Source organism: Labeo rohita, chromosome 24, assembly GCF_022985175.1.
Source record: "Labeo rohita strain BAU-BD-2019 chromosome 24, IGBB_LRoh.1.0, whole genome shotgun sequence".
NCBI classification, from domain to species: domain Eukaryota; kingdom Metazoa; phylum Chordata; class Actinopteri; order Cypriniformes; family Cyprinidae; genus Labeo; species Labeo rohita.
In genome coordinates this window covers 6,860,562-6,921,509 of record NC_066892.1, presented here as the reverse complement: position 1 = coordinate 6,921,509, position 60,948 = coordinate 6,860,562, and the positions used below count along the sequence as shown (strand labels likewise).

Below are 60,948 nucleotides of genomic sequence, written 5' to 3'. Positions count from 1 at the left end.
AAATTTTATTTATTCCTGTGATGCAAAGCTGAATTTTCAGCATCATTACTTTTATTTTTTTTTTGTGTCACATGATCCTTCAGAAATCATTTTAATATAGTTTAAATAATAATTAAAATATGATATGATAATTATACTTTATTATTAAATAAAGTATAATTTGTTTTTATTAAAGTAATAATTTATTGTCATTTTTAATTATATTAAATCATACATAATTAAAATTATAATGTGATTATAATTTATTATATAAATTCTTTAAATTTATTATTGAATTTGTACAGGGTCGGTAAGATTTCTTCATGTTTTTGAAAGTATAATTTATTTTTAATAAAGTTATAATTTATTGTAATTTCTAATGATATTATATTAATTATAAATAATTACAATTATAATTTTATAAATGATTATAATTTATAATGTAATTTGCACAGGGTTGGTAAGATTTCTCTTATGAAGTCTCTTATGTCCTAAAATTAGTAAATAATACAGTAAGTACTATTGTGAAATATTATTGTGAAATTGTTTTTATTTTTATCTATTTTGACATACTTAAAAATGTTATTTATTCCTGTGACGCAAAGCTTAATTTTGAATACCATTACTCCATTTTTTTAGTGTCACATGATCCTTCAGAAATCATTTTAATGTGCTATTTTATTTTATAATAATTAATAAAACTTAAAAAAAATAATTTTTAATTGTAAAATGAATAATTATATAATTACATAATTTAATGTGCTAAATAAAAATGATATGATTGTGTAATATACAGAAAGAGAGAAAGAATTAAATTTTTTTTCCTTCTTGCATAGAGTTTTAGGCATCTTAGGGTGTTGTGCATTGTTTGTATTCCATTAAATGCTATTTTTCTCACATTTTATCATCCTCTAGGCAAATATCATAAGTCTAAATAATAGCACACCTGTTCTCTACAAGCCACATGATTTGAGCTGCTATTCACAAACGTCAGATACTATTTATATGCTAAAGTTTAATATTTGGCTTAGGAGTTTTAAAGAATCCGTAAGCCTACATACAGTATAAAGCAGCACCAAAATCTGTATTTTTGTATTTTTGATTTATTAATTTATTTTTTTTTATGTGACAGGCAGGCTTACGTTCCAAAGCATGCAATTTCGACCAAGCCTTATGCAGATCCAGCAATGGCACAGACTCGCTGACAGTCATAATATGCAGTCAGACCACAGGGTCAGATTAAGGTCAGACCTACAGACGCTTAAGAAAGCCAGAAGTCGCTCACGGCTCCAGTGCGGGTGCCTCAAACGTCAGTGTAGCGATAATGCCTCCCTTAAAATCACAATTGCCTGGCTTTAATAAAAAAAAAAAAAAGTTCGTTTTTTTTCCATGAAAGTCTGGTTTTGAGTCCAGCTGTGGTGATGAGATGACTCTAGAGGACAGATGGAGCATAAAAAAATAACCTAATACCAGCAAACATGTGCACAATGGCACGACAAACACGGTATTTACATAATGTGATTAAACATGCAAGCGGGGTCGCACATGACATCCAACCAAAAACAAATCACAGTCTGCGGTCTATAGGGCGTCTGTCATCGGTTGTGTATGCATGTGTCAGCGGGAAAGCGTGGTTTGTTGTCATGACCGCAGACGTCAAAAGACGGATGGCCAGAGTTCCGGAAACTGACACTGACTCGGTCGTTCCGGCGTTTGTGGACGTCGTCCAGGTTCCTGAACCATCTGTGAGGGGGGAAGATGGCGTCCTGCTGGGGTAAGTGAGGGTAATGAGACGCATTGTCCCCGGGGCCTGTCATGGCCCTGCTGGAAGTGCCAGGGTGGGTTTGGCCGAAATATCAAATGCGTGCCATCGTTCTAAATGTTAAATGCGTAATCAGAGCCGTTGAAAACAGGACACAGGATGACACACATTTTCCCGCTGTGGCCCAGGGGAATGACTCTGTCCGTGTTAGACAAAAGATGCAGTACGCTTCTCATCCACTTCTAGAATGCCAGAGAAATTTATTGTTGATTGTTGGACTGAAATCAAATACAAAAGCTTGTTTGTACACACAACAAATAAAGGAGAAGTTCACTTTCAGAACAAAAATTTACAGATAATGTACTCACCCCCTTGTCATCCTAAATGTTCGTCTTTCTTTCTTCAGTCGTAAAGAAATTATGTTTTTTGGGGAAAACATTTCAGCATTTTTCTCCATATAATGGACTTCAATGGTGAACGCGAGTTTAAACTTTCAAAATGCAGTTTAAATGCAGCTTCAAACAATCCCAAATGCAGTTATAAACAATCCCAGCCGAGGAAGAAGGGTCTTATCTAACAAAACAATCAGTTATTTTCATAAAAATAATACAATTTACGTATTTTTTAATGTCAAACGCTCGTCTTGTCTTACTCTGCCTGGACTGTTTTTGTTCCGGTTCATGACAGTTAGGGTATGTTGAAAAACTCCCATCTCATGTTCTCCCTCAACTTCAAAATCATCCTACATCGCTATTTTACCTTTTTTGTTAAGGGTTTTTGATCTTCTTTGCATGTTCACTTTGCATAGACTGGGTCGGTACTTCTGCAGCGATGTAGGATGATTTTGAAATGATTTTTGAAGTTGAGGGAGAAAATGCGATTGGAGTTTTTTGACACACCCTAACTGTCCTGAACCAGACACAGAGTTCAGGCAAAGCAAGACAAGACGAGCGTTTGAGATTAAAAAGTGTTTAAATTGTATTTTTTTTATTGAAAATAACCTTCTTTCTTGGCTGGGATCGTTTACAACCGCATTTGGGATCGTTTGAAGCCGCATTTAAACTGCATTTTGGAAGTTCAAACTCAGGGCACCATATCAGTCCATTATATGGAAAAAAAAATCCTGAACTGTTTTCCTCAAAAAACACAATTTCTTTACGACTGAAGAAAGAAAGACATGAACACCTTGGATGACAAGGGGGTGAGTACATTATCTGTAATTTGTTGTTTTGGAAGTGGACTTCTCCTTTAATACCTCACAATTGCATGTTATAAAGTCAGAGTTGTCTAAAAAAGATATTATATATCACAATTCTGACTTTATAACTTATAATTATGAATTTATATCTCACAATTCTGACTTCTGCACAATTCTAAAAAATATACTTGCAATTCTGAGAAATAAAGTGAGATATAAACTCACAATTCTGACTTTTTCTCTCACAAATGCGAGGTTGTATCTTTTTTTAATTTTTTTTTTTAAGTCAGAATTGTGAGTTTATATCTCACAATTCTGACTACTGACTCAGAATTGCACAATTCTAAGAAATATATTGCAATTCTGAGAAATAAAGTAAGATAAAACTTGCAATTCCGTGTTATAAAGCTAGAATTGCAAGATATAAACTCGCATTTCTCACAAATGCGAGGTTGTATCTTGTAATTCTGAATTTTTTCCCCTCAAAAAAAAAAAAGTCAGAATTTTGAGATCTAAACGCGCAATTGCGAGAGAAAAAAAATTGTACCAATATCATCATATGCTCAAACAACTTAACGAAAAGGCACATAATTATTATTTTTGAAAAGATATACTTTACTATGGAAGCCCGTTTCCGCCACTGAATAAAAAAATAAAAGATAATTGCAACTCACGATTCACAATGTCTTTTTCTCAGAATTGCGTGACACAAACTCGCAATTCAGACTTATTTCTCAGAATTGTGAGATAATTTGCAATTGCGAGTTAGAAAGTCAGAATTGGCAGATATAAACTCACAATTCCAATTTTTTTTCTCTCACAATTGCATGTATATATCTCACAAATCTGACTTTTTATTGCAATTCTGACTTTTTCAGAATTGTGAGATATAAATTCGCAAGTGTGAGTTATAAAGTCCAATTTTGACTGAAAAAAAAAAGACGTTCTCAGGATTGCAAGTTTATATCTCACAATTCTGACTTTATTTCTCAGAATTGCAAGTATATTTCTCAGAATTGAGCAATTCTGAGTCAGAATTTAGAACTGTGACATATAAACTCATAACTGCAAGTTAAAAAGTCAGAATTGCAAGTTATAAAGTGTTTATAGTTTATATCTTGCAATTCTGAGAAATAAAGTCAGAATTGTGAGATATAAACTCACAATTCTGATTTTGTTTCTCCAAACTGCAAGTTTACATCTTGCAGTTGTGACTTTTTTAGACAATTCTGACTTTATAACATGCAGTTGTGAGTTAAGTCAAGTTGTGAGATATAAACTTCCAATTCTGAGAACATATTGGTCTTTTTCCTCCACACAAAACTGGACTTTAAAACTCACAATTCAAAATCTTGCTTCCATACACTATGGTTTTGTGAATGAACACTAAAGCATTAAAAATATATTATTTTCATCAAAAGATTTGCAAGGGAACACAAAAGCATTCAATAGGAAAGCTATGTAATTTTATCTTCCTATCTTATTTTTTCCATCACTAGTTTTCCATTTGCTCTCAAATGTTTTGCAGCAAATGCAAAAGCATTGAAATACACTGTATTTTTCACTCCAATCTCTTATTTCTATCCCGTTTTTCATTTTCTTGCAAAAGTTTTGCAAGCGAATGGCAAATATTTGCAAAAACTCTCCAGTTTTGTGAGAGAATGCAAAACCGTTGAACTATATTATCATTGAACAAATTATCCTCCCATCTAATATTATTTGCTTTTGTTCACCAAAGTTTTGAAAGCGAATGCTAACATTTGCAAGAGAATGCAAAAGCATATTGTCATGTTGTAAGGCTGGTGTTTGGTTGGGCTCTGTGTTTTTATGTTATGTGATTGTCAAGTTTCCCTTTTGTTTATGCCATGTGCGTTTGCTTTAATTGTTTCATTCTCATTGGTTCACTGGTTTCATTATAGTCAGCTGTTGCACATTTGCTCATTAGTAGTTTGTATTTACAACCCTGTTTTTGTTGTGCATCTTGGTCCAGGTTTGTCATCTGTTGATGCTCCACTGTTGTAAGTTTCATTTCCATGCCACGTGTTACCTAGTTTATTTTCAAGTTATTGTTTATGCACTTTTTGAATCATGGAATAAACTGCATTTGGGCTCCAAAAATCAGCTTCAGTGGAACCGTTACACATGTTTTCTTTCCATCTTTTTCTATCCCCTCTGATGCCGCATAGATCGGTTTTCGGTTAACATGGGAAACGTTTTTTTAAATGAACAATTTTTTACATTTCCGTTTGGTGTTGCTAATGGTGCAGAAATTGTAAATTGCACCTTTAAACTTGCCTTTTCTCAAGAAAAGGGCATTTCTGTGGACAAATTGCCTCTTTATCTTATTTTAAACATATTTTTCAAGTGCAAAACATACTTTGTGCAACCTTTAAAGTGTTAAAATGATTTGGCCTTTTCCTCTAAATTGCTGAGTGATTAGAGATTAAATATGGTCTGCAGCCTCAATAGCCTGGCAATGTTTGCAGACTCAGGCTTTTAATAAGTGGAGTGAGCTTGTTACGTTACAACTACGCGCACACTGAACTGAAATACCTGGTCTTGTAAATCACAAGTCACCATTTAATGGCAGCCAGTGTGATTATACATTAGCGTCATAGCTCATGAAATCTGATTTGAGCGGAGAGGAAATCAAGGCAGAGAAGTTGTGATGGACAGTCTGACCCGTGTGTTTGGGAAATCAGTCCTCGCTGATCAATAATTCAGTCAGAGTTTAATATTTGCATTGAAAATCCGGCAGGATTATAATAAGAACTCTGTTATAGCAGTGCTTAAGAAAACATAGAGTTCTCAGTCAAAATACGTAATTGCAGGATGAAGAAGCATCTTATTTGCACTGCAACTGAACCAATATACTGCCTGCAGCATATAAAAAATACATTTTCATGCCTTACTATTAAATACAGTCTGTGGAAAAGGGTGGGAAAAGAACATGAACTGGATTGTTGTTGACTATCATGCAACTAGCAAAAATGTGTTAGGTTGACCAGTGGAGTCCAGCACAGATCGCTACTGAGATCTAAACTTTAACTTGAAGCCAATAACTCCCACGCTTATGCTGTTGTTTTTAGAGACTGTATTGTTTGTCTTGCACAATGGTGAAATAAAGGAGTTTACTGTTGTAAATGATCATATGAACAGGATTATGTCACACTGATAAATCTGACTCTACTGTATATGAATCATCAAACAATGAGCAGTGAGTTCATAAGTTCACATGAACTGTAAGGAGTCCAAACTACAAACTTTATCTATAGAAAAATAACAGAATTTGGTCAAGTCTGTCAACTTTTCCAAAAAGTAATATATTTGTGTCACATAACCTATTTAACCAATGTCCTTACTACCTTTTTGGGCCTTGAACAAGCGTTGCTGTCTATGCAGGATCAGAAAGCTTTAGGATTTCATCAAAAATATCTTAATTTGTGTTCCGAAGATGAGCAAAGGTCTTACAGGTTTGGAATGACATGACAGATTCATGTGTGCGCTTGCCAGATATCAATAAGGGTTCAAATCCCATTTCAGAGCTTCTCTCTTAAAATGATACATTGTCTGCCCAGTGTTTTACTAAATTTTTGCAATCTGGCAACCATTTGCACAATACCTGAAATGTAAAAACAGTCATTACAATTTAGTGTTGTGAAACGATTAATCGCATCTAAAATACGTTTTTGTTTACATAATATGTGTGTGTGTACTGTTATTATTTATTACGTATATATAAATACACACACTGCATGTATATATTTCCGGAAAATGTCATCTTCATATGTGACCTTGGAACACAAAACCAGTCATCATTTTTTGAAATTGAGATTTATATATCTAAAAGCTAAATTAATAAGCTTTCCATTGATTATGGTTTGTTATGATAGGACAATATTTGGCCGAGATACAACTATTTAAATATCTGGAATCTGAAGGTGCAAAAAAATCTAAATATTGAGAAAATCACCTTTAAAATAGTCCAAATGAATTCTTATCAATGCCTATTACTAATCAAAAATTAAGTTTTGATATATTTATGGAAGGAAATTTACAAAATATCTTCATGGAACATGATCTTTATTTAATATTTTAATGATTTTTGGCATAAAAGAAAAATCGATCATTTTGACCCATACAATGTATTTTTAGCTATTGCTACAAATATACCAGTGCTACTTATGACTGGTTTTGCTGTCCAGGATCACATATATTAAATATATTTATATATAATAGAAATTACATAAATATAAATACATGGAAATATTTATTACTGTATGTGTGTGTCTTTATATGTAAATAATAAATATACACAGTACATACACTGTAAAAAAAAAAAAAAAACATTTGTCAACTTAAAATAATTTGTTACCCCGCTGCCTTAAAATGTTAAGTTCAGTCAACTCAAATAGTTAACTTGATAAGTTGTTCTAAGTGACAACTTAGATATTCAAGTTGACTAAACAAAAAAATTTGGTTTGTTAAACTTAAAAGCTGTGTTTGTTACCTGGCTGCCTTAAAATTGTAAGTTGAATCAACTCAAATATCTAAGTTGTCACTTAGAAAAAAACCTAACATTACGAGTTAACTGAACTTAAAATTTTAAGGCAGCGCGGTTACAAAAATTTTAAAGTTGACTCAACAAATTGTTTTTTACAGTGTATATTATGTAAGCATATGGCATATGTAAGCATAATGCTCATATATATGTATATATATATATATTTTTTTTTTTTTTGAGAATCTGTGGCATCAAAATGTTTGAAAACCCCATTAGGAGAAATAATTTTCTACAGTTTCTCATTGTCATTTTCCCACTAGTAGGTTTGTTCATGTCTTCATGGTACCAAATATCTTTCTAACTACCTTTTTTTTGTCCTGAAAGACCACAGACACCAAGAAAGATCTGCTATTACACCCGGGCCATCATTCTCCCATGAGAAATGGGATCATTTGGGCTTTTGTCACATTTCACATCTCTGAGAGGCTGATTACGACCTGGAAGCAGCATGACTGAGCCATGCGACCTGAGGGATGCCGGTTCCCGTGTGCGCACACGAGAAAGATATTTGGGGAGGTATTTCAGCTCTCTTACATAAACAGAGACAGGTTGCAGGATTATACGGGATTCAAGAGGCAAACCTGTCTCTGCTGGAGATTTCCAGAGTGCAGGATTGTTTAATGCCATATCTGTTTGGTGATATAACTACAAATCCTGGCACACAATGTCACTTGAGATTTTTAATAAAGATATTCAACACAATGTCAGGTAAACGGTAAATCTCTCATGTGGAGGGGCTTCATGATCTCATGCTTTAAATGTTGTGAATTTTATTTATAGTTAATTAAATACAATAGTTGATGGGCAAAATAATGATGTGATTTCAATTCATAGTTTCCAGTGTGACAACATGCCCCACTATTGCCTCACTTTTTACTTCACTGTGTAATAACTAGCCTTGAGTTTCACTATTAGAACTAAAAATGACAAGGGGTTCATTAAAAATAATGTACGACAGGTCCATTAATGTGCATAGTCTACCCGCTAATGGTGACCCTGAGGATTCTGGGACACGGCCAGATGAAACAGAATATTAAGCTATTGTTGCTCTCATGATTGAATCTCAAATGAGATTTGGAGAACCCCTGGTGATAAATTCTGCCCTTTAATATCGTCATCAACCATGTGACAGGAAACGTGAGAGAGCTGATTGGAGATCTCCACTGCCATGACAACTCACTCTAATCTGGTTATGAGTGGTGAGCAAGAGGTAATAATTGGATTGTTTGGAGTGAGGGGGAAATATGATATAAATGCTATCGCTCACCCCTCTATCTTCTGTGTTCCCTGAGGAACTTCCACTGTGAGTCACATAACCACGTTTTGCCGTGTGGACTGTGTTGTATGGCCATGCGATAGGTGTTGTAAGGCATAGAAGACTGGATTTACTCTTTTATGCTCCAAAAGATCTTAAAGAAATTTCCTGCAGTACTTATTTTAACCATACTGCAACAGCCCGTAACAGACAATGTGACCAATGTAGAATGATTCCTAAATGAATGACTCTTCTAAGATGGTTCTTATTAGTGATTCAAAACATGCAGATCAACCAGTGTAGTCGTCTGACTCTCCAGTGAACACTTATAAAACAGTTCTTCTTAGTGAATCAAAAACATGTAGCACGGCCAGTGTAGTCTGATTCCCCAGTGAATGACTCTTATAAATCAGTTCTTTTTAGTGAATCAAAACCATACAGATTGACCAGTGTAGTCTGTTTCCCCAGTTAATGACTCTTATGAATCAGTTCTTTTTGGTGAATCAAAAACACACAGCGCAACCAGTATAGTCTTTCCAAGTTAATGACTCTTATGAATTGGTTCTTTTTAGTGAATCAAAAACCTAGAGATTGACAAGTGTAGTCTGATTCCCCAGTGAAATACTCTTATGAATCAGTTCTTTTTGGTGATTCAAAAACATACAACTTGACCAGTATTGTCGGATTTCCGAGTGAATGACCCTTATGAATCCGTTCCTTTTGGTGAATCAAAAACCTACAGATTGACAAATGTATTCTGATTCCCAAGTGAATGACTCTTATGAATCAGTTATTTTTGGTGAATCAAAAACATACAGATTGACCAGTGTAGTCTGATTCTCCAGTGAATTACTCTTATGAATCGGTTTTTTTTTTGGTGAATCAAAAATCTACAGATTGACCAGTGTTGTCTGATTGCCCAGTGAATGTCTCTCATGCATCAGTTCCTTTTTGGTGAATCAAAAACACACAGCGCAACCAGTATAATCTGATTCTCCAGTGAATGACTCTTATGAAACTTTTTTTTTTTTTTTTTTTTGGTGAATCAAAAACCTACAGATTGACCAATGTAGTCTGATTCCCCAGTGAATGATTCTTATGAATCGGTTCTTTTTGGTGAATCAAAAACATACAGATTGACAAGTGTATTCTGATTCTCCAGTGAATGACTCTTATGAATCAACTCTTTTTAGTGAATCAAAAACAAACTGCGCGATCAGTGTCTGATTCCCTAGTGAATGACTCTTATGAATTGGTTCTTTTTAGTGAATCAAAAACCTACAGATTGACCAGTGTAGTCTGATTCCCCAGTGACCTCTTATGAAACAGTTCTTCTTAGTGAACCAAACACATGCAGCGACAACTGACTCTATTATGAGTAGTTTACAACTATCAAATGTTGTAGTTAAATCATTATTGTCATCATTATACTACCATGTAATATTGCCTGTTGGGATTTGTAAATATAAATACTGATGATGTTTTCACATTTTTATTTGTTTAGTATAATATATATTTATTATTTAAATCATTAATTCCATAAAAGCACCAGAAGGATCATGCATGAAATGGTTAAGGAATTAAAATCCTTAAATTTCATCTCCATTCTTTGTTTGTTTACTGATTGCTCCACTTTTCAAGTCTTCCCATGAGACATAATGCTGATTTTGGATGTGAGTTTATGACACTTTGCTCTGTTATTGTTGTTGTTATGAATGTGTGTGTGCTATCAGATGTCTAAGTATTACTCAGAAATTAATCAGGAACGGCACACATCTACTCCCACTGCAGTCTGTACTCAGTCCACTGCTGCTCTCCAAACACATCTCATGCTAAAAGCTCCTCCCACACTGAGCCTTTGCCGTCCAGATGGAGTTTTAGTTCAGCACAAACCACATATGAACCAAACAAGGAAAACTCACTGCTTCTTGTGCCTGGCAGGAGAGAGGTGTCTCTGGAAAAAACACAATGTTTTCATTACATCACATAAATTTTAAACAGTACTTGTGGGGTTGAAGGTCAGCCTGACTTCGAGTGATCCGAGCAAATTTTGTGATCGTGTGGGAGTGTATGAATGTATAAAATATGAGAGAACAGGAGGGAGTGTTACTTTTTGTTTATGTTTTGCTGGCTTATTCGACCAAGGGAGTCAATGTTTGGCTATAGTCTCAGTCCCAGACGGTACACCTACGAATCGCCCACAGTCCTTTACCTGACCATCTGATACATGTTGCACACAGAAATCACAGGTTCTGTTTGAAACCTCCAGTTTCAATCTGATTGGCTGATTTTACACAATTTCCACAAATAAATATAATGTTTTGTATCATTCGGCCTGGAAACCAAGTTGTTTAACAAGTTTAAAGCTAGAGGGAGAACAACAAAAATAGAGGAGGAAATGGGGAAGTGGAGGGATGCCGGAAGCATCAATGCAAGGACGGTGCAACGAGAGCTGCTTATATAGACTTGTGATGATTGATGGGACTGAATGATTAGACTCCTCCCAAACCTACGTTTGGAACGTCACAAATGTTTAAATTCTAAATTTAAATCTTTAGATATTAAGATAATTAGAAGTTACTGCTTATTAATTGTGCTATTAACCCTTTTGGTGGTCAATTCTGACTTTTTTTTTCTCAGCATTGCATGATACAAACTCGCAATTGCGAGAAATAAACTCACAATTCAGACTTTTTTTCTAAAAATTGTGAGTTCATATGTCGCAATTGTGATTTTGTTTTCTCAGAATTGCGAGTTTTTATCTCACAATTCTGACTTTTTTCTCACAATTGCGAGTTTATTTCTCATAATTGACTTTATTTCTCAGAACTGCAAGTTTGTATCTCACAGTTCTGACTTGCAATATCTTGCAATTTTTATTTTTTTTTCTCAGAAATGTGTGATACAAACTTGTAAATTTGACTTTTTTCTCAGAATTACAATATAAACTCACAGTTGTGAGTTATAATGTCAGAATTGTGAGACAAACTTGCAATTCTAAGAAATAGTCATAATTGCAAGTTTATATTTCACAATTATGACAATTTTTTTTTCAGATTTGCAAATTTGTCACGCACTTCTGACTTTTTTCTAGCAATTGCAACTTTTTATCTCACAATTATGACTTTTTTCCTCACAGTTGTGAGCTTATCTTGCAATTTAGATATTTTTCTTAGAATTGCATGATACAAACTCGCAATTCTGATTTCTGTTCTTAGAATTGCGAGATATAAACTTGCAAATCTGACTTTTTCTCAGAATTGCATGATTCTTTTTTTCTTAGAGTTTGTCACAATTGTGACTTTTTCTCACAACTGCAAGTTTATATCATGCAATTATGACTTTTTTCTGGCAATTGCAAGTTTTTCTTGGAATTGTGACTATTTCTCTGAATTGCAAGTTTATATCTTGCAGTTCTGACTTTTGTTCTCAAAATTGTGATATAAACTCGCAATTCTGAGAAATGAAATCAGAATTCACTGATATAAACTTGCAATTGCAAGTTATAAAGTCAGAACTGTCAGATAAAAACTTATAAATCTGACTTTTTTCTCAGAATTATGATATAAACTCGCAATTGCGAGTTATATCGTCAGAATTGTGAAACAAACTTGCAATTCCAAGAAATAAAGTCACAATTCTGATTCTGATATAAACTCAAAATTCTGACTTTTTACTCAGAATTGTGAGATATAAACTTGCAATTGCAAGTTACACCTTGTAAGTCGCAGCCAGCAAATGCACTGAGTAGCTCTATCATTGAAAGGATAGTGCGACAAAGATATCGACAAAACTAATGTTTTATTGTGAATATGTTGTATAAATGCAATATCACACTCGTAACCGTGCGATATGGCTATGTTTCAGCATGCTGTGATTACCAATCACAGCTGTGTTGATATACAGCCATACTGCACAGCTACTCCTGTAATATTGTGGTTACTTGTGAGGTCCATTTCAGTAAGCATGCTGTTATATTTCCTACAGTCTGTAGGCAGCAAAGCAGCTTACTAGGCTTTGGAACAGAGCCTGCCTTTTATCTTCTGTGGCAGGTGGGCGGGGTAAAATAGGCGGGGTCAGACTGACTCCGCTGCATCTATAATGGGCTCTGGTGCTGGTTTGGTGCCCAGTGGAACTGGCAGGATTTGGGAGCATCAATGCCAGCGCGTTTCGCAGCAGGCTGGGCTTACTTACACAGCAGAACACATGCACACCTGAGATACACAACACACATACTGAATATAAGCACACTCAAAGACAAACCTCAGATAAACCTAAACAAACATGGCCCAAAAATTAGCGCTGACAGCTCGGCCGAGCCCAAAAAGACTGAAAACAGGGATACTTGGGTAAATACAGCTGGGCACTTTTAGCTCAATGTTCCGCCCTGTCATTCAGCGAAATATGACCATTGGAGGATCAAAGTTTTAGCCGTAATGAAGGAAAAAGAAACTTGGTGACTTTGCAGAGTCTCTTTTGTTTTACAAAACTCCAAAATCAGAACAGGATCGTAACCTGATGGACCACACGGCTTCAGCTCAAACTGATGTTACAAATACTGAAAAAAAATGTATGGCCACTACTTCAAAGGCTTCTTGAAAAGTCGTTGTCTGAAGCAAATACATTATTTGCTGGACTCGCGTTCCCTTGGTAAATGAAAGCAGTGCATTTGTCTTAAAAGTAATAAACACACAATAAAAACTCTATGAGTTTAGAGAAATGGTTTATGAAACTGAGAGATAATCACACCGATGCCCTGGAGTGCTGTTGCATAGGTTGTAAAAGATGCTTCGATGTGAATTACTCCCCACTAATTCAAACCAAGGCAGATGAAGCACGTTTCATTTGCTCACTACGTTGGTTTGGCTTCTAGTGTCTTAAAATGTAGCAGACTTATAGGTCTCAAGAAAGCTTGAATGTGTTTAATAGGATAGTTTACACAAAAGAAGATATTCTGAAGAGTGTTGGTAACCAAACAGGTGGCGGTAGCCATTGACTTCCATAGTATGGAAAAAATGACTATGGAAGTCAATGGCTACAAGCATTATGTTCAAACATTCAAAACATTCAAAACATTCTTTAAAATATCTTCTTTTGTGTTTTAACAGAAGAAAGAAACTCATAAATGTTTGAACAGAGAGTAAACAATGACAGAACTGGGTGAACTGTCCATTTTATTATATAAAATGATAAATGTGAAGAGCAGCTAAAATAAGGCTTTGACCAGAATATCCTTTTGTACATGTTGTGTTGCAAGAAAACGGCGAATAAGGCAACAAAAAGTTTACTTCCACTTAAGGTCTTTTTATATTTTTTGTCTGTCTTTTGATTTATCCAGGCTCTTATTTCTGCACCACAAACCTGAAACCTCTTCTCATATCTGTTAAGGACTCTAGACGGTGATCTGCTGATCATAAAGCTTAGACGCGTCCATGGAAATACAACCATTTAATCGAGCAGTTACTGTCCTGCACCCCTGGCAATTTCTGCAGAGACAGTAAGCGCTGCACAATCTTTCATCATTAATAAAAATACCCTGACTATCCTGCTGATGTTTTGCTCTGAGAGGATGTGAAGGTTTATGGATGCTGACTCAATTTGCAATAAAAAAGAAATCTTAAGCCATTGCCTGCAGTGCTGGGCTGATAGAGGGAAATAAATGCATATTGTGCCTTCTTTCCCAATTCACTTTCCCAGTGAGTTGGGAAAAATAAGGTAAGTATTTCACAAGTGAGGTTTTTGTATTTTACCTGAAGAGTGAGGCGAAGGTGGCTTTAAGGAGCTTTTCAGCGCATGAAGGTGTCAGGTGTTGTGGTCCGGTGTAAAGTACGAAGAGAATTCCTTGAAATTCCTAGAGCAGGTGGGGAGGATGAAAGAGAAATTAGTGGTTTCCTCTCAAGGCTACTCATCTGGTTAGCCAGTGCTGTTTTTCACCAACTCCACCACTGATGTGGCATCAGGTGTAGAGTATGTGGTTTAGTCTTAAAAACTATTGGCTGATAACAATATATAGTTTATCACAATGCTCTGCTTTTATCCAAAATGCGACTGAAAAAGATTTTAATTATTATTATTTATATTTTATGTCTTTGGAGCTTCAGATTTGATGCATGCGATTTGTTTGTGTAATGTTTTTCACTTGTTCTTTAATAAAATAAACAAAAAAGCAACTGAAAAGGTACAAGCGAGAGGAAAAACGAAATGTCCCGCCCTTTTCTGTATAAATAACCAATCGTTCGTCAAAGCTGACCGTTCAAGCCAATCAGCTTTCAGTATTACTTTAGTGCGCCATCAAGCCTGTTTGCGATGAAAACAAACAGGTGAAACGTTCCGATTTTGACAAAATGAGGTCTGTAAACGATTTCCAAGCAAACGAGACTGAAAGATGGGATAGGCTATGTATTAACGTTTGAAATAATGAGAGAGTGGATGATGGAAGTAGATGTTAGACGCTCCATTCGTTTACCTTATGTTTATAGTTTGTATATGACATGGAGAATTCCGTTAATGTTACCTTGAGATGTCAATGTTTTGTGGTCGTGATTGGAGATTATAATGCGTTATTAATTAGCAAATTGCTAATTAACAAATTAGATTCAGTGAGTCAAATTCATTTGATTCAGTAACCTTTCTGACTGAATCAGTAAGTTCACAGACAGACGATTCAACACGTTAATTCCTCTGTGTTTGAGAGTTTTGAACGATTCCTTGAACCGACTCATTAGAGTCGTTGTTTGTGAATCGGACTACGCCATTTGCGCTATAAACAGTGCCACAGAACCGGACGAAACTCACATATTTAGCTGATTATTGCTGCTGAAAATGGTCAATTATTGTCATATTTTGGGCTGTACTAATCGGTCAGACTGGGAAAAACATTATTAAAAAAAATACTATCTGAGGAACAAGGAGTTTGTGGTTGGCCAAACTGAACCAGGATTTCCAAGGCAAGAATCTTAACAACATTCGTGTTTGTTCTTATCATTTTCAGACCTGCTTACTACGTCCTTCTCTATATGATTTAGCAGCTTCCACACATTTTTTCCCATGGTTTAGACAACATAAATTGGCGAAACTGTTTCATTAGTGCATTAACGGTGCAATCCATGCTGTTGTTTACATCCAGGTATCTCCAGTATGGCCGCTCATCCAGATAACTGACCAAACCGTGACGTAAGTGCAAACTCTCTGTGAAGAATAACTGGATTTTTTTTTTTGTTCAATTCATACGCGCAACCCATAAGAGGGCTCAAAACATACACAAATGCTACCACCTTCAATCATTTGCTCGATGTAGCAATGTAGCAAGACAGCTGTTAGTCTGTTTGAATCAAAGGTTTGGTCTTTGATTTATGACAGGGATGATCTACATGTGTTGCTTTCTCATTAGCACATGTTATACCTGCTAATGAAGCAAGACTGTACAAGATGTTGCAATAGTTCTTCCTGTTTAAAACCTGTCCATATGTACTCGGCCCATTTACAGTCAACAGATGAATAATTAGTGCTGTTTTACATGGTGTCTAAGCAAATAAGGTGATGTTAACGGCATACTAAGGTATCTGTGTAGATGCTAATTTGTAATTTGTCATTTACTTTATACTTTTATCCAAAGCATGCATTTTGCATGTATGCTCTCTGGGAATTGAACCCATGACTTTGCCGTTTTTAGCGCCAGTATGCATACTTACTTTGTGCATACTATGTATCAGATATGTCAAACACTCATTTTGTTATGATACAGTAGCCAAACCTTTTGTAGAAGACCAACTCCATCTACTAGATGAGATTATGAATTGTTGAATGCAGTATTGTAAAATCATAAGTACTATTATAGTTTCTATTAATATTTTTTATTACTTTTTTTTGTATTTTTTTATTTAAAATATTAGCACTTAGATTTAGTTGATGTGTGTGTGTGTGTGTGTTTTTTTTTTTGTCATTTTTATTATTATTATTTTTAAATATTACTATTTAGGTTTAATTTTTTTAACAGATGTTTATAACGGATGGTCACTTTGTTATTCCCAAGACCTCATGCTTCAGATAAGGTCAAGAGCGGGACACTCATGGACTGTGGATGCTTAAGAGGGAGTCTTGGCTGCATCCCAATAGATGAATTTATCACAATGACCAATAGTACTGCAATAAAGCCCTCCAGACAAGAGCAGACGTAGAGTTAGCATTTTCATGCAATACTCAGCGCTGCATTGGGAACTCGATTACTAGATACTTTTACGGCAGATTAAAAGAGCCAATTCAGTCCCGTCGGCACTGGATTATTGACTGCTAGTGATCAGTCACCAGCTTTCAATGAAGCCAGTAGGGTTTGTAGACAGCTGGGCTCAGAGTCAAAGGCAGTTTGGATAGACTCCATCAGGAGTGCTGAACATTTAATATCCATTTCTAAACACTACATTCCTGGAATGGAACAGATTAGCCTTGTTCTTCCCTTGTTCTTCCTTGTGGAGCAGCAGGGAATTCTGTGTTTTCAGAAGCCTTCTATAAAACTAGCTGTAAAAGAAGTGATTGCACATATTTTGTATTGTTAATTGCAGACTCAGTATGCTATAGTTAGCGCTAATAACCTGATTTAACCGTAAGTTAAAACGTACAAGCACAGCATTGCAGCTAATCGACCTAAATGGAAGGCGAAAGTCCATCAGGATTCATTTGTTAAAGTCTACCGTAGACATTTCTGAGTGCTGGCATCGGCCCAATCCTGGGACTTCAGGCCGGATCGATCCATCTCTTCTGCGGATCTTTCATCAACGGCTGAACTCTGTCTCTTTTCTGCCAGCGACTCTCCTCCTACTCCTCTGATCCTCTCCACCTCTTTCTCTCATTTTCCAACCATCTGTAGCTCCTGGCACCACTCTGCATGATAATAAATAGAATTAAGACCATTTCTACATTACTGTGACTTAAAGGAATAGTTCATCTAAAAATGAAAATTTTGTCATTGTTTCTCACCCTCTTGGTGTTCCAAACATGTATGGTTTTCTTTTAGTGCAAGACAAATTTAGAAATTATGAGTAATGCATTGGTCACTCTTTTACATGCAATACAGTGAATGGTGACTGTCACTTTTAAGGTGCAAAAATGTGCAAAAGCACCGTAATTGTATCAAATAGGCATTTAAATACAGTGTTCGGAAAGGAAATTACGTGTACTAAGGAAACCCCTAAAGAGAATGATTCATTGAAAAAATGGAATTTTGAAAGATTTGTTCACAAATAGACTGCTTTAATAAAACTTCTGTTTTGCGTATATAAATATATATTACAGTATATTTTGAATAGTAAGATATAACATTTTTTTTTAAAGAAGTCTCTTCTGCTCACCAAGCCTGCATTTATTTGATCCAAAATACAGCAAAAATAGTACAATTTTTGAAATATTTTTACTATTTAAAGTAGCTGTTTTCTATTTGAAAATATTTTAAAATGTAATTTATTCCTGTGATCAAAGCTGAATTTTCAGCATCATTACTCCAGTCTTCAATGTCACGTGATCCTTCAGAAATCAGTCTAATATGCTGATCAAGAAACATTTTTTATTATTATCAATATTTAAAACAGCTGAGAACATTTAATGATTCTTTGATGAATAAATAGATCCAAAGATCAGCATTTATCTGAAATAAAAAGCTTTTGTAACATTATACACTATACCATTCAAAAGCTTCGAGACAGTATAATTTTAATTTTTGGGGAAATAAATTATAGAAATTAATAATTTTATTTAATAAGGATGCTTTAAATTGTTCAAAAGTGACGATAAAGACATTTATAATGTTACAAAAGATTTCTATTGCGGATAAATTCATCAAAGAAACCTGAAAAATTCTACTCTGCTGTTTTCAACATGATAATAATAATAAATATTTTTTGAGCAGCAAATATGAATATTAGAATGATTTCTGAAGGATGATGTGACTGGAGTAATGATACAAAAAATTCAGCTTTAAAATCACAGAAATAAATTACATTTTAAAACGTATTCAAATAGAAAACAGTACTTTTAAATAGTAAAGTGCTGTACTTTGGATCAAATAAATGCAGACTTGTTGAGCAGAAGAGACGTCTTTAAGAAACAAAAAAATATTACTGTTCAAAAATGTTTGACTGGTAGTGTGTGTGAATTTTTTTATTTATTTTTTGCTCAAGTTTAAAGACGGTTGGCACACATGAGCCAAATCATGATTTCTGTTTTATTGCAATGAAACATACAGCCATAGAAGTTACATATAGCTTTAGAAGATAAGAATTAAAACCTGACATTTACAAAAATCGTGCAGTTTCGCTTCAGAAGAAAGGGAGTCCACCTGTGGAGAAGAATGTTAACTTTTGCATGTGATTTTACGGCTGGAAATGTTTTTTTGAGAAAGTGCTGAGTGCATGTTTATAGAGCGTATGGGGTATTTTGTCACGTGCGTTTCATTAGTCGATGTGTGCATGTGTATGTATGAATCTGTTCAGTGTGTTCTGTAAAAAGACAGGAGGGCGAAGCATGAATTCCAGGGCACCCGACAGTGACATTCAGGAGGAAACATCATGGACGCTGCGTGAGAGCTTTTTTTGGTTTTCACTGGCATGCAACGCTAAGCATGAACAGGATGGAAATCAACCCCCACCATCTTCAAGGAAAAGGTTATGAAGGATTTAGCCGGCGCTTTGAGGTCGCAAACACAACGGGGTTTGAGGAGGAACCAGGTTGTGTCTTCAGGAATGTCATTTCCCTAAGCCAGGACACACCCCATCGACGGAGGAAAATATATTCTGGCTTCCTTCCGATATAGCTATTATCCTCTATTAGGAAAACAAGAGCATTTCTGCTGTACAATACTACTCTGCAGTTCTTTTTCAGACTTATTTTTCAGCAGGCCAAAAGACTTTCTCTAATTACTTTGGAGGAAAAACTTCTAGTGAAAGCAGACGCTCGGTCCGAAGGGGCCTCTGGCAGGTGTTTCAGTTTAAAACTTCAGACAGAACAATAGTATAGGATGTTTTACCCAGACAAAAGGATCTAGCATGAGGAATGGCATTTCCTTTGCTTTTCAAGGCTGGAATCAATTTCACTGCAAGCGCACCCCCAGCACAGCTCCCCCTGTTGGCTCTAAGGAAATCCCAGCTGGCATGTTTCCTCCACCTTTGCCCTGTATTCTAGGAATCCCACAGAAGTCCAGTCCCAGCTGGTGTGTCTCTTGAGAGGTGGTTTTCATTTCCTCCTGAGGGCAAATGTTTGCTGTCTCAGACCTTAGGAGGTCAGCTGTCACTGGACCAATACCGTACAGCTCCAGTGAGACTCTACATCTTCCTGATTAAAGCCACAGTCCTGCCATCAATTTTTTACCCTCATTGTGTTTCAAACCCATTCGACTTTATTTCACTTCTTTTCCATACAATGAAAATGAATAGGGTGCTGTTGAGCTCCAAAAAACACTATTGGTTTAAACAATGTGCTATATTCCAAGACTCTTAAAGGAGCACTCCACTTTTTTTGAAAATAGGTTCATTTTCCAACTCCCCTAGAGTTAAACAGTTGAGTTTTACCGTTTTCGAATCCATTCAGCTGATCTCCGGGTCTGGCGGTAGCACTTTTAGCATAGCTTAGCATAGATCATTGAATCAGATTAGACCATTAGCATCTCACTCAAAAATGACCAAAGAGTTTAGATATTTTTCCTATTTAAAACTTGACTCTTCTGTAGTTACATTGTTTACAAAGACAGACGAAAAATGAAGTGGCGATTTTCTAGGTCGATATGGCTAGGAACTATACTCTCATTTCGGCGTAATAATCAAGGAACTTTGTTGCTGTACCATGGGTGCAGCAAGCGCAATGATATTGCAGCTTTTTATCTCACAATTTTGACTTTTTTTTTTCACACAGTTCTGCATGATATAAGCTCGCAATTGTGCGTTATAAAGAATTAAACAGAACTGTGAATTGCATGATCTATATTTGCAATTCTGAGAAAAAAAGTCACAATTATGAGATATAAACTAGCAATTCTGCCTTTTTTTTTTACTAATTAGAATGCACAATTGTGAGTTATTAACTCAGAATTGTTAGATATAAACTTGCAAATCGGACAAAAGAACTGGACTTTAAAACCTGCAAAAAAAAATCAGAATTGCCTGTTTATATTTCACAGTTATGACTTTATTACTCACAACTGCAAGTATATTTCAAAATTCTAAGGAAAAAAGTCTAAATTGCAAGTTTCTTACAAAATTTTGAGAAAAAAAAGAATTATGAGATAAAAAGTTGCAGTTACATGTTTTTTTTATTTAGTGACGGAAACAGGCTTTCATAGAAAAGACATTTATAATTTTACAAAATATTTATATTTTAAATAAATTATGTTCTTTAACTTTCTATTCGTTGTTCATGCAGTTTTCAGAAATGTTAAGCAGCACAACTGTTTTATTAATGTTTTACATTAATAATAATACAAAAATGTTTCTTGATCAGCAACTCCCCTAGTGAAAAATATATAAATGTATTTAAAATACATTTATTTCATTTTAACCCTTTAACTGTCAATCCCATTTTTTAAAACAGACATAAAAATGCACTATCCAGACTTAAATTTTATAATTCGTGAATGAAAACATTTTGTAATATGATTTTGATGTACATTTTCTGTGGTAATGCAATGTCTGATTTTAAAATGCCTTTCAAAGGATGAATTTTGAGATTTTAAATTTTGAACTGATATAATTTCTTATGATTTCTATTGCGTGAAAGTCTTTTGTGACAAAGGTCAGAACTCATGTTATGATATAGATTTTTTAAGTCGCACTCAACATTAATCTATTACTTTTATCACAAAAATATGGTAAAATATCTATTTAGGAGTCTTAGAGCTTTCCGACGATATATAGTTTGTCATGATTAGATTAGGATTTATTTGTAATATGGTGAAGTAAACTTAGGTGTCCCACTGGGGGGACAGTGACAGTTAAAGGGTTAAGTATACTACAAATACATTTACATATTATGTACTTAATAAAAATACACTGCAATTGTACTAAACTGGTATATTTAAAGTCTGCTAAATTAGAACAACTAATTTTGCACTTAATGCACTTAATAATTTGTTACCCTGCTGCCTTAAAATGTTAAGTTCAGTCAACTAAAATAAGTTTAGTCAACTTGAAATGTTAAGTTGTACTAAGTAACAACTTTTAAAATTTTAAGTTGATTCAACTCAAATATCTAAGTTGTCACTTAGTATAATTTAACATTTCAAGTTGAATAAACTTTTTTTGAGTTGACTGAACTTTAAAATTTTAAGGCAGCCAGGTTACGAATTATTTTAAGTTGACTCAACAAATTGTTTTTTACAGTGTACAGAATGATTTCTGAAGGATCATGTGACACTGAAGGCTGAAGTAATGGTGCTGGAATAAATTACTATATTAAAATTTAAAATTATGGAACGTTTCTTGGTATTATTTTATTTTCTACTAGAAAACATCTTACAGACCCCAAATTTTTTAACTGGTATTTATTTGTGTATTTATTCTCTAATATACCGCTATGTGGAGAACAATTGTGTACGAGTGACATTTCACCCTCATGACCCTCGGCACAAAGCAGTGGATGCGCTTTATGGTTTATCACGTCACATCTGGTCAGGACACGGTGTAAACCTGCACAGGAAATGGAGCAAATAGAAGACAGGAGGACTGGCTAGTATAACAATCACGATGACATCAAGAGCTTAATGAACAACAGAAGGGCCGTGTGTTGTTTTCTTAAGAGGAACGTGAGATCTGAAACCCAGTCCTGGCCATTTGTCAGAGCAGAAGTGGTGCATGTTAGAGCTCCATGTGTTCCTGACTCCAGCTGAAACACAGACCTTTAGCTGACCCCTTCAGAGCGGACCACGTCTGTACACGAGGTGGTCCACGTCCATATCCCGTGAACATATTCTTAATATGCATATAGTCGCGTTTACATTTCTGTGCGTGTTTGAGTGTGTTTAATGGAGCTCATTGTTCACTCACATGAGCTTTTGCTGCTTGCAGCATTTTTTTTTTTTTTGAATGAAAATGAGTTAATGCAGCATAATGTTTGAATTTTAGTTTACCTAATTTTTGTTTGGACAAGAAGGGATTTCCAGATGAAGAGAGTAAATGTTGAAATGTTATTTTAAGTATTCTTGATTGACTGTTTGTTTAATGTTCTGTTATGTTGGGATTTAGGATAAAAGGCTTAGGTTTAGGTTTATGACGAGCTAACATGAGGTATCATATTTCACTGTGTTCCTTTAGTCAGAAAAGGTCATGTGCATTTAGCTGATATTATACATTTTAGGTCAGAGTTATTTTAGTGTTATGTAATGTAATTGTAATATTTATTAAAATGTTGAATTACTTAGATTTTTGTGTCCAGTTTTCATTTTAACTGGAATTTATGTTTTTGTTAAACAGTTTATTTATTTATTTATTTGACATTTCATCTTAGCTTTAAATGGTTTTAGGCTTTATTTTATATTTACAAATGGCTTTAGGCTTTATTTTCTATATATGTGTATATATATATATATATATATATATATATATATATATATATATATATGTGTGTGTGTGTGTGTGTGTGTGTGTGTGTGTATATGTGTGTGTGTGTGTGTGTTTTATTATTTTGCTTGATTTTGTTTTGTATTTTCTGTGGCACTTTTAAAATTATATTACAATTTTTAAAATTATTTTATTTTATTTTTCTTTCTTTCTTTCTTTTTCTTTCTTTATTTCTATATTTATTTATTAGTATTTTCTGTGGCTTTTAAAATATTTTTTAAAATATATTGATTTTATTTTGCTTTATTTATATATTTATTCGTTTAAATGTTCAATTACTTACATTTTTATGTTCTGTTTTTAGTTTAATTTAAATTTATTTGGTCATTTTTATGGTTACATTTTTATTTAGTTTACATTTCATCTTATCTTTAAATAGTCTTTTACATCTTTAAAAAGACCATTATCTTTAAAATCTTTATATAGATTTTTTTTTTCTGTGGTACTTTTTAAAAATGAAATATTTTTATCTTTAGTTTATTTTGCTAGATTTTTTTTTTTAATTTTCTGTTGCATTTTTTTTTTTAATAAAATGTTTTATTTTATATTTTTCTTATAATTGTATTTTATTTTGCTTTATTTATTTATTTATTTATTAGTTTTTTTGTGCCTTTTTTATTTTTGTATTTTACAATATTTTAACAGTTGATTTTATTTTATTTTGCTTTATATTGTTAAATTATGTATTTATTTTACATTTCATTTTTGCTTTAAATGGTTTGTTTTATACATATATTTTTTTAATAAAATATATTTTTTTTTATTCTGCTTGTTTTTGTAAAAAAATTAAGTATTTGATATTTTTTAAGTAATACTGATTTCATTTTTTTGCTTTATTTATTTATTTATTTAATATTTATTAACATTTTGAAATACTTGTTCAGTTTTCATTTTAATTAAAGTTTATTTGGTCATTTTTATTGTTACATTTTAATTTTTATTTATTGATTTTACATTTCATATTAGCTTTAAATATGTTTTGGTCTTAGTAATTTTATTTCATTTAGTTGTTAACATGTAAGTTGTTTACCATTTTCATCTAATATTTATATTTGATTTTATTTCATGTTAACGTTAAGAGTAAAGCTAATTTCCAATGTGTGAAACCACAGTTCACAACCAAATTAATTTGGAGCCTACGAATAATTTAGATGTTTTCAGCAGTAATGAATCACGTGTGGCAGTGGATTGTTTAGTGAGGGTTCAGTGCATCAGAGAGGCCACGTAAATGCATATTTCATAAGTACATCTATTTAATAGTTTTCTGCGCACATTGGCCAAATGCCTAATGTAGCCCATTTACCACAAGAGCCTCTCTGGATGTGTCTACCTCTGTCCTTTATGCATTTGTGTGTATGTGTGTGTGTGTCAGTGGTGACTGAAGCTTTTCAAAAGTAGGGAAGCAAAATGTGCACTGAGATCTACTTTATTTTTTATTTTATATTGTATTATTTTGATGTCTCTTTTGCACTCTTGAACCAATCCCTCCGTCACGTGTGAAGATTTCCTTGGCTTTACTCCACACCTACTCGCTTTTCTCCTCTCTTTTTTTCTCTTCTTCAATATTCTCTCCCTTTCTTGTACTCCTCAATCCTTTTATGCTCTTTGTTTCTGAGTTCACTCTTTCTGTACTCATCTTCTCCTCTGATATCTTGGTTTTTGTAGTGACCGTCTCTTCATCTCAGCCTCTAGCTGTTCTCTTTCTTTTCATCTGTCTCAGTTTCTATCAGCCAAAGATCTCTCTCTAAATTGGTAATCTTTCTCTTTCTCTTTCTCTCTCTCACACAGGAGATAGCTGGCATCGTTACCTCTTTTTCTCTATGTGATCAATGGCTGGTGATGTTTTTTTTTTCTTTGTCTGGGCTTCTATTACACCTTCATCCTTTTTTTTGTTCAATTTTGTGGTACTTTGTTGGCATGGTTGTGTTATTAGATGGTACCTATTATGCTTTTTTTGATTTCACTTTTTCCTTAGTGTATAAAATGAACTACTGTTGTGTAAATATGCACACTGTTTGTGCATGTAAACAATCTGCAAAGCCTAAGGGAGTTACGCTTTCCAGCACAAAACATTTGACTCAAACGCCTCGTGTTTGCAGTTCTTTATTTATATCCATGACGTAGTTATGTCTCCATACAAAAAAAAAAAAAAAAAAAAAAAAAGTGATCTCAACAGACTGAGCTGACTAATCAGAGCAGGCTTTTTCTTTTGTGTGGCACATTTTTTATAATGTTTTTTTTTTATACTTTATTATGTTTTAATTTTGCTTGATTTTGCTTGATTTATATATATATATATATTTTTCATAAAATATAAAAACATTTAATAAATATAAATTTCATACAAAGTAATATTTTATAATAAACCAGTATTTAGTTTAGTTTTATTTTTAGAATTTAACTTTAATAAAAAATACCAAAATGTGTATATATATAATTATTTTTTAATAAAATAAAAAAATTTAATAAAATTATTATTATTATTATTTTTTTTTTTTTAATTTTGCTTGTTATTTTTTTATTTTGTTTTTATTTAAATAAATAACTCAGTAATAATATATAAAATAAAAATTATAAACTGTTTTAATTATTTCATAATTTGATTATAGTATTATACAGTGTTGTATTGTACCTTATTATACTAAGGTATACTTTAGATTTCATTGATTAATATTTTGTTAATTTTTAGCAAATTATATATATATATATATATATATATATATTTTTTAAATATATATTTTTGTACTTCATTTGTTTATTAAAATTTGTTTTATTGAAATTTTCTGTGGCACTTTTTAATTTATTTATTTTTTTGTATTAATTTTTTTTTAAAAATATCTATATATATTTGTACTTTTTTTTTTAGTAAAATATTTTTATTAAATTATCTGTGGCACTTTCTAAAAAATAAAATTACTTTTTTATTGTTATATTTTTTAAATTAAATATCGAGTTTTTTTATTTTGCTTGATTGGCACTTTTTTAAAATAAAATATTTTTATATTTTATAAAATATAGTTTTTTTTCCTTCTTGATTTCGCTTTCATTTTTTCTTTTCTGTGCCATTTTTTAAAAATAAAATATTTTATATTTTAGAATTTTTTAAACTAAAAATATCTATCTATCTATCTAATCACCTTATTTTTTCATGCAACTTACTTTGTAGTGTAGATGCTTTAACATATTAGTAACACAACAATGCTCTTGCTCTTGTGATTTGTCATTAACTAGTGATTTAGCTAGAACAGATGCAAGTTTGCCCTCTAGTAGCACTTCTCTCTCTCTTTCTCTCTCTCACTCTCTTTTGTTTATCATGCTGTTCTTCTTTCAAATAGTCTAGTTTTAAGTGCAGTAACCCCCATGGGCATGCATGCTGCACAAACATGACTGATATCATTGTGTGGCATCACAACAGACACACTCTCCTCTGTTCCACGTCGTCAAAGCCTGTACTATCCAAGCACGAGGTCCACGCAAACATTGCAACATCATGTCGAACCACACAGCTCTCATTCAAACCCTTTTCAATCCGCCACACTGTTGAAGTCTGCATGAGGGTTTTGTGTTCTCTGGGTTACAGCACACAGGCTCCATTTAGACCCGCTGAAACCCATGTCAGTAAACTTCTCCAACCTGGAGAGGGCGGTTCTGTCTGGTTCTGTGGGGACCAGGAGTCCTGACAGGGGGAATGGAAGTTTATTTCACATGCAGAGCTGGGCTGGGTGGGACCAGACTGAGCAGGAAGTCAATCAACCCTGCTTGATATTGGGTTTATTTACACAATGGGCAAATGGAGGGACGGAGTTAAAGAAATGTGAGAGGTGAAAGAAAGGAAAAGGAAGAGCACATGCTTTTGGTTTGGGCCTGATTTGATCTGAATTGTGGCTGGAAAATCTTAAAGGAACAGTTCAAGCAAAAATTCAAACTCTGTTGTCATTCTTTTTTAGAATCTTTGAACATTCCACTAAACAATTCTCTGAATGTTCCATGAATTCCGTTAGTCGTACAGTTTTGGAATGACATGAGGGTGAATAAATAATCAGAATTCTAATTTTTGGGTCAACTGTCACTTTAAGACAAAAAACAAACCCACACTTAAACTCCATCATGTACTCAGTCGTATCAAAATGAACCGCTATCAGAAGAGTATTTACACACGGCTTCAGATAAACCGCAGGGCATTCTGTCTGATACCTCGCTGAGCAGTTCTGGCCCTGGAGGAATTCAATTATATTGTACTTTGCCGTTTACCACATTCTGAGTCAACTACAGGAGCGGGAGCTGCTGCATCATTGAATTCCATTTGAGTATGCTGACTGCATTTCTTATTTACTGGCTGTTATTGATAAGGAGAGGAAAAGCATGTTCGGGGAAGATGACCCAACTTTAGTCTTCAACCATCTGCCACCTAGTTTGACATATGTCACATAAAAACCAGAGCATCATTTCTATAGCTATAGCTTTCAATACCCTAGACTACTAACTTGTTATGAACTAGGCAGGCTTTAATGCATGCAATAATTAAAAAAAAAAAAAAAAGAACGAAAACAGAAAATATAGGTTTGGCTGCTACCTTATGACTTGGACAAAAAGAGGGAAAAAAAAATAAAAAAAAGAATATTTTATATATATATATATATATATATATATATATATAATTTATGTATTTTTGTAATTATTTTAATATTACATATTTTTTATGAAAAAATAGTACATTTTGGTATTTAATTTATTAAAGTTAAATTATAAAAATGAAATAAAAAAATAAATATTGGTTTATTATAAAATATTACTTTGTATGAAATTTACATAATTTAAGAAATATATATATATATGTATATTAAATGTATTTTAAAATATTTTATTAAAATAAATATTACTTTATTATAAATAATTAAAAAAAAATAATAATAATAATAAAAAGAACAAAAACAGAAATTATAGGTTTGGCTGCTACCTTATGATTATGTAAAAAAAAAAAGTACATTTTGGTCATTTTTAAAAAATTAAAGTTACATTATAAACATAAAACAAAAATAAATATTGGTTTATTATAAAATATTATCTTGTATGAAATTTTCATCATTTAATAATGTTAGATAATATATGTATTAAAAGTTTTTATATTTTATGAAATAAAATATTATTTTCTGAAAAATAGTAAGATAATATTTTAGTACTTTTTTTCAAATTAAATTTTTATGAAATTAAATATTTTATGAAAAAATACAATTAACTTGTTTAAAATTAAAAGCATAAAAATGAAATACAAAAATAAATATTGCTTTATTATAAAATATTACTTTGTATGAATTTTTCATCATTTAAAAATATCAAATAATATATTTATTAAATGTATTTATTTATTTATAATTTATGAATAAAATATTTTATGAAACAAATAATAAGAAAATATTTTGATTCAAATTAAGTAATTTTTTTAAATTAAATATTTTATGAAAAAATAATATAATATTTTAGTAACTTTTTAATTTAAATTAAAGGATAAAAAATGAAATACAAAAACAAATATTGCTTTATTATAAAATATTACTTTGTATGAAATGTTCATTATTTAAAAATATTAAATAATATATTTATTAAATGTATTCATTTATATTGTATGAAAATAAATATTACTTTGAAACATTTTCATTATTTAAATCTAAAATATTTGAATTAATATTTATTTATTATTTTGTAAAATTAAATATACATTAATTTAAAAATGAATATACAGTTACAATTACTTACTAATAATTAAAATGAGAAAATATTACTTTGTATACATTTTTTCATGATTTAAAAATAAAATATTTTATTTGTCATTAATTAGTGATCTCTATTTGTTTATGGCTTTACTATGGTCAATTTTGAGTGCAGATACTATAACTTTCCTCATGGGCAAACCGTTTTAATATACAGCTATGTGGGCGACAGTAATATACTAGACAAGAAGCAATGGATTATTTGGAAATAAACAGCTGTGATGAATCGCTTCTTGCTTTATTGCATTGCCATGTGAAATAACTGCCATTAAAACAAAGAAATAGTTGTACGTTTAGGTTTCCTCTTTTTTTAGATGCTCACAAATTTCCTTTGTGATTAAAACAGTGGTCACAATATTCATAATTTAATGTTTCCATACATTAGCATATCATTGAAAAGCTTTTCTTTCTAACCAGTGAAAGGCACAGCTGCAGCGTGCTTTGTTTTGTATTAATGAGACTTTTATTGCTTCAGGTACATTGTACAAAGTTACACTTGGTTTGTTTCAGTGCCTTTCAGCTAAACTGTTTGGGACGTTGGCACTGGTTTCTCTGTACTCAGACTCTCTTTCTGAACGTCGTCCAGAGACGCTGCATTAAGGGTTTGTTCCTGTAAGATGCTCAAGGTCTCTAAATCAGACCTCTCACTCGCTGTTCCTGCGCTAACGGACGGCCGAGCCAAGACTCTCTTTGGCAGCATCCTCGGGTTTTTTTCTCCATTACTTTAATTGCCTTTAACCTATAATCAATGTTCATACAGTGAGGGAAAGAACTAAGCATTTCTGTGTCAGTCACTCTGATTAAATTTAGGCCCAGCCGCTTTGACATGCACAGAAGCTTTCTCTGTTTGCCTTTCAAAAGTTTCTTAACACGTCGAATGAGCAAGTTATTGGAGTGTTCGTTCTTTTAAAAATCTCAGTTAGGGTGACAGTATTAAACTTGAATACACTCTAATTGACTTGAAAACATAGTAATGAACAACAGCGGAATCTGTGAATCATATTTTCTGGACTGTCCAAACAAACTGACTCTAGAATGAATCAATTCACAACAATTTACTAGAATGATTCAGAACAATGCTACATATGAGAGAGGATTATCTAGAACGAAAGATTCACTAGAGTGCTTCATAAAAGAATGATTCATTCAGTAACAAATGGTTCATTAGAATGAATCAGACTCTTAAAATGCTACATATTTGCTTATTGCTTTATAACTCGCAATTGCGTGTTATAAAGTCAGAATTGCGCTATATGAACTTGCAATTCGAAGAAAAACTTGCAGTTCTGAGGAAAAAAGTCATAATTGTGAGATATAAGCTCGCAATTCTGAGAAAAAAAAGTTACAATTGTGAGGAAAAAACTTGAATTTGAAAAAACGTGCAATTTGAAAAAACAGAAAACAATTCTAAGAAAAAAGTCACAACTGCAAGATATAAAGTCGTACATTCTGAGGAAAAAAGTCAAAAATTGTGAGAAAAAAAATCACAACTGTGATATATAAACTCGCAGTTCTGAGAAAAAAGCCACAACTGCAAGATCTAAACTTTAAATTCTGAGGAAAAAAGTCACAATTGCAAGATATAAACTCGCAATTCTGAGAAAAAAAAGTCACAGTTGTGAGAAAAAACTTGCAATTCTGAGAAAAAAAAAAATCACAATTGTGAGATATAAACTTGCAATTCTGAGAAAAAAACGTGCAATTTGAAAAAAAAAAAACAATTCAAGAAAAAAGTCAAATCTAAGAAAAAAGTCACAACTGCAAGATATAAACTCGCAAATTCTGAAAAAAAAAAGTCATAATTCTGAGAAAAAACATACAAATCTGAGAAAAAAAAAACTTGCAATTCTGAGAAAAAAGCCACAACTGCAAGATCTAAACTTTAAATTCTGAGGAAAAAAGTCACAACTGTGAGATAAACACAATTCTGAAGAAAAAAGTCACAATTGTGGGATAAACAATTCTGAGAAAAAAAACTTGCAGTTCTGAAAAAAGTCACAATTGCAAGATATAAATTTGCAATTCTGAGGAAAAAAAGTCACAACTGTGAGAAAAAACTTGCAAAAACATGCAAATCTGAGAAAAAAACTTGCAATTCTGAGAACAAAGTCAAAATTGCAAGATGTAAACGCAATTCAGAAAAAAAACTTGCAGTTCTGAGAAAAAAAAGTCACAATTGTAAGATATAAACTTCCATTTCTGATGGAAAAAAAGTGCAATTCTGAGAAAAATAAATTGAGAATTATGTAAAAATGTGATATAAATTTGCAATTGCGAGTTGTAAAGTTTTTGACATTTTTTCTTTGCAATTCTGAGAAAAAAAGAATTGGGGGTTTATATCTCACAATTCTGACTTTATGACTCACAATTGCAAGTTTATATCTCACAATTCTAAGAAAAAAAGTCAGAATTGCGAGATGCAAAGTCAACGCGCTCAGCATTTTAAAACAAAGCAGCGTTGCGATTTTACGTACTACATTAATATCCATTACATGAGGGTAAGATAAAAAAAAATACCATCTAAAGACAGCAGGTTCCTCTCAGAGACACATTCATCAGCATTTAGGATTTTCTTCCAGTATCTCGCATATTGTGAACAGTGATCTTGCGCTGCCTAGTACAGTATTTTTTTCTTTTTGCATTTGTTTTCAGTATCTCTGGCTTTTGTTCGTTTACAGTTGGTATATTTGCCCAGTCAAATAAATAGTTGTATGTTAATAATAATTCTCTAATCATCAGTCAGTAGTGCATGCAGTTACCAGATTTTCTCTCAATTCACGATCGCTGTCTAAGTTGCTTAGCCACTTGTACCGTACTTGTTTTTAAAAATTCATACAATGTGGGTAATTCAAACTGGTTTACGCTTGAACCGCTATATATCGCCCAGCACTAAAATAAGAGACAACAAGCATTAAGTCCTCATTCTTGCATTCATTGTCAGTTTAGTCAGAAGAAGAAACCATTAGAACAGAGAGAGAAAGAGTGTGTTATGAGCTCAGAGTTAAAGACGAAACGCTCACGCAGTGCTGTCCATCTGGTCTGCTTGGTCAGTACCGGTTTGTTGTCCAATGGAGGTGAGAAAACATAGTCTGTGTCTTTCCAAAGAGTCAGCAAACATGCATTTACACACAAACATGCACACACGCTCGCATCTGAGGCAAGGTAACGCTTCAAAACAAGATGTCCAAAACTCAAAACCTAATAGTGATTCCAGTGACCTTTGAAACTGAGCATCAATCTGAGGCCGCAAGCTTGTGGAATGCCAAGCGGTGGTGAGTGAAAACTCAGCTTAGATTCTTTTGTTGACATTTGGGAGGTCATAGAACCACACAAAAAGGAAATCATCTCATCATAACTGTCATTTAGTACAGATATACAGTTGAAGTCAAAAGTTTAGATACACCTTGCTGAATCTGGAAAATGTTAATTAGCCTACCAAAATAAGAGGGATCAAGCCAAATGCATGTAATGTATAATTTAGTACTGACCTGAATAAGATATTTCACATAAAATAGATTTACATGTAGTCCACAAGAGAAAATAAAAGATTTTTGCTTAGCGATAGTTGTTCATAAGTCCCTTGTTTGTCCTGAACAGTTAAACTGCCTGCTGTTTTTCAGAAAAATCCTTTAGGTCCCACAAAACCACTTTGGTTTTTCAGCATTTTTGTGTATTTGAACCCTTTCCAACAATGTCTATATGATTTTGAGATCCATCTTTTCACACTGAGGACAACTGAGGGACTCATATGCAACTATTACAGAAGGATCAAACACTCACTGATGCTTCAGAAGAAAAAACAATGCATTAAGAGCCAGGGCTGAAAACTTTTGAACAAACTGAAGAGGTGTACGTTTGTCTTATTTTGCCTATCTATCTATCTATATACATATATATATATATATATATATACAAATACAATTTTTTTTCTTTGTTTTTCATGTAGTGCTGCCCTTGAGAAGCTACAGTTAAATTTAACCTGATATTCAAATTTCAAAAGTTTTCACCCCTCTGCTTTTAATGCATCGTGTTTCCTTCTGGAGCATCAGTGAGCGTTTGAACCTTCTGTAACAGTTGCAACTGAGTCCCTCAGTTGTCCTCAGTGTGAAAAGATGGATCATAAAATCATACAGTCATTGTTGGAAAGGGTGCAAATACACAGAAATATTGAAAAAACACAGAATTTGTGGGACCTGAAGGATTGTTCTGAAGAAAAGCAAGCAGTTTAACTGTTCAGGACAAACATGGGATTCAAGAACATCTATCACTAAATATCACTAAAAAAAAAAAAAAAAAAAAAACAAAACAAAAAAAAACAGCTGTGTTTCATTCAGGTAACAACACAGTATTAAGAATCAAGTGTATGTAAACTTTTGAACAGGATCATTTTTATAAATTCTATTATTTTCTCTTGTGGACCATATGTAAATTTATGTGAAATATCTTATTCAGGTCTGTACTAAATAAAAAATAGTATATGAAAAAATATTTTATATGATTCCTCTTAATTTGGTAAAATAATTGACATTTTGCAGATTATGCAAGGTGAATGTAAACCTTTGACTTCAACTGTATATATAACAGTAACAGCATATGATCAAGCTATAATCAATAGGCATGAAGTGTGTGTGTGAATGAGAGAGGTTTGTATTTCCTCTTTTTTTCCTTAAGACTCTACTGACCCGTTTTATATCAAACGTAGCATCAAACTATTTATGGAGTCTTACATAAGTGTTTAATCTTAGAGGTAAAAGGGTCTGATGGTGCCGCGGGACTGATATCAGCTTCAGAGAGATTCCAGCAACCTTCTATTGTGTTTATGTAGAGGGTGATAACACACAGGCACTGAGACAAAAGCGTTCACGAGCATAAAATTAACAGCAAATGTATGCAAATCAAACTTTAATTCATCCTCAGCTGCTAAAAGGCCAAAGCTGAAGACATAAATCAAAACTGAAACCAACAAAACGACCTTAAACACATGCATGGATACAAAAGCAGTAAATTACCCAGAATGCTCGGTGGGAATGATGCAGTGCCCAGTGTGTCACTCGATCGCTCAACTAGAATAATGCCAGACTCGCCTTCTAACCCAGCGCTCACTCTCGATATCTGTCTCTGTCTTTTGCTGCGCTCTTGTTTTGGCTGTGTGGAAATCGTTTGTGGTACAGAAAAAAAAAATGCTTCGGTATACAAAGACACTTTATAGAAACACTAAGGAATAAATTCACAAAACAGTGGCACAGCTTTTGCACTCACTGTGAGTGTATTTGTAATGTTTTCGTGTGTGGATGTGCGTGGTGTTTTGTTTTGCAAGGGATGAAGTATCAGAATGTGTTTCAGTGAAAAATAATCTAGTCATACTCAAGCAAGCACAAAATTCCTCTAACATTGTTTTGGTTGCATTTAGGCTTTTGCAGAAAAATTGTTTTAAAAATGTTCTAAAAAAGCCTTAATGGGATATTTCACCAAAAAATGAAAATTCCCCCACGATTTACTCACCCTCAGGCCATCCTAGGTGTATATGACTTTCGTCTTTCAGATGAATACAATTGGAGTTATATTAAAAATGGTTCTTCCAAGTTTTATAATGGCAGTGAATGGGTGTTGAGATTTTGAAGCAAAATAAAGTGCATCCATCCATCATAAAAAGTACTCCACTTGGCTCTAGGGTGTTAATACAGGCCTTCTGAAGTGAATCGATGCATTTGTGTGAGAAAAATATCCATATTTATAACTTTATAATCCGCAATCTCTAGTTTCTGCTAACTGTCCTATGCGTGTTTTAAGAAAAAGTGGTGTTCCCACGGATGATGTAGGCATAGCGTAAGCTCTGGTGACAATATGCTAGTCTCTCGAGAACCAAGCATTGTGGAGAATCTGCTCACCAGAGGATCCTCTGCAGTAAATGGGTGCCATCATTATGAGTCCAAACAGCTGATAAAAATAATCCACAATAATTCTCCAGACGTCTTAACGTCTTGTGAACTGAAAATCTCTGAGTTTGTAAGAAACAAATCCTTTATTAAGATATTTCAGTTTGAAACTATGACATCTGGACAAAATGGGGGTCCATAATAATGATTCTATAATAACGCATATTTCTCTCCTGATTCAGAACAACTTTTTCACTGGAGAAAACAATATGGAGGAACCTAAAAACCTCTTAATATTAGATTTGTTTCATGCAAACACACAGTTTTTCACTTCACAAGATGTTAATTAATGAACTGGAGTGGTGTTGTGGATTATTGTGATGTTTTTATCATCTGTTTGGACTCTCATTCTGACGGCACCCATTCACTACAGAGGACCTGGTGAGCAAGTGATGTAATGCTAAATTTCTCCAAATCTGTTCCTGTGAAGAATCAAACTCAACTATATCTTAGATGGCCTGAAGGTGAATACATTTTCAGCAATTTTCTTTTTTGGGGGGAACTATTTCTTTTAAGAAGTGTGTATTTTTCTTAATATTATAAAAACGAAATTAAATGTTCTGAAAGGACATGGAAAAGTGAATGGATCTGGAAAGTGAAAGCTGTAAGAATATATGTAAGATGTAAGAGTTTTTGACAGGAAAACAATGACAGTAAAAACAGTCCACATTCAGTTATAGCTAGAGGTCAGAGAAATAAGATTACAGCTTGAGTCACGGAGATGAAAAATCACGTTGCCATGTCTGCCTTTGCTATTTAATGCACAGAAATCAGTTCTTGCACCAGGGCCTGTGTCACTCACACGCCGTCTAGACAGACTGAGGTTCTGTTAAACAGTGTGTGTATGTGCGTGTCTGAGAAGGAGAAAGAAAAAGTTGGAGACTTTGTGAGCGCAAGGGTCTGCGTGTGTGTATCTTTATCACCTGCACTTTGCAAATGAAGTTGGCTCGGCTGCATGACTTCAGGCTTGAATCTAATTTATGAGCTCTGCAGCAACACTTGCATTAGGAATATCAGACTCACCATTTGCTGACACTCATCACACCAGCCACTGGGCAAAAGAGCCAATGTCTCCAACAGCAGTGTGTCTGGGATGCTAAACTATTAACTTAGTTAAAAGTGTGTGTGTCGCTGTGTTCAGAATGTAATGTACTTCTTGCATACTGCTTACTGTGCGCTATATACAGTAAAAAGTCTACGGTTTGTTCAGAAAAACGTTTAGTATGCAATGCACAATTATCAACAATTACCGTATGCAAAACTGTAGTATGCTTATTGTAGCTGAGTTATCAACATGGAAATAAATATATAACTCAGGATCACAAAACCAGTCATAAGGGTCCATTTTTTTGGAAACTGAGATTTATACATCATCTGAAAGCTAAATAAATAAGCTTTCCACTGATGTATGTTTTGTTAGGATAGGACAATATCTGGTGCAAAAAAATCAAAATATAAAAATAAAAATCGCCTTTTCAAGTTGTCCAAATTAAGTTCTAAGCAATGCATATTACTAATAAAAAATTAAGGTTTAATATATTTACGGTAAGAAGTTAAAAAAAATGGGGGGGAAAACTTTTGGAATTTGAAGATCAGGTTAAATGTAACCTATTTTGTTTTCTGGGAAACATGCAGGTATCCTCTGTAGCTTCTGAAGGGCAGTACTAAATGAACAAAATATGATATTTAGGTACATTTAGGTACACTTTATTCTGTTCAAATGTTTTCACCCCCCATCTTCCCTACTATTTTTTGTGTACTCTAACCACAAACGATAGCATGAACTTTGAGATGTCTCCATTTATGATTTGCCAACTGATTTGGTAAGATTTTTGTAATTTTTTTTTTTTTTTAGACGCAGTGTGCTTTGATCAACCTCTTTAAGGGGCGACGTTTGCCTGATTTCCCAGATTAGGTGCTGATTGTGTGGCATGGAATAATCTCCCGCCCGGAGCTGAAAAACAATGCTGTTGTTGACTGCTGATGAAAATGAGCCCACCATCTGTGAGAGGATTTATTCCCTTGCAGAAATTCTGGGAATAAGCATCTCCAGCCAGGCGGCACATTCTGATACCCCATATAGCGTACTTCTGCCTTGATTTCATCCACACGGGACATGGCACGAATGCTTCTTTGCGCATTTGAATGTAAACGGGTGGCGGGAAACACGATGAGGGAGGAGCGTAATAGGTGGGAGCTGGAAGAAGTGGATGAAAGATAGATAGAGGGGAAGAGAGAGATGGCCGGTGGGACTGATGGTAAAGTAATGGCTTTCAGGATGTGATGTTCCATTAGCAAAAGCAGCAGTGACACTCTTAATACAGCCATCAATCAAAAGCAAAGGCACATTGTAAGGTCAGAATCTCTTCTGCTCGTAGCATAACAGAGATAAACTGACAGAACATCATCTCTTGAGTCACGAGTGCTCTTAGGGCATGTCTCAAAAAGCATATAAGTAGTGAAGACCAAAGAAAAGAGGATAGAATATACTAAAATGGAGTATTCAAAAAATATTTGATCATTTTTGATCATTTTCACTAAACTGTATTAGTATTATTTCTTGAATCAACATTCGAATGTGGGTATTTTCAATGTTTGATACATTCCTTGTTGTTTTTTTGTTGGTCACAGAAGCCCCCAGTGGTTTCAGACTTTAAATAGTAAAGTTTGTAGACAAACTTTAAGTTGGCTTGAAAAAGCCTAGCAAGACAAAAGTTTAAAGTAGTTACTAGCAAGTAACTAGCATGTTTCAAGCATGATTAGCATGTTACTAGCATGTTGTTAGCATGATTAGCAAGTTACTAGCATGTTACTGGCATGATTAACTAGTTACTAACATGTTACTAGCATAATTAGTTAGAACTATGTTACTAGAATGATTAGCAATGATTAGCTAAATTATAAATAGGTTAGATCTATGTTACTAGAACGATTAGCAAGTTGCTGTCATGATGTTAGCATTATTATGAAGTTAGTAGCATGTTACTAGGGTGATTAGCAATTTACTAGCTTGTTGCTGACATGTTACTATCATGATTAGCAAGCGTGTTGCTAGCATGATTAGGAAATTAGTAGCATGTTATTAGGGTGATTAGCAAGTTACTAGTATGTTATAAGCATGATTAGCAAGTTACTAGCATGTTGATAACATGTTTGTAGCATGTTGATAACATGATTAGCATGTTACTAGCATATTATTAGCATGATTAGCAAGTTACTAGCATGTTGCTAACACGTTTGTAACATGATTAACAAGTTGCTAGTATGTTACTAGCATGATTAGCAAGTTACAAGCATGATGTTAGCATGATTAGCAAGTTATTATCATGTTACTTAGCATGATTAGCAAGTTACTAGTATGCTACTATGCAAGTTAATAGCATGTTAGTAACATGATTAGTTACTAGCATGCTGTTAGCATGATTAGCAAGTTAGTAGCCTGTTAATAGCATGATTAGCAAGTTACTAGCATGTTGCTAACATGTTTGTAGCATGATTAACAAATTACTAGTATGTTACTAGCATGATTAGCAAGTTACAAGCATGATGTTAGCATGATTAGCAAGTTATTATCATGTTACTTAGCATGATTAGCAAGTTACTAGTATGCTACTATGCAAGTTAATAGCATGTTAGTAACATGATTAGTTACTAGCATGCTGTTAGCATGATTAGCAAGTTAGTAGCCTGTTAATAGCATGATTAGCAAGTTACTAGCATGTTGCTAACATGTTTGTAGCATGATTAACAAATTACTAGTATGTTACTAGCATGATTAGCAAGTTACAAGCATGATGTTAGCATGATTAGCAAGTTATTATCATGTTACTTAGCATGATTAGCAAGTTACTAGTATGCTACTATGCAAGTTAATAGCATGTTAGTAACATGATTAGTTACTAGCATGCTGTTAGCATGATTAGCAAGTTAGTAGCCTGTTAATAGCATGATTAGCAAGTTACTAGCATGTTGCTAACATGTTTGTAGCATGATTAGCATGTTGGTAGCGTGGTTAGCAAGTTACTAGCATGATTCTAGCATGATTGAGCATGTTACTAGCGTTTGGTGGCTTTGTGCATCTGTATGTGGATGAGGTCACTTCTGGGACGTGCTGTCATACATAAGCTGAGCTGAAATGTCATCATACCTGTGATTGTTTGTCCTGAAATAGGCCTGATCTAACCGTTAGGTGAAACAGAGAGGGCTACATACATCCCTGCTATATTGTCAGCCCACTCTGACCTTTACTGCATCGATATTGCCAAATATCAGCAGGGCTATTGTTGCTAGGGCGATGACACAAGACTGACCCGCCTCCTCCTGCTTTAATGAGGCACCGGAAATTTCACCGCTAGAATAAATCAGCCTGCCTCAATGACACGCATAACTAACACATGCATGAATCTCACAGAACTTGTCAAGAGCATTTCCATGTCACATTTCAGCTCAAAATCAAAAGGAGGAAAGGGAAGCCATGCATATTTTTAGGACGGTGAATGTTCTTTTAACATTATTTTCATGACTATTAATTGATTGATTGATTGATTGCAGGCCGTTTCACTGGCGTTATTTATTTATTTTTTTTGCCGCCATTGTTACATTTATTTATTTTTATTTATTGTGGGATTTTTTTGTCCTAATGCCATTTAACATGATTTAAACATAATTGTCAATTTCTAGCTTTATTTATTTATTTATTTATTTATTTATTGTAAGGTTTGTTTCACTACCTATATGCCATTTTACCTGATTTAAATTTTCTTGTCAATTCCTACTTTTATTTATTTATTATTTTATGTATGCTTTTATTTATTGTTTTACTTATTTACTTGTTTACTTTAGTATTTGTTTCACTGACATTATACCATTTAACCTGATTTAGATATTTCTGTCTATTTATTTATTTATTTATTTATGCTTTTATATCTTTATTTCTTTCTTAATGCTTTAATTAATTATTTATTTGTTTATTTTAGTATTTGATTCACTGCCTTTGTGCCATTTAACCTGATTTAGATATTCTTGTCTATTTATGTATTTATTTATTTTATTTATAATTTTTTTGTTTGTTTGTTTATGCTTTTATGCTTTTGTTTTTCTTTCTTTCTTTCTTTCTTTCTGCTTTTATTTTTTTACTTATTCTTCTATTTATTAATTATTTTACTGTTTGTTTGTTTGTAGTATTTGTTTTATTGCCTTTATGCATTTTAACAAGATTTAAATATTCTTATTTGTTTATATATTTTTTTGCATTTATTTATTTTTTGTAGTATTAGTTTCACTGCCTTTATGCCATTTTCTTGCCCATTTATTTATTTATTTATGCATGCTTTTATTTTCTTTTTTTTTCTTTCTTTCTTTCTGTCTTTACGCTTTTATTTATGCTTTTATTTATGCTTTTATTTATTGTAGTAATTGTTTTATTGCTTTTATGCCATTTAACCAGATTTAAATATTCTTGTTTATTTATTTATTTAGCTATTTATTTATTTATTGTAGTATTAGTTTCACTGCCTTTATGCCATGTAACCTGATTTCAATATTTTCCCTTTGCTGTTTATTTATTTATTTATTTACTTTTTCATCATTTTTAAGGATGCACCAATATTGTAATTCTGACCAAGGATTATAAATATTATAAATGGAAACTATAATCATTTGATACTATTTTATCTAAATAAATAAAAACAACTTAAAATTGCAATACATTTTTAACTGATTTGAGACAATTTAGCCCCTCACACCACCACCATTATAGTGTGCAGTATGAAAAAAATTAATCAGTGTTAGATAAATGCAAATGTTACCAACATTAAAAATATGGAAAATGCAATATATTATCAATCTGAATCCCTAACCATTGCCTTACATTAATTTTCTATTGTTGTCTGTTCAGTAGGGTATGATAGCTCCATCAAGATGATTATTCAGCTTGGTCTGTTCCATAAACACAGACTTATAGAGGTGAGTTTTCTCATAGCTCAAATTTTCCTGCAATTGACCTTAATTGCCAAGCATAAATCCCCCAGCTTGCACTTGATTTACATCTACTTGCTCCTTTATCATATCTCCTCCTGACAGAGATAAAAACAGTTCAATTTGTTTCTCAATGTCACTCACGCAATCAATCTCAGTTGTCAATCAAACTGTAGAAAGCTACCTGTGAGCGCGTGACAAATGTTTACGGTTTTTAACGCAGCAACGGAAATAGAGATGAGGTCAAATTGCTCAGCTAGTGATTGACAGCTTGCTCCCTCACCTCAGCTCCCGTATCAGCGCCTCCTCTCATGTGTTAGTGCGACGGCAGCTGATTCATCTCACTGACACTGCACCTCAGAGCTGATGTGATCAGCGTCGCTGGGAACTGTGGCTATGACTCACGGGGCTAAAGGTCTGTTATCCTGAATCCCCTGCTGATTGCCTGGAACCAAAGTCATCACTAAATGACGCAAATCATCAAACATAAACACAGAGACAGCAATAAGACTCAAATATCAGCATGCTTCAGTCATTCTGCTCATCAGATGTAACAGCACTCCAATAAAATCCACCAGACGCCCATGAAATAGTAAATCACCTCATGCAGAGAAACAGGAGAGGAACACTGCTATTAAACATTTACAATTAATTTTGATTGAGTTTGTGATCATTAATCGACCTTTGAAGCAGAAATGATGCTAGTGATATATAACGTTAAATTAGGCAAGATGAATAAATATTGAAAGAAGTTAATGATGATAGATTTTTGAAAGCTGTGTAAGATATTATAGTTTCATTTTCTTTCTGGCTCTTGCACAGATTAACTCTGGTTGCTTATTTTTCTTAATTTCTCCTTTTTTTTACAATTAAATATAACAATGGTAATATTTCTTAATGTTTTTAAGTAATAATAATAACATTAATAATCATAACTTGTTAATAACAAAAACACCATTGTTTTTTTATTATTATTGACATCACACCTTTTTTTAAATCACTATCATGGTTTTTACAAGAAAAATCCCAATTTGATTTTTTTCCCCCAAATTGTGCAGTTTCATCATGCAGTTCACCTAGAACCCTTTAGCAACTGCATAGCAACACCCTGGCAACAACCAAGAACACCTTAGCAGACACATACTGTAGCAACACCCTGACAACCAACTGCAACACCTTAGCAACTGCATAGCATCACCCTGACAACCACCTAGAGCACCTTAACAACTGCCCAGATCACCTTAGCAACTGCATTGCAGCACCTTGACAACCAACCACAACACCTTAGCAACTGCATAACATCACCCTGACAACCACCCACAACACCTTAACAGCTGCCAGATCACCTTAGCAACTGCATTGCAACACCTTGACAACCAACCATAACACCTTATCAACTGTATAGCATCACCCTGACAACCACCTAGAACACCTTAGCAACTTCATAGCAACAACCAAGCATACCTTAGCAAAGACATACTGTAGCAACACCTTGAAAACCAACCACAACACCTTAGCAACTGTATAGCATCACCCTGACAACCACCCACAACACCTTAACAACTGCCCAGATCACCTTAGCAACTGCATTGCAACACCTTGACATCCAACCACAACACCTTAGCAACTGTATAGCATCACCCTGACAACCACCTAGAACACCTTAGCAACTTCATAGCAACACCCTGGCAACAACCAAGCACACCTTGATAACTGCAGAACACTACACAGATAACCACCCACAACACCGTAACAACTGCCCAGAACACCTTAGCAACTGCGTAACATCACCTGACAACCACACAGAACAGCCTAGCAACACCTTGATAGCAGCACAGAACACCTTAGCAATCACATACTGTGGTAACACTTTGACAACTGCATAACGTCACGCTGACAACCACCCATTAGTTATTTTTAACTGCATACTTTAGCAACACCTTAACAACCACCTACAACACCTTAGCAACTGCATAACATCACCCAGACAACCACCTATAACACCTTAGCAACCACATAGCAACACCCTGACAACCACCCACAACACCTTTGCAACAGCATAACATTACCAGACAGCCACCCACAACACCTAGCAACACAGAACACCTTAGCAACCACATACTGTAGCCACATCTTGACAACTGCATAACATCACTCTGACAACCACCTACAACACCTCAACAACAGCCCAGAACACCTTAGCAACCACATACTGTAGAAACACCTTGACAACTGCATAACATCACCCTGACAACCACCCAGAACACCCTAGAAACACCATGACAACCGCACATAACACCTTAGCAACCACATATTGTACAAACACCTTGACAATTGCATAACATCATCGTGAAAACCCTGACAACCATCTAAAACATCTTAATAAATACATAGCCTCTCTCTGACAAATACCTAGAACTCCCTAGCAACCGTATAGCCACATCCTGACAACCACCCATTATGCCTTAGAAACTGCATACCAACACTTTGACAATCACCCAAAACACCCTAGCAACACCTTGACAACTGCACAGAACACCTTAGCAACCATATACTGTAGCAACACCTTGACAACTGCATAACATCACGCCCACAACACCCACAACACCTTAACAACCACCCAGGTCACCTTACCAACTGCATAGCAACACCTTGACAACCACCCAGAACACCTTAGCAAACACATAGCAACACCCTGACAACTGCCCTGGGGTAGGTTTCCCAAAAGCATCGTTAACTAAATATGGTTGCAGGTTCCGTTAAACTCTGGTGGTAACAACAGAACTTGCAACCATAGTTGCTTTTAGGAAATGCACCCCAGAACAGCTTAGCAACCACATAGCAACACCTTGACAACCACTCTCAACACCTTAACATTGTAGTAGTGGGCTTTGCTCACATTTTCTTTTGTTGTACAGCTGTTTTTATAGTAGCTTTTGTGTTTGTGATGCTATATTGGAGAATCTGTAGCTTTGTTGAGTTTGTCAATGTTCCAGGTGAGCAGCTGTACTGAAATGTGAAACTGAGAGTAGCAGGATTGTGTAACACACAGCCGTGTAAAGATGGCTTGCACATTGACCTTTCGCTTTTTTCACACGGTTCTAAGTGAATGTGGGTGGGACGGTGGAGAGAGAGAGGCATTTCTAAATGTGACTGTGTTCCATGATGCGGGGACAGCTCCCACACCATCACTGGGGAATATAGACGCTTCCATCTCCACACAAGCGGGTGGGTGTGATGTAGTTAGTGGGACAGAGGAGCCGAGGATGCCAGTATCCAGAGTGTGCTCTACCAATAGCCTGTAAAGCACACTAAAGAGACAGTAAATGCCAACTTGCACAGTGAACCAGAGCTTGTGATAAACACACAAACCACGCACCTCTCAAATTAGCAGGAACAGAACAAACAAAGTAACCAAGCAGAAAAACAAAAGGAAAGAAAGGAACTTGTGGCTCTTTCTTGTCCTTTTGCCAAATGTGTTGTTTTGAAGATTTAAGGATGGTGCATTATATGTGCTAAGAACTTTGATTTATTAGGATTTAGAGAAACATAAGCTTTTCTTCAAAAACTGGTAAGCTGTCTCACTGCATACATAGTTAGTTACCTTCTATGGCAGCATTCTGATTAGGAACGCTCTACATGAGCACCAGTAGTGTATTACTTAGGATGATTTGGCTCACATTTAGTGTCAATAGAACTAAACGTAACCACGTTGCCAAAATAAAACTATACTGTACTAATAAGCAAAATATATTGCTTTTCTATATAGTGCAATACAGTAATTTATGAAAGCCTGTTTCCGCCACGGAATTAAAAAATAAAAGGACTTTTTATCTCACAATTTGGACTTTTTCGCAATTCTGACTTTTTGCAATTTCGAGTTTGTCTGGCAATTTTGACTTTCTCAGAATGGCAAGATAAAAACTCGCTAGACTTTTTCTTGCAATTTCAAGTTTATATCTCACAATTCTGACTTTTCGCAATTTTGAATTTTTATCTTGAAATTTTGACTTTTTGTCACAATTTCGAGTTAGTATGTCGCAGTTCTGATTTTCTTAGAATTGCATGATATAAACTCGCTATTCTAACTTTTTCTTGCAATTCAAGTTCATATCTCACATAAACTCGAAATTGCAGGAAAAATTTCGGAATTGTGAGTTCATATCTCACAATTCTGACTTTTTCTCTGAATTTCGAGTTTATATCTTGCAATTCTGACTTTTTCTAATAATTTTGAGTTTATATCTTGCAATTCTGAATTTTTCTCATAATTTCAAGTTAGCTCCCAATTCTGACTTTCTCAAAATTGCGCGATATAAACCCGCAAAATTCGTATCTCGCAATTCTGACTTTCTTTTTTAGAATGGTGAAATAACTCGAAATTCTGAATGTTTTTCTTGCAATTTCGAGTTTATATCTCACAATTCTGACTTTTTCTTGCAATATCTCGCAATTCTGACTTTCTTTTTCAGAATGATGAAATTACTTGCAATTCTGAATGTTTTTCTTTCAATTTCAAATTTGTATCTTGCAATTCTGACTTTCTCAGAATTGCGTGATATAAACTTTTAATTCTGACCTTTTTTTTTTTTTTTTTAGAATTGTGGGACGTGAACTTACAATTCCAAGTTATAAAGTCCAATTTTTTTTTTTTTTTTTTACAACTGCAAAGTTTATATCTCACAATTCTGATTTTATAGCTCACAATTCTTTGTTATAAAGTTAGAAAAACAAAAAACAAAATTGCGAGAAAAGTCACAATTACCGTTTTATTTAGTAGTGGAAACAGGCTTCCATAGTTAATAAATATTTACTCAGCATTTAACCGCTCTATTATTCCCTGTACTGAATGAAATGGAATTTTTCATTTCATTATAAATTATAATTATGGTGCTGGGCAACATTTAATCGTAAATAAAAGTCTTTGTGTACATATAATATATGTGTGTGTACTGTGCATATTTATTATGTATATACACTGCCCTCAAAAGTTTGGAAACACCCCTGGCAAAGTGTGGTTTTGGGCAATATCAGCATAAATACTTACCATTTTTTGGTGCAAATACATTAAAACAACTTGACATTATCATTGAAGACCAGCAATAATAATTTTCATTTTGATTACATAATAATGGTAATATATACATGTCAAAGTCGGACATGCCCCTTTGCCAGCTGTGATGCCTGGTTACTGGTTTAAACTTGGCCCAGGTTTTTAAAAGATTTTTGGCTCAGCACACCGTAATAGCTTCAACAAATGATTGCCAATTAAGTTTAGAATACAATGAATTTGTGCCCAGATTATGCAGATCTGTAATAGCTGCTAATGGTGGATATTTTGATGAATCAAAAATTTAATTTTTTTCTATGTATAAACTGTTTATGTAATAAAATATGTTTTCGTAGCTTGTGTTGTCCCTTATAAGTGCAAAATTATCACAAATTAAAAAGGATTCACGCCAATATTGTCCAAAACCCAACTTTTCTAGGGTGTTTCCAAACTTTTGGAGGGCAGTGTATAAATACACATGCATGCATGTATACATTTAAGAAAAATGTTGTTTATATATTAAATATATTTTTTATATAATATAAATTATATGAATATAAATATATACATGTAAATACTTAAATAAATAAATTTTAAAATATACACTGTGTGTGTCTTTATATACACTGTACATAATAAATATACCCAGGCAAGTACACACACATATATTATGTACACAAAAACTTTTAATACATCAAGCACATCAGGTAGTTTGTGGCCAGAATAACCTGCAAACCAAGCCAGACTTCAGACAGTATTCAAAAAGCCAGACTACACGAGACAATCAGGTTGCATCACTGTCTGGATTCTGTGCTCTCTGTGCTTTCAAACTAGACTGAACTCACACCATTACATTATCAATAATAGAGTGAAATGGAAAGGGATCCTTTTCATGATATATTCTGATATAAAGATAGTAAAGAGCAGAGTGGGGGAGAGTGATTTATTCTGAAATAAAAAGAGAGAGGGAGTGATATATCCTGAAATAAAGAGGAAGGAGGGAGTGAGATGTCTTAAAATAAAAAGAGAGAGGAAGGAATATATCTCTAACTAAAACAACCCAGTCATTTTCTCTATAAAAACATTGAACATTAAGCTCTGCCAGGTAATTTGATGAGAGTGGCTTTCTAAATTCTGCCTTTCTCTCAGACAGACGGAACGTGAGGGAGGAGACGAACGATTGTGAATGATGAAGGGAAATTTGTCTGTGTGTCTGCTGTGAAATCTGTTTTAGAAAATCTGTGTGTCTTTGGGTGCATGTCTGTGCTAATGGAGAGAGCACTGAACTGCCCTGAGAATGAACAGTTTTGTGGAGTGTTTCTAGAGATAAAAAAAAATGGAAACAGCCAGAAGTCAGTGTGATAGAAGTCAGGAAATCTTTGATAACACTTAATAACAAACCATGATGAAAAACCATGGCATGTTACCCTAAAGGGATAGTTAGCAATCCATTCATCCATTTTCAATTCCATCCATCCATCCATCCATTTTTAAATTCCATCCTGAATTTCAGTTCCAACCATTCCATTCATCCGCCTATATTTCAGTTCCATCCATCTGTCCATTTTTCAATTCCATCCATCCATTCCATCCATTCATCCATTTTTTTTGGTTTATTCCATCCATCCATTCTATTTATCTGTCCATTTTTCAATTCCATCCATCCATTTTTTTTTTGCTTGTTCCGTCCATCCATTCCATTTTTTCCATTCATCCATCCATCTTGTTCAATTCTGTCCATTTTTCAATCCATCCATTCTATTTATCTGTCCATTTTTCAATTCCATTCATCCATCCATCCCATCCAGTTGTCCGCCTTTTCAATTCTGTCCATCTGTCCATTTTTCAATTCAATTTATTCCATCCATCCATTCCATCTGTTCATCCATTTTTCAATTCCATCCATTCATCCATTTTTCAGTTCCATCCATCCATTTCATTCATCTGTACATTTATCAATTCCATTCATCCATTACATCCAGTCGTCCATTTTTCAGTTTTATTCATCCATCCATTCCATTCATCTGTCCATTTTTCAGTTGCATTCATCTTGCTCATCCAGTCGTCCACTTTTCAATTCCGTCCATCTGTCCATTTTTCAATTCTATTTATTCCATCCATCCATTTCATCCGTTCATCCATTTTTTAGTTCCATTCTTCCATGATTTGTCCATTTTCAGTTCCATCCATTCCATCCATCTGTCCATTTTTCAATTCCATCCATCCATTTTTTTTAGTTCCATCATTCCATTCATCCATCCTTTTTAATTGCATTCATTCATTCACTCCATCCATCCATTCAGTACATTCATTTGATTTTTAATTCCATCCTTTCATCCATTCTTCGTCCATTTTTCAGTTCAATCCATCCATTCCATCCATCTGTCCATTTTTCAGTTGCATCCATCCATCCATCCATTCCATCCATCTGTCCATTTTCCAGTTCCATTCATTTCATTTTTTTAGTTCCATCCATTCCATTCATCTATTTTTTTTCAATTCCATTCATTCATTCACTTCATCCATCCATCCATTCCATCCTTTCATTCCATTCTTCCATGATTTGTCCATTTTTCATTTCCATCCATTCCATTCATCCATCCATCAATTGCATTCAATCTTTTCAATTCCGTTCATATGTCAATTTTTCATTTATATTCATTACATCCATTCATCCATTTTTTTAATTCCATTCATCCATCCATCCTTTCGGCAATTTTTCAGTTCCATCCATATAAATGTGTATGTGTATGTGTATACTTTAGTGTATTTTAGTCCACCTTTACAGCAATAGAAGTTCAAGTGCAAGTCTGTGTGTGTTTAAGAGAATGAAACTCATCAATTACAATATGTAGGTTCTTGCGGTCAGTCGGGACATCTCTCCAGAGAATCTGAAGGCACTCAGTCTAATAAACCAGAGACTAGACATTTGGCTCACAGGCTAGATTGTCTGGGTCATACCTTACATCAAAGTCCAGCCATTGGTGTGTGTATGTGTGTACTTGTTTTTGCTACATTGTGGGGACCAAATGTCCCCACAAGGATAGTAAAACCTGAAATTTTTGACATTGTGGGGACTGGCTTGAGGTCCCCATGGGTACAAAAGCTTATAAATCATACAGAATAAGTTTTTCTGAGAAAGTAAAAATGCAGAAAGTTTTCTGTAAGGGTTAGGGTTAGGGGTAGGGTTAGGGTAAGGGGATAGAAAATACAGTGTGGAGAGTATAAAAACCATTGCAGCTATGGAGAGTCCCCACAAGGATAATAAACCAGACATGTGTGTGTGTGTGTGTGCATTTTACTCACTAATGTGTATATCACTAAAAATGTCTAAAATGTAAAAGTCACTCTTTGTTTTACTCTGATTACTCTTTATTTGACTTTTTTTTTATTTGGTTATAATAAGTTTTAAATGTGAAATGTGACCGTCCAATTAAGTTTGTATGTTTCATGTGCTGTTAATGAAGAATAGCACAAAAATTTCCTAGAAAATACGCCTCTTTAAGTCAGTTTGCATGGCAACACTACATTTCCCATCATGCAGTGTGGAAAATCCACCAATTACACATCTAATTAACATGTTTTGCTCTTCATTAAGAGGGTTTATATGCCTTCTGTCTTTTCTTATTATAACCAAAGTGAATTAATAAGCTGTTTTTATTGTCATTTATAAGCATCATTGCTCGTCCACTATGACTTTTGACCCTTCCTTTGCAGAGGTTCATGCTGTGGCAATTCATCACCATTTCTGGCGGTTTTAGGACACCCTGATATCTGAACATTTGGCCTCTCTTGCGCTGTTCAAAAGTATGTCATACAGAACTGTGAATGATTCACATTGAAAACACAGATGGTGCTTGCTGGGTCTTTTTTTTCCTGCTTCCCAACAACACACAGTCCAAGTCTCCTTATATGACTGTGATATTTTTCGTCAGTGCCAGCAAAAGAACCAAACAACACATTTCTAGTGCCAGTTTTGACCGGTTTTGGGACGGTGCGCGCAGTGTACGGGCCAGAAAGGAACTGCTATTTCAGAGCTGCACCGAATATATGAGAGGAAGCTGCAAGATAAATCAAGACCGAACTGCATCCTCTTTCCCAGTGAAAATCCCCTTTCTAACGCCAGAGATACATGGGTTAGCTACAATACAATTATGAACTTTATTTTTTGATGTATTTCTTTTTAATATATCTTTTAAATTACAATTAAATTATATATTTTTATTAAAGATTATAAAACATTTTTCTTTAGAATAATGTATACTTATAAATTGTGAAAGTTCTCTCTGATTCACCATATTTTCTCCAAATGTTGTGATGGATTTGGAGAGTATATGTTGTCCTGTACTTTGCCTGTTCTTCTTGGTTGAGCTGTGTTGAGATGGGCTGCTGGTCCTGCTGGTTCTTGCTTCGGTGTTCAGTGTTGCTGTATGTTTTGTGAATTAATATGCCCTGATTCTTTGCTCTACTGAACTGTGTTGTGCTGCCATATGCTACAAACACGAACATGCATGCAAACACGCACACACCGCAGATCTCTTCCAAAGCATAGTGAGCTGCCTTGCGGTCTACTACTGACACAGGCAGAAGGTTCTCATAAGTAAACCTCGTAAGTAAATGATTTGGAACGTTCTGCAAACGCAGAAACACCAGTAGTGCTCTTCACAGGAGACTCGATTTACAATTGATTCAAGTAGAGTTTGGCAATGGCATTTCGCTACATTTTTAATGCCACACTCTAATAAACATCAAAATACATAAATATTTATCTGTATTTTCAGGGTTAAATAAAAAGTATGGTCTATTTATTATAACCAATTCAAAGAAAACATTGTTTTATGTATGGATCATATATATATATATATATATACATATATATATATATATGGAATATATTATGTATGGAGGAGGAGAAATGACTTGTAAATAAATATAAATAAAATAAATGAATGAATACATAAATGCAGAAATTAATAAATACATGTAGAAATACATAAATAAATGATTGAATAAATAAATTAATAATTCAGTCAAGAGTGTCATTTTTAATTGTGTTATTTTTGTACCATTTGTGCTATACTACATTTATTTCTACATTTATTTATGTATTTCTACATTTATTTATTTTTACATTTATTTATGCATTTCTGTATATCTACATTTTTCAATTCCTTTCATTCCATCCATCCATTCCATCCATTTGTCTATTTTTCAGTTCCATCCATCCATTTCATTCATCTGTACATTTATTAATTCCATTCATCCATCCACTACATCCAGTCATCTATTTTTTAGTTTCATTCATTCATCCATCCATTCCATTCATCTGTCCACTTTTCAATTCCATTCATCCTTCTCATCCAATCGTCCACTTTTCAGTTCCGTCCATCTGTCCATTTTTCAATTCCACTTATTCTATCCATCCATTTTTTAGTTCCATCCTTCCATCGATTTTTCCATGATTTATTTTTCAGTTCCATCAATCCATCCATTGCATCCATCCATCCATCTGTCCATTTTTCAATTCCATCCATCCATTTTTTTAAATTCCATCATTCCATTCATCCATCCATTTTTCAATTGCATTCATTCATTCACTCCATCCATCCATCCATCCATTCATTTGTTCTTCAGTTCCATCCTTCCATCCATTCTTCCATGATTCATCCATTTTTCAGTTCCATCCATCCATTCATCTGTCCATTTTTTAATTCCAACCATCTGTCCATTTTTCAATTCCACTTATTCTATCCATCCATTTTTTAGTTCCATCCTTCCATCGATTTTTCCATGATTTATTTTTCAGTTCCATCAATCCATCCATTGCATCCATCCATCCATCTGTCCATTTTTCAATTCCATCCATCCATTTTTTTTTCAGTTTCATCATTCCATTCATCCATCCATTTTTCAATTGCATTTATTCATTCACTCCATCCATTCATTTGTTTTTCAGTTCCATCCATTCTTCCATGATTCATCCATTTTTCAGTTCCATCCATCCATCCATTCATCTGTCCATTTTCCAATTCCATCCATCCATTTTTTTAGTTCCATCCATTCCATTCATCTGTACATTTTTCAACTGCGTTCATTCATTTACTCCATCCATCCATCCATCCACCCATTCCATCCTTTCATTTGTTTTTCAATTCCTTGATTTAGAAATGTAGAAATGCATGAATGAATGAATGAAAAAATAAATAATTCAGTCAAAAGTGTCATTTTAATTGTGCTATTTTTGTGCCATTTGTTATACTACATTTATTTCTACATTTATTTATGTATTTCTACATTTATTTATGCATTTCTATGTATCTGCATTTATTTATTTTTGTGTTCGTATGTTAATAAGGTAGGCGGTCCTAGCCTCTCTCAGTGCAGGATTGGTTAAACAGGATAAACAAAAAACTCAGAAAACTTTGACATTGGACAATCAATGAAGTGTTTCATTTAAAACAACCGCATCTAAACACATTAAACACACAGGAAATGCTAAATGTGTATCTTAAAAGTACATAAGCACAAAATTATTTTACGGACAATTTATTTTTAAATATAAAGATTAGTTATTTGATTTTGTTATAAATACATTACCACGTCTGATCAGGAACAGAAGCACAATCTTAAAAAATAAAGGTTCCAAAAGAGGATTTCGCAGTGATGCCATAGTAGAACCATTTTTGTTCCCTAAAGAATCTTTGAGTGAACAGTTCTTAATGTAAAGAACATTTAAAAAATCTAAACTTTTTTTCACTATAAACAACCTTTTGTGCAATTGAAAAGAGTGCAGGATAGATTTCCAGTAAAAAAAAAAATAGGGTGATCAAAACCAGCCAACATTACATATGCCAAACCAGTGAGCAAAAATGCATTATTATACTGTTGAGTTAGAACAGAAACGGATCCTAAGATTACATTTGGGATGTTTACGATAGCTGTGTTCACAGTAGTTATTAGAATGACTTGAAATGCTCTTCATGTGGTTTTCCTCCTCTCTCTCTCATTTTCTCTCCTGGTCCTGACTGCTTCAGAGCTCTGAGAACAGCCAAACAGCAGAACAACTGAATGGAGAGGACGAATACGAACTGCAGCAAGGAGAAAAATAAAGCTGTATGTGTTTTATCAGGGTGCAAGACTACAATAAACATTAAGAACAAACAGGGTCCATGAGTGATTATACAGGCCGCAGTGCAGCAGATCACTTTGTATCAGAGAGGTTTGTACTTCAGAAAGGTTACAGGATAAACCACTGCTAGGTAGTGCTTCCTCTCAGATAGACACTGGGCAAAACTAGGATTCATGCTCAAGAAAAACCCAAAAGTTTGTCTCATGTTTACCAGGATGATCTTTAAAAATTCCTGAAATACACTCTTAAAAATAAAAGAAGGTTTCCACAAAAAAAATGTTTTAACGTGCAGAACATTAATAATCTAAATAACCTTTTTACTGTAAAAGACTCACAAAACAAAGAAAAAAACTTAACTTCTTAAGTGAAATAACTACATAAGAACTAGAAACTAAAACAATGGAATATGCTCCAAAAACATTGGCAGTATTGTTGAAACATTTACATAAGCTTAAAATAAAGGCTCTAAAGGGGTGTTTTTGCGGTGGAAAAAACTATTTGCTGTTTTTGTAGTCTGTATTTAAAGTTATCACAAGGATACATTCGTACGGCATCATATGCAGCATTTCACAAAAAATAATATATGCAAACAATACAGTCAAATAAAACATGGTTTAAAATGACAGACCATTTGAGTAGCACACAATTGTAGTTTTACCCATTTCTACTGTATGTGGTTAGTGTTGTGATAAAAGTTTTAAGATTCTTTAATCAAGGAGTTTAAAGCTATTCTACACACAAAATCAAGAAAGACTGAAAGTTGGTCATGATTACAAACCTAACCAGATTTCGTGTTCGTGTGTACTTGTTTGACCTTTTAGTGTGTGTTCAGGTTTCAGGCCACTCCCGCTACATAATGAAGCCATCCAGTGGTTCCCATGATTCAAATCACTAAACAAACATACAGTAGTAAAAATGAGGGACTGAGGATTATGTGTAGGGGTGGCGTTAAGTTTGGGGGTAGAAAATATCATTAGCTCAATATAAAAAAAATAGTAGGTGCAACTGTGTGTGAACATGCTTGACAATGTTCTCTTGTACTTACTGTTCAAAAGTGTTAATTAAGTGACACTTGTTGAAAACCAACTAGTGAGCCAGACATCAATAGCTAAAAAAAAACACTTCTTCTTGAACTAAAACCTAGGAATTCCTGAACAGCTTCTCAGGCAACAAAAAGGTAGTGTAAAAATCCCATTATGCCTTCATCATACTTGAACGTGTGGTGAAATCGCTTTACAACTACATGAAATCTAGGACAGTAAGCACTGGAATGACAATGAGTGTGCAAACCCCACATGCTCTTAAACTTACCTGGTCAGATGGAACTGTGGTAGGCCAAAACAGTAGCCTAAAACACATTTACATGAGACATTTTGCGCATTAAGGCCACGTGTGCACCAAAGCTGAAAACGCTTTTTTTTTCTGTTGAGATGCTGTGGTTATGATACAAAATATCCGCTTAAGTGATGTGTAAATTGTGATCCTGACTGGTCTCACTTCTCGCTCTCTGCTTGCAGTGTTCACTGTTTACTCGATTTACCGCCAAGATCTAAAAGAGGCGGGTTACAATTTTGCAATTTAGATCAATTACATTGTTTATTTTTAATTACTGGTTTAGATTCAACATGCTTTTTTCTGCTCTGATTGGTTTTCTTCTTTTTCCTTTGGGGAGAAAAAAAAGGTGTTGAACCTCTCTAAATAAACAGAACAGAAAATGACAGGTTCACATTAACATGTTTTGACGCAATATATGTGCATGACTTCATCTGCTACACAGCATATAAATCAGCAGACATGCAATTATTTATTAAACTAAAAATTCATTAGAAAAAGACACGATAATCAAAGCAGTTCCATATTAAAAATTATATACTGACTGCTTGCAACACTATTTACAATCATATTATGAGATGACTTGATTTACTCATTAGTAATCAATAGCACTTTGGTGAAGAATACAAATTTTGCTCTATGACCATGAAAAAAGAAATGCAGGAGAAATGCAAAAAAGTCACTAGCAGTTGACCTGAATCAGACAATCTGAAGGTAAAATTACATATTAATGCAGGTATTTTAATACAACTTAGTATGTAATTCTACATAATACCCAAAATATACCTAGATAATAAATTGCATTTTTTAATATATCTGTTTTACATATTACTTCATAGCTGTCACAATTTCAATGACTTCATCTTTCATGCAGTTATGCAAAGTGAAGATGGTTGCAAAACACAGACAGTCTTGACTAAACAGAACATCAATAGAAAATGTTTAATTCACATCAATGCAAAAAAAAAAAAAAAAGATTAATTTGTTGATGAAGTGCGAGTTGAATTGCACAGCATTACTAAGTGGTAAACATTCATGTATGCATGTTTTATTCATACTGGCTAGAGGGCGCTCTCGGGTAGAAAGTCAAATGAGTCACAGAACTAATGACAATAAACACACATCTGCAACAATATATAGGTTATCTTTGTTCTTCAAGCCATCTCGCATATTTCAAAAGTATTTATAGTGTAGTCTGGATAACTAAAATGTATGTTTAACAAAAAGTGGCCCACTTTACCAGAAAATACCATTTGTTTTGAAGAACATGACCTCAAATGTTTATTAGTATTTGTACCTTCTAAAAATCAGTTTACACAATACCCATATTAAACCAAATTATAGAATTTACATTTATGCATTTGGCAAAAAAGACTTTTAGCAAAAGTGACTAACATTGCATTCATGGTACACATTTATATTATGATAAAAAGATAATGATAAAGAATTCATTAAGTCAAAATGTTACAAATACAGAGGCAGGAGAGTTTTCCAAGTTGGTAAAAATCCAGCCAGCATAAAACACAAACAACCAACTCACCAGAGAATTAAAGGGAAGTGCTGTGTCACAAAAAATATGAATGCAATTATAGTTAATGGAGCATATGTGATAACTGTGTTCACAGCAGTCATATGAATGAGATAAAACGCTTTTTTCTTCACATGGTTTTCTTCTACTCAATCTCTCCCTCTCTCCTGGTCCTGATTGCTTCAGCGCTCTAAGAACAGCCAAACAGCAGAACAACTGAATGGAGAGGAAGAGCAAAAATTGCATAGAGAAGAATCACACATACGTGTAAAAAGTAAATATAAGAAAAATATGCATGCATGCAGCTGATCACTCTATATCTGAGAGGTCTGTACTTCAGAAAGTTTACAGGATGAACCACTGCCAGGTAACGCTCAACACAGATCAGACACTGAAACAGTGGTGAAACAGTGATGCAAACTCCTAAGAAAAATGCAGCTGATGATATTACACTTGGAAAACCTAAAAATCTGTATGAATAAGTTAGCGAAGAGTACAAAGACAAAAAGAGCCCACAAACAGAAATATTGAGGATGAAGAACTCTGATGCAGTTCCACTTCCTGCTCCTGTGATGATGAGCCAGATCATGTAGACATTTGTAGGAAGACCAAACTGAAGAAACTGAAGCCTAAAATATTAAATTTAATTTAATACAAATGTTGTGGAGTTGGTGGATGCTTAATTTACGGTGAGGTTCACTGTAAAGTTACTCATATCTTCCGTGTCTATCTTCTAACTACAAAATAAAAATAAATAAATATTTCACTTGTGATCTAAAGAGAGTAAAGAAGTGTGAATACCAAGGTTAGTGTTAGTAGTCAGACTACATGTACATCAGTTAAATCAAAAACAGAAATAAAACAGAATTGCAACTGCATTTCAACGTAAAATCCCTCAAAGTTAATATAACATTAATTTCAGTAAGTACAATACATTGGGTTTCAAGTAAATCACCTTCAGTGACAAAAGCAGAACTCAGACCTTTTTATAAAGTTACAAATCCATCTTTCTCATAACTCCTATAGTATGACTTACAATAACAACAATCAAATTATTCAATATCACACAGGACAGCAGAAGAAAATGATATGAATTGAAAGGAGTTTGTCACATGAAAAGTCTCAGTGATCAGATTTCATAAGCAATGATTTTATATTCTTACCATCACACGGTACATCAGCTATGCAAACATAGGTGGAAATAATACATTTTATAATCAATTTTGTAGTACCATTTAATGATAACTCTAACCATAACACAGTACGCAAACAGTATGTGACACTATGCAAACAGTAAGTGGAAAAAATGTAATTTTATGGTACTCAATATTGTGGTACCATTTACTGGTAACTTCAGAAGCCAAAAGGAATGCATACAAAATACATCTTTCATCATGCATGGCTTATTTCACGTACAGGCCTTTACCTTCATGCAAACAATTAAACAATTAAAAGCACATACAAGAAAATACATTCAAATCAAACATGCAACAATACACATGCACAGAAAGTGTGGCAAAACACAAACAGGACAGTCGCCATGTCGCAGGGAAAAATCGAATAACGTTTAGAAACTTCTTGGTAAATAAAATAACATGATATATAATGATGGTTAATAGGTTTTAAAACTGGCAGAAATGTCTATGATGTGTTCCATATCTAAAATTCCGATTTCCCAGTAGGAACTTTTAACTGTTCTGGCCCCTCAAGTCAGAATTCCATTTTGGAAACTCTGAGGAACTCCAACAGCCCAGACTCCCGAATCCAATACAGCTGCTCATTGCATCAACAGAATAGTAGTAATACACTTACAGATGTGATTATGGAAAGCGATCTAGGCAAAATCACACAAACTGTCAAGAAAAAAAAAAAAAAAAAAAAAAAAAAAAAGGTACAGTTCTGTCACTGGGGCGGTAAAGTGAAAAGGTACAAATATGCACTTTTGAAGTACTGAAATGTACCTTTAAGGTACTAATATGTACCGTTTAGGGGTAAGGTACAAAAATACAGCGTAAAACAACATAAAACAATCCACTGATAAATGTAACATGTGATAACCGTGTTCACAGTAGTTATTAGAATGAGATCAAATGCTCTACTCTTTGTGTGGTTTTTCCTCATCTCTCTCTCTCCCTCTCTCACCTGGTCCTGACTGCTTTAGAGTTCTGAGAACAGCCAAACAGCAGAACAACTTAATAGAGAGGAAGCATAGAAATTGCACTGAGAGAAACCACATACACATGTAAATAGTGAATATGAGAAAACTAAGCATTCAACAGGATCCAAGAATAACTATCCAGGCTGCAGTGCAGCAGATCACTCTGTACCGGAGACGTTTGAACTTCAGAAAGATTATAGGGTGAACCACTGCAAGGTAACGCTCAATACAAATTAGACACTGAAACAGCGGAGAACCGGTGATGGCAAGTCCTAACAAAAACTGGGATAATGCCAGTAGACTTACAAACAGAAACCGTTTTCTGGAAAACATGAGCGAAGAGAAAAAGATCCCACAAACACAAAGATTGAGGATGAAGATGTCTTGATGGCACTTTGTGCTCCTGTGATGATGAGCCAGATCACATAGGCATTTGTAGGAAAACCAAACAAGAAACTGAAGTAAAAAACATTACATTCTAGGATGCCAATTTCATTAAATACAGATATTGTGAGGTTTGGAAAGGCTTCATGTATGATGAAGTTCACTGCAGAGTTATTTATGTCTTCCTCATCTCTTTTCTTGTTCCAAAAAAAACACTCAACCCCAAAAGTAAACAAATAAATATTGCAATCACAATCTAAAAAGAGAAGTAAAATGAATGCAAACTTTAATTCTATTCATTAAAACAATATATTCACCTTCAATGACAAAAACAGAACTCAGACCTTTTTTATACAATAACCAATCCAACCTTTCCATACCTCCTATCCACAAGTTTCCTACGCCCCATGAGGCCTTGCGTCAAAAGTAGGAGTGTCTTCCGGTTAAAAGTAAACACTCATTCATTCAACAGTTGACAGGAGTGATGGGCAAATAAAGCCTCGTGAAGCACTGAGATTTTCCTCTGACTGTTTCGGGAAAAGATTCAAAGCTTCGAGAGTGTCAAAAACAGCGCGATCTGGTGGTTAGTAAAAAATAAAGCAGCCAAAAGACTAATGCTCCGTCGGAAGAAGCATTCACCACAATTTCCATAGATCGGTCCATGTTATATCCACAAATAAAAGCCTAACCATGTGTGTGTTTGTTTGTTGAATTTCTGACTCTGATAAATTAATTTACCCATTGAATATAGTGCCATTAAATGTCAGTACGAATATCAATATGATGTAATAGAAGAATAATGTATACATATAGTAATTGCATATATATGGCATATATTTAATTTTCCTGCAATAATTTGTATTCTTCATATTGCTTGTATGACTGGGTATTTAAAAATGTAATTATTAAATAAGTCCCAATGAAAATGTACTCGCAAAGTAAGATCTGGAGGTCGGACACGCAAAGTGAATCGCGCACATGACTAGACAGAAAGTGAGGCTTTTACGAAAGGGATTTCTATGTTAATAATCCTCGAATCGAGGCTTCATCTGGCATGCCCTTTAACACAAGCTCTGAGGTCTCGGTTCAAATATCATTTCACTAGTTGACAGTCATTCAAGATTTAGCGATCCAAACTTGCTAATGATGTGGGAACACAAATTCGAAAAGCATATATTGTGCATATAAGAATGTAATGACATCTCTCATAAAGGTGTGCATCTTTACAAAGTAAACAATGGTCTAAAAAACACTTAATTAGCACACAAAATACCACTGGTATACTACGTCCGCCGCCTCACCGGAAGTTGTACCCACGTTCTTTTTTACAGTAGTGCCCCCCGGAAACTTGTGGATAGTATGACTGATAACAATGTCCCGCTGTTGAGCCGATTTTTAAACATCGCTGATTGGCCATAGACGGTTTCGTTTTTGTTCTGTATCCTGTGCTGTGCCGCCACACTGGAGCACACTCGACCTCTGATTATATATATATATATATATTGTGACCCTGGACCACAAAACCAGTCTTAAGTCGCTGGGGTATATTTGTAGCAATAGCAAAAAATACATTGTAAGGGTCAAAATTAAAGATTTTTCTTTTATGCCAAAAATCATTAGGAAATTAAGTAAAGATCATGTTCCATGAAGATATTTTGTAAATTTCCTACTTTAAATATATCAAACTTAATTTTTGATGAGTAATATGCATTGCAAAGAACTTAATTTGGACAAGGCGATTTTCTCAATATTTTGATTTTTTTCCACCCTCAGATTCCATATACTAAATAGTGAAATAGTTGTATCTCGACCAAATATTGTTATATCCTAACAAACCATACATCGATGGAAAGCTTATTTATTCAGCTTTCAGATGATGTATAAAGCTCAATTTCGAAAAATTGACACTTATGACTGGTTTTGTGGTCCATGGTCATATATATATATATATGTATATTATACAATTTTAAATTGTTTGAAAAACTTTTCAAAACATTGGAGTATCTGCACATAAAGGCTTTTCTGTTAGATGGCAGTTCAAGTTTATAAACTGTTCCTTTAAATGCCCGTTTAAGCTGCATTTTGTCCAAAGTTCTTTTAGTTCCCCCAGCCTGTGTTGCGTTCAGCATCTAAACTTCAAAATCCATCAGGGAGACCGGCCGTTCACATACAGTATTACAACATTTCACCCAACATTTGTCTGGCAAGGAAAGAAAAAACAAACGTAACTGCTCTTTTAGTAAACCTTCACATTGCTCTCTCCTGTCAGATACAATCCCCACTAAATGATAACCCATCATGCTTTGCATTCTCAGCCTTGATTGGAGGGTCGATG

General features: G+C 34.0%; 1 long non-coding RNA gene across 2 annotated transcripts; it reads left to right on the top strand.

Annotated features, from left to right (window-relative positions):
• Positions 1–4,893: 4,893 nt before the first annotated feature.
• Positions 4,894–50,202, top strand: LOC127155507 (uncharacterized). 2 transcript variants are annotated; one of them, XR_007825611.1, is made up of 4 exons: positions 4,894–4,957; positions 7,828–8,019; positions 40,953–41,020; positions 49,800–50,202. It is a non-coding gene; the product is annotated as an uncharacterized LOC127155507 (long non-coding RNA). The 2 variants fall into 2 exon arrangements; XR_007825612.1 differs by lacking the exon at positions 40,953–41,020.
• Positions 50,203–60,948: the final 10,746 nt, after the last annotated feature.